General features: G+C 37.8%; 3 protein-coding genes and 3 pseudogenes across 5 annotated transcripts; 2 read left to right on the top strand and 4 right to left on the bottom strand.

The window, feature by feature from the left end:
* Nucleotides 1-25,321: 25,321 nt before the first annotated feature.
* LOC143587894 (uncharacterized) lies at nt 25,322-28,777 on the bottom strand. The gene is made up of 8 exons (XM_077069055.1): nt 28,726-28,777; nt 27,872-27,927; nt 27,284-27,427; nt 27,033-27,106; nt 26,541-26,595; nt 26,394-26,456; nt 26,174-26,301; nt 25,322-25,572 (listed from the first exon to the last, which is right to left on the bottom strand). Exons 1-8 carry the CDS (start codon nt 28,772-28,774, stop codon nt 25,494-25,496), a joined length of 648 nt encoding a protein of 215 aa, XP_076925170.1. The 5' UTR covers nt 28,775-28,777; the 3' UTR covers nt 25,322-25,493.
* A 14,622-nt stretch (nt 28,778-43,399) lies between these two features.
* Nucleotides 43,400-45,434, top strand: LOC143587887 (L-type lectin-domain containing receptor kinase V.9-like). Its single transcript, XM_077069049.1, has one exon. It carries the CDS (start codon nt 43,543-43,545, stop codon nt 45,394-45,396), a length of 1,854 nt encoding a protein of 617 aa, XP_076925164.1. The 5' UTR covers nt 43,400-43,542; the 3' UTR covers nt 45,397-45,434.
* A 374-nt stretch (nt 45,435-45,808) lies between these two features.
* LOC143587898 (chloride channel protein CLC-e) lies at nt 45,809-49,566 on the bottom strand. The gene is made up of 7 exons (XM_077069058.1): nt 49,255-49,566; nt 48,791-49,175; nt 48,517-48,717; nt 47,477-47,946; nt 46,574-46,975; nt 45,998-46,176; nt 45,809-45,924 (listed from the first exon to the last, which is right to left on the bottom strand). Exons 1-7 carry the CDS (start codon nt 49,564-49,566, stop codon nt 45,879-45,881), a joined length of 1,995 nt encoding a protein of 664 aa, XP_076925173.1. The 3' UTR covers nt 45,809-45,878.
* A 5,185-nt stretch (nt 49,567-54,751) lies between these two features.
* On the top strand, nt 54,752-57,350 carry LOC143587897 (fructokinase-like 1, chloroplastic pseudogene; annotated as a pseudogene). The gene is made up of 2 exons (XR_013144992.1): nt 54,752-55,429; nt 56,639-57,350. The product of XR_013144992.1 is annotated as a fructokinase-like 1, chloroplastic pseudogene (transcript).
* Nucleotides 57,351-59,204: 1,854 nt separating this feature from the next.
* LOC143587886 (histone-lysine N-methyltransferase, H3 lysine-9 specific SUVH1-like) lies at nt 59,205-61,715 on the bottom strand (annotated as a pseudogene).
* A 1,883-nt stretch (nt 61,716-63,598) lies between these two features.
* On the bottom strand, nt 63,599-66,694 carry LOC143587893 (mitochondrial succinate-fumarate transporter 1 pseudogene; annotated as a pseudogene). Its single transcript, XR_013144991.1, has 2 exons — nt 66,278-66,694; nt 63,599-64,166 (listed from the first exon to the last, which is right to left on the bottom strand). The product of XR_013144991.1 is annotated as a mitochondrial succinate-fumarate transporter 1 pseudogene (transcript).
* Nucleotides 66,695-71,174: the final 4,480 nt, after the last annotated feature.

The raw sequence follows: 71,174 nt of genomic DNA, 5'->3' as shown, positions 1-71,174 counted from the left end.
ACTCGTTTACAAAACTAGTCGCGACGACTATTTTAGCCAAAGAAAAATTCAAGGACGAGTATTTTGATGACCGAAATTTGTCGGGACGACTAGTTTAGGTAAAAAATAGTCTTAACAAGCTTTTATGATTTTTTTTTGTACTTTTCTTAATATTATATAATTATATTAATTTTACTCTTAACTAGTTTTTCTTTTATAACTTTTAAAATATAAAGTTTTACTAAAATCCAAATACATCATTGAGACATGCTTTTTTTATCTACATGCCGAAATAAGATTTATTCAAAACCGAGCGGGTAAAAAAACCTCGATATAAATTTGATCGGCTCGATTTTAAATAAATCTTATGTTCGCACGTAGACAGTGGCGGATCTAGAGCCAAATGTCAGGGGTAACGTTAAAACTTTTTTTTTCATCGTGTTTCATACAATATAAACTAAACTAAAATAGAAACACGATGATAAATAAATTTAAACACATGTGTTGCATATTTCTCCCATTCGGTTTTTGAAAGCTTGAAATCGAGCCATCACATCCTCTTCTTTTACTTTATCAAGCGTTTCTCTTTCAACCGCACAAATTAAGGCATTTTTCAAATACTCATCACCCATTCGATTACGCAAATCCGTCTTGATAAGCTTCAATTTTAGAAAAACATCTTTTAACGGTTGCGGTTGCAACCGGTAAAGCCAACGTTAGCTTCAATATACAATAAACCAAAGGAAAAGTTGCGTGTTTTATGGTTTCCACCATTACACGAGCAAAGTCACGCATTCCACCTAATTTTGCAAATTTATCATCTTCCTTTAAAGCGTGATAAAAGGTCGTAAGATCACCCGAAATACACCATCTTTCTTCATTAGTAAAGTCATTCGGATACATATCAGAAAATGCCACTATCTTCGATATGTCAAACTTAGACAACGAATCACAAGGATTTAAATCAGGCATATTTTCTATCAAACTAGTTGAAGCCTCACTAAATCTATTTTCAAGTTCTTGAATTTGCATATCCAAACGGTATTAAAAACTTCAACCTCAAAATGATGTCGATTAGTAATAATGTTCTTTCGTTTTTGTTGATTACCATAACTTTCCATCATATCGACATCTTAATCTTGTTTTTTTCACAAAAAAATGCCACTTTAGCCAACATCTTGTCAAGCCAGTTTTGTCTTAGATTATTCAATGTTCGGTTTGTCCGGCTTATTAACTTAGACGCTTCTGATAAGTCTTGATTTTTTTTTTGAAGATGTTTTGATACAGCAGAGGCCTAAAATATCGTCTAAGTGTATATAAAACACAAAATCAAGACTTTTAAAATACTTAAGAATACCTTTCGCATTAGTTTATTGTTGCACACTCTCTCCATCTTCTTTAATAAAAGCAAGTACCTCAACAACTTCCAAGAATAATTTTAACAAACTTACGATTGCTCTATATTGACAATTTATTTAAACAATTATAATTTTAGTTAAAAGTTGAAGAATACCTAAGTTGAGAAACTATAGGTTAAACCGTGGAAGATGGTTCGAACCGGTGAACCACCTCTTCTCAGCTGCAGCGTGGAGCGGTGGAGGTCACCTGGTCAGGTGACCGGAGGAGGAGGAGGGCAGACCGGCAGAGGGCAGCCTGCAACAGCGCAATGGGTGTCTGGTCAAGGTGGTGGCTTGGAGTTTTTGATTAAACGAGGACCGGCAATTTTATTTTAAGTGTAACATATATTATTTTAAAGGTTAATGGGTTTTATTGGTTTGGGCTTTACACCTTTGTTTGGGCTTTAGTTGGGTTGAATTTTTAAATTGGTTGGGCTTAAAACATATAGGGGTAACGTTATTTTTTTTTCAGGGGTAACAAAACATGAAAACCGACCTAAAATTTTATTTTTTTTAACACTACCGACGAGAAGTTGAGGGGTAGCGGAGGCTACCCCTGGTAATGCACTACATCCGCCACTACGCGTAGATAAAGAAAAGCACGTCTCAATGGTGTATTTGGATTTTAGTAAACTTTATATTTTAAAAGTTATAAAAGAAAAACTAATTATGAGTAAAATTAAATATAATGATATAATATTAAGAAAAGTAGAAAAAAAAATTAAAAACTAAAAACAGCGGTGTATAGTGTATCCTACCTTTCTCATGCAGGCATTCAACTTCATCAAATATTGCTCTGAATTTCTCCGAATCAGCTTTCGAAATATCATCTCTCTTAACTACAACAAAACACAAAAACCATCAAAATTAACAACACACACTAAACAATTACAACAACAAATCGAACGCGTATTACCGCTAATTAGATTCTTCACAGCAAGATACCGAGATCGAAGAACCCTACGCTCCAATCCAGTACCATCTTGTTCTTCTGCTCCTTCAACGCGATCGTTTCGCGCACTCGATTCGCCTTTTACAGCTCGAACCATGATTGAACTAGAATTTGTGTGAATCGATTTGGGGGAAATCAGTTAGGTTGATAAAGAAGGTAAGAGTTGGGTGAAAAAAGAATTGAGTCCGAAATTGAAATTAGGGCTCGAAAAAGATTTCAAATTTTTTTGATGAAATCTGAAAATGGGGCCGCCATTGTTTTCCAAGTTTTCGTCGTAATTAGTGGATGTGAGTTTTTTGCACCCTCACATAACCTCCACAAGTTTTATAAAGAGAAAATTACTGTTTGCGTCCATGTGGTTTTAGGGCGTAGACACAATGAGTCCTCGAAAATTTTTTTGAACTGGTTGAGTCCCTGTGGTTTCAGAAACAAACAATTTGAGTCCCTGTGGTTTCAAAAACGAACAATTTGAGTCCCTATGGTTTCAGAAACAAACAATTTGAGTCCCTGTGTTTTCAGTAAAATGAAAGTTTACCCTGAAAGTTAAGTAATGGCAGGGACTCAAATGGTTCATTTTTGAAACCACAGGGACTCAACCAGTTCAAAAAAATTTTCAGGGACTCATTGTGCCTCCATCTTAAAACCACAGGGACACAAACAGTAATTTTCTTTTCCATAAATTTGTGAAACTTTGGTTATATACGTGATGATAAAATTTTTAAGGTTCGGTTTTGAGGATTTGTAAAAAATTATAATGTTGCAAAGGTAAAGTAGGACTTTTATGATATATTATATTTTAAAGGTTGCAAAGGAAATTTTAAAAATTAGTAAAAAATAAAACCTTGAAGGAGCGTTGAAAACTTAGGGACTGTTTGGTTATTCAGATCTGAATCAAAAAGATCTGACTGATTCAGACATTTTTGTCTAAGCCATTCAGCAGTCATTCATAGCTAAGCCATTCAGACACATTTTTACCCATTCAGCATATATTTTTGTCTGAACCAAACGGTCTAAATGAAGCCATGTCTGACTGATTCAGACATTTTCGTTTGAATGGAGTCATTAAGCTGCAAACAAACAGCCCCTTATGCTTTATGTTTTGATCGATTATACATACCATATAAAACTCGATTTTAAATAAACTTTACGCCAAAACTTGGATTAAAATAAGCACCTTATAATGGTATATTCGGAATTTTTTTAAAAATATCATATTTTAAAAGTTAGAATAGAAAAAAGAATAAAAGAAAGTATTTGTGGTCACTTGTTAATTTGTTATAACATGTGGTAAGGTTAAAAAGAAAATAAAAACAAAACTTTGCATGTAAAGTTAAGTTTAAAGGAAACAATATTGTAACTTGAAAAAACAAAGTTAAAGCACTTCTATCAACTTATTAAGTATCACTTGTAATGCTTCGATTTCTTTGTGAGAGTTATCCAAGCCTTTTACTATTAATGGAATATATATAACTAAAAAGCTGGTGACATGTTACTATCATCAAATAAGCTAAAAAATAGACATATTTGTAATTTCTCGTATAAAAAGTGTCTTTTATTATAATTTCCATTGGAATTAACAAGTTATGTTTTTACATGTATTATCATACCATGTCTTAATATATACATTACACCAGATGCTTAATTGTTTGTGACATAGATTTCTTTATTTAGAGTTACAAAGTCACAGCAACTGATTAAGACTACCCGTAATGCAAAGGCCTGCATTTACTACATGCATCTAGTCATCCTTACCACATCAGCTTTTTATCCATCCTTCCCACATACACTCTCTCTCCTATTTTTAACTCCAACTCATTCTTCCCACATGCATCATCTCTCTTTCACATCACCATTTCTTTTTCTATTTTTCTTTAAATATTTTATTTTGTAATCTTAAAAAATATTTAAATTATTTAATAAATGTAAAAATATATTTAAATAATAAAAAGAGATAAAATTAAATAAAAATTAAACTTGCATTACATAAAAAAGAAATTACATTTTCCTAAAAAATAAAATACAAATATTCAAATTAAACTAGAACTAAATATAAAAATGAACACAAAACTTAATGAAACCATAACCTAAAATTAAGCTCGCCTAAGACAAATCTACTCTTCATTAGCTTGATTAGCTTGCTTAACATTCCAGAGATGTTCCATTAGATCGTTGCGTAGTGCGATGTAAGATACTGACGTTTATTTTATATTTGAATTAGAACACTTAAATTTACTTTGATATTTCAATGCTATATTCTTTTTTTTTATCTAAACTAAACAACGCATCATCAATGCTACATGACGTTTATTCAATCTTAATATACTTTTTTTAGGATAGAAAATTTTATGGATAATCTTAATTAAAACAATTCTTAAACATCAGATCAGTGTGCAAGTAAAATACTGAAAAACAAGGTCGTGTACAACTGGAAATGAGATCCAGCCCATAAAACAACCAGAAATCTCATCAATCCTCCTCTTCATCATCGCAAAAATGGCGTCCGCCAAACCCTACGCCACCGCCGATCACGGCTGACCTCCGCCACCAGTCACGGAAATGGGAGGATTGGGAGCTTCCTTACGATCGTCATCCTCGGCGTCGGACTCAACGCGAAACCAGATCTAAGCAGAAAGCACTCGAACGGCGTCTGTATCTGACGAATTATCTAATCTTCTGAATTAACATTAGATTAGACTTGCCTTCATCTCAAATTCTGGAATAATGGCTTGTTTGGAAACAGAACAGGTGTGAATCTTTCTGGGATGCAAGGATTATTATCTTCTAGAATTGAGATTCATTTGTCATCGAACATTCCAAATGATTGTCTTTTGACTGAATGAGCCGACATTGGTACTATTGCTTTTCGTCTTTGATCTTGCACTTTAACTAGATATCGTTGTTGCTAGGATACGGGTATGAATACACAATGACATAACTTATGAGTGCAAGATCTACAGATACTGTGACTTGAAATTTTTGAAATTTAAGTATGTGCACACACATACTGTGACATATGAGTGCCTAACACGAAGTTCCTGGGGCTTGGTTTAATCTAAAAGGGTTCGGTTGGAACCCTGTGAACGTGTTTAGCTAAAAGGGTTGGGTTCGGGTTGACCAGTTTCACCAGCTTATTTTTAATATTTTTAGAATGTGTTTGTATGTTATAATTTAAAATAGTTAGGTGATTATTCCAACATTTAAAAACTAAAAGAGAAATGGAAGTCCACATTTTTTAATACCATCGTTTTATATACATTTGTATGTTTTATAAAAGAATTGTAATTTTAAAGGATTATAAAGGGGGAAATTCATGTTAAATGGGCCGTGTTCACGTGAGACAGCAAGTAGAGTTCAATAGTTGTGAATCAAACTATAGGAGGATAAAATGAAAAATGTCGTTTTGAGCATGAAATGTTTGCACACCAAGTGTTTGATAAAATGACAAAGAGGAACCTACAGATGTAGTTCATTCACCATTTTTAGACCTATAAAATTTGGCAGGTTCAAAAATTTGTAAGATTTCGAATTTTGGTACAAGAGGAACATATATCATTAAAATAACTCAAAAAGTTTATAGACCTGGGCTTTATACCTGTTAGTTTGTGTTCTTAGCCTGTATTGACTAAATCTCCTAAATAGAAACATGTAAAATTTGTACATTCATACACTATTAATGTTTTTACCATAAATCTTAATCTTGAGATTAGAATGTTTCATCAGTTAGGTTTTTTTTGGCTAAACCTGAAAACCGAAAGACAGAATTCGGGTAGTTAAAACGTAAAAAACCGATCTGAGAACCAAATAACTATTATTTACTATCAGCTAGGGTTTGGCTAAGATTGTAGTTGGATTGGGCTAAATGACGGAAGTTAATAAGAGTGTTATTTGTTGTTTGTTTGAACTGAATTCGGATTTTTGGATATGAAAGTCGAATTCGGTTTTGGCCTAAAGCTGAAAACAAACATGGTTATGCAATTCAAATTGGTTTTAAGGGTTTTGGTACAGTTTTCGGTTTAAAATCGAATATTAAACAGCCCTACTTCAATACGAGTGGAGTAATTAGGTTCGAGCTTTCCTTAATCATCACGGTTTAAGCTTTAAAGTTCCTCATGGCCCAAATTACATTTAGAGTCCAAACTGTGTTTTGGACATTTCAATGGGCCCATATACAATTCATTCATGTGAAACTTATCCTCGTGGGCTTAAGCCTTAACCCACAAAATACGGTTCACTCATTTTTATTGTGATTTTGCTTCCAAAATATATACAAAGGTGAACATCTCTCAAATCGAGTTCATGATCAAACAATTGAAAACGGAATTGGTGGTGGACCTCTCGGGTTACTCTCCGAATACTTCGTTTGTTCAGTGGGTGCCCCGAGAGTGCTCATGATTGATTTGTTGGTCGTTAAAAAAAAATTACATAGACGTTTGAATTTTTATGTTTAAGCCACAAGTTTTTTTTTTAACTTTATCAAAATGGATAAGGAGTCAAACGGTCTTAAGTTTGTCCATTGCTTGGTATAATGGGAAACAACCTCCTACGTTCTTAGCTTATCCGAACATGGGTACCGGTTCATTTTTATAGTTTTTAATGTATGTAAAACATGCATTGATTGCTACACCGAGTGGCGAGTGCCGGTATCATATTAGTATTGTAACAAAACGAACCAACACCGACCGATTATCTGTCGCAACGTGCAGAAAAAACCCCTAGCTCTTTGAAAAAAGAAAACATATGGTGTTATACGTTTTCTAAAAACATTATTGCACACATTTGCACCCCACTCTTATATTTGGGTTAACCGAGTGAAACTTGCGCCGTTGGGCGCACCAGTATCTTTTTTAAGCTAAGCTCGTCTTAGGCTTGATTTGTTTATCATTTTTAAATATTTAAGTATTTAACTATATCTTATATATAAAACCAAATATATTAGTAATTTTTTTTCACAAAGAGCCTTTAGCCTAATAATACTAAGGTTGTGTTTGTTTTTGCTTAAACATCGGCAGGAGACTTATGTTTGCGGGCGCGCAGACATAAGCTTCTGAAGACTGTTTGTTTTTTTTTTAAATAAGATCTGCAAACTACTTTTATGGTCTTAAAAAAAAGCTATTTTTAACTTCTTCACACATCTTCACACTTCTTAAGATCCTATCAACACCCAATGTCCAACACCATCACCCATCATGCGCCACCACCACCACCACCGTCCGCCACCACCACCGTCCATCACTGCCACCACCCACAGTCCACCACCACCACCACCACCACCACCATCCTTTGATTAGACATTTTCGAATAAGTAACGGCCTAGTAACTACAATCAGTTAGAACAAGCAATATGGTCAGAATATATACCGAAGAATATTATTTATCAGTCAAATGGATATCATTACAAGATGCAAGAAAACGGAATCTGAGGTTATCCACCACCCACCACCACCGTCCAGCACCACCACCACCACCCGCCCGTTGGCCACAACCATCATCCACTACCACCACCCACCGTCCGCCACCACCACCCACTACCACCACCTACCATCCGCCACCAACACCATCCACCACCACCGTCCATCACCACCACCACCCACCTGTCGGCCACAACCATCGTCCACTAGCACCAACCACTATCCGCCGCCACCACCCACCACCACCACCTACCATCCGCCACCAACACCGTCGACCACCCACCACCATCACCGTCCATCACCACCACCACCACCCACCGTCCTCCACCACCACCACCACCACCACCTACCATCCCGCCACCAACACCGTCCACCACCCACTACCATCACCGTCCATCACCACCACCACCCACCGTCCGCCACCACCACCGTCCACCGCCCTCCACCAACTATTTTACTAGTCTACAGACGTTAAATGACTTCTATCTATTGGATATGTATGATAGGTAACTAATTTTCAGCTTATGCAGACGATACCCAGTTTATAAAACAAACAGTATTATATTTTCATATTGCAGACCTTCAGACCTAGGCCTGTAAATGAACCGAAAGTTCGGTGAACTATCATGAACCGTTCGGCGGGAAGTTCGTTTATGTTCGTTTATTTAATAAACGAACGAACATGAACAAAAAATTTGTGTTCGTTTAATTAAACGAACGAACATGAACACATGTTCCGTTCGTTTATTTATGTTCATGAACATTCGTTTATGTCTGTTTATTTATGTTCATTTATGTACTAATAGAAAATAATTAAATATTATATGGATAGATCATCTGTTTAAAGGTTTTATATTTGTTAATTTGTGTACATTTTAAGTGTTTTCATTTAAGTTCGTATATATTTGTGTTAATTTACATTTGTTCATACATGTTCGTTTATCTTTGTTTAATTATGCTCGTTTAGATTTTAAACAAACGAACACAAAAGTCTGTTTTTAAATAAACGAATATGAACATAAATATTTGTTCGATTAAGTGTCCTTGTTCTTTTAAAGTTAAACGAACAACATGAACATGCCATTGTTCATGTTCATTCGATTCGTTTATAGGCTTTCATTATTCACATTGATGAATACATCGGTCTCAATCTCTAGGCTCTGCCGATTCTATTTGTGTTCATTTGTGTTCGTGAACCGTTCATGAATACATTAATTTCCTTAATGAATGAACACGAACATAAATTCTCGTTCGGTAAGTGTTCGTGAACCGTTCGTGAACACATTATTTTCTTAACGAACGAACATGAACAAGGCCTTGTTCGTGTTCGTTCGGTTCGTTTACAGCCCTATTCAGACCACATCTTCAGTTACAAACATGAAATCAGATGAAATTAGATTACAGGCAGTTTTTGTCTTAAAAAACAAACAGCACCTAAGACATGTAAAATGGAGTCTCTTTCTATTTGGCCTAGGGTTCGAATCCTGAGGTGTCACGGTGGACAACGGAGTAGCATTAGAAATAGATTTGATTAAAAAAAGTTCTAATAATTTTATGTATAGTAATATTTATTATATAGTTATTAATTTGTTATATAAAATAAACTTTTATCAAATTTATATAAATAAATAGGCTAGTTTAGACTCATATGCATAGTCAAGATTGGTAGTGAAGGTTGAACTTGTTTATCAAATGAGATCCAATTTAGGCTTGAGTTTGTTTATTAAATTAGCTTGAGGGTGTTTGGGATTCTATCCAAAATCTCCTTATCTCCTTATTAGCTTTTTGCAAAAGGAGACAAGGAGTTAAGGTGTTTGGCAACATCATATGTTCATTTTGTTTTAACTTAACGTATATGATAAATAAGGAGTTTTTGATAAGTTAGTGAGTGCTGACTTATTGAAACTCCTTATGCCTTTCATAGCTTAAATTACATTTATACCACCATGCTCTTTACAAAACAAACATCAGATACGTACAACCAAACACCTTTTAAAAACTAGCTTATTGACTTATTAGCTTTCCCTACCAAATAAGCTAATCCAAATATATTTTTAAAAACTCCTTCTCAAAAAAGCATAAGCTAATAAGTCCTTTTATCAAAAAGGACTTGTCCTAGTTAATAAGGATGTCAAACAAGCTTAGGCTATAAAGTTTGAGGTTGTTTAAACGAGGTTTGATTAAAGTTTTTATCGAGTTAATTTCAAGCAGTTTACAAGCAGCTAAATTTGTTTACACTCTACTCTCCTTGCACGTACCAATTTTGTACAAACTAACAACTTTTGTATGCAGTTTGCTTGAAATGACTCGTAATTTTTTTTTTCTTTTTCTATGTTAAAATCGTTTTTGAGTAGATAAAATGTTGAAATTAACATTCAAATTTTTAATCATTTTCTTTACAACAAGAAAACAAAGCAATTGTATTAACACTTCAAGTGAAATTATTAGTTCAGTGAATTATAAATCTTAGCAAAAGATTATTAATAGTTAACAATTAAAACCAGGCATGAATTAATGTTATTCAATGTTATCTGTCTACTCTTTGCAGTTATATCTTCAAATTGACACTCATGCCCCCACCCTTCACATTTCATGTGAAACCTTTTGGACCAATTTTGCAGATTATTATATTTAAAAAAGGAGGGTGAAAAAGACAAACTGAGGAATACAAAAGGCAGCCCGAACCCTATTGTTGGACTCGTTATGCCCAAGACACATATTATTATTGATGTGGCTAGTACGTCATGATCCAAGTCGGGTCATACCCAATAATAAGCTAGACAAACACCGATTATATTTGTTTATATATGATATGATCATAAGTAAATAAATATAGACACTTATGTTATTTGGAAAGGGTTTTATAAATACAATATACTTGTGAAATGAATAAATCATATGGATGATTTATATTTTGAGAGAGAGAGCATTTCATAGTGTTATTTAAGATGGTTAAATAACAATATGTGAAAATGGTTACCAAGCATGTTACCTATATTGTGTTATGTTTATTTTTGGAAATAACACAATTGAGTTTTATGATATAAAAAAATAATAATAATAATAATAATAATAATAATAAAGGAAGAGGGTGGCCACCCCCCCCCCCCTTTTCTCCTTTCATTTTATATTATTATTTTTCCCTTAGTGGGTGCATGCAAAGAAGGCAATTGGTCTATGGAGTGGTGCATTTTGAATGACCACCAAATCACTCTTTCATTTTTTATTATCACATTTTTGCAAGTATCAAAAACACTCTCACTCTTCTCCTTTCTCTCCCAATTTCGGCCAAAGGAGAAGAAGAACAAGGAGGTGTTTTTCAAGTGCTAAAATCCTAGCTAAAGGTGTGTTGTTGGAGCTTGGGGTATACAAGTTTGAGGAGCTTCTCCGTTGGAGTTCTTGCACTTCCGTCATCTCCTTCTTCACCCGGTTTTGCTACTTGAAATGTAGTTATGACATGCATGGACTTATAGTGACATGCATGTATTAGATAGTATGTATTTCGTATTTGGATCCGATTTTGGGTTTTACATGTATAAAATTGGTTTTATACACTATAAACTAACAAGATTTAAATCTTTTATCCGCTTCGTTTTTCATACAATTGGAGTTTTATGACTTTGATAATCTTGTTAAAACTCAACACCTATGACATCATTACAGTTTACAAACCTATCCTAAATTTGATGGCATCTGATATATGCACGCCAGGGAAAAAATTTGCACACCACCTATACGCCACGTATAGACATCAGATCTGATAGGTAGATCACGTCAAATCAGTCTTCTATACGTAGCGTATAAGCCATAATTTTATGCGTGGCGTATAGGCATATACGCTGCGTATAAGTCATACGCAGCCTTATAGGTCATACGCAGCCCTATACGTCGCGTATATGCCTATACGCCACGTATAGTTTTTTTTTTTTTAGCGTAACGTATGGGTTAAAAATAACATTTTTAATAAATAATTATTATATAACATTTTTAGTATGATATAACTGATTATTATTTAACAAGTCGACCGGAACAGAAGAGTCGTGTAATTGAACTTAATGAGACTGATTTTGCCAATTTTATACGTACAGCTTAAACTATATACGTCATCTGTAAAGAAAATTAACTAAAACTTCGATACATTATTTCAAATCTGCATATAAGAAATATTCGTTTTCTTCTGCTTCTGATGTGGTAAAAGTGCAATGGATATTCATAGATTAGCTACAAGAAGCTACATATTTAATCTATGCTCTAATGTTTGAGGTGCCTCGATGTATTCATTGTTTGTATCTTATATCAACAACATATTGATCAATGCCAATTGTGCAATGTCGGGCTTGATACATAGTCAGGGATGCGTATGGCTTGTAAGGCTGCATATGGCTTATACGCGGCGTATCCTCCGACTGATTTGTTAAATAATAATTATTTATATTATATTAAAATGTTATATAGTAATTATTTATTAAAAATATATTTTTTAACCTATACGCTACAGGGATGCGTATGACTTGTAAGGCTACGTATGGGGCTTATACGTAGCGTATCCTCCGGCTGATTTGTTAAATAATAATTATTTATATTATATTAAAAATGTTATATAGTAATTATTGATTAGAATTTTATTTTTTAACCTCTTTTCTACACTAAAAAAATATACGCAACGTATACATAATCAGGGATGCGTATGGCTTATACACAGCGTATCCTCCGGTTAATTGACTTGTTAAATAATAATTATTTATATTATATTAAAAATTAAAAATGTTATATAGTAAGTATTTATTAAAAATGTATATTTAATCTATACGCTACACTAAAAAAAATATACGCAGCGTATACATAATGAGGGATGCGTATGACTTATACGCAGCGTTTAGGTACATGTTCGTACTTGCATGTATGATTTCTTGTTGAATCCGAGTAGATTATTAACTTAGACATACTTTGTTGTAGTGAAGATTGTTATTGGGTGATTTTGGCTCGTTAGTTTGGAACTAAACCGCGTTTACGCTAAACGCGGGTTTACCGGAAAATCTCAGGATGAACATAAACCTGTCTTGATAAACTGGGCTAGAAAATAGTTAGATTGGCACATTGGTAATTGAAAACAGGTATATAGGTATTTTGCGCGTCTGTACCGGGTTATACTTGTATAGGTTATTCCACTAGTTCCGGATGTTACTGTACATGTGTAACGAGATGCCTGCCTGCTTATTATTAGAATTAGTGCACTAGAAGGAAGCTTGCTAGAGACCTCGGTCTATAAATCTTGCCTGCTAGAGACTTCGGTCTATAAATCTCGCTTGCTAGAGACCTCGGTCTATAAATCCTGCTTGCTAGAGACTTCGGTCTATAAATCTAATGGAAAGTATCAATTATATGAAACTATTATTCATTCCTTGATTGTGAGAATTCCCTTTTATTACATTCCTTATATGTTGGCTAAATTAATGCCTTGACTTTTGAGGCTCTCAGACTTTATTTAGCTAGTTGCAATTCATTGTGAAATGTAATAATTTTTCCATTCAGTTATTGTCTTCTGAACCTTCTGGTCATAATGAATTTTATTATGGTATTAGAGCAATTATAAAGATCCATAGACTAAAACCAAACCCCAAAAGCCACCACCATGGCCAGTGACGAACAACAAAGGGCAGCCTCGGCAATCAAAAGAATCATCACCGAGGCAGCAACCTTTCAGACTCACGTTACCGCAAAGCAAGACCAGCCTCAAGATAAACTCAAATAAAGAGAAGGAAGACAAAACTCTGGTGAGCATGTCGAAGATGAGGCATGTCCGGTACCGGGAATAACCAATGCACAATATCAACAATTTGTGCACCTTTTTTGGAAGCAATGATGGCGTAACCAAAGAGGAAAACACGCCCATGGCAAATATGGCAGGTAACATCGGTAGGGAAGATAAATGGGTAATTGACTCAGGGGCAACCGAGCATATAATCTACGATGATTACATGCTTAAATACAAGACAAAAAGGAACTATGAACCACCTGTGACTATACCGAATGGCGTAGCTATAGCCATAGAAGGAAGGGGGATTATGCCTTACCAAATGGAATGTTGGTCAACGGAGTCCTCTTTGTTCCTAAGTTTAATTGCAACTTGTTATCCGTTAGTCGGCTATCACAAGATTTGCAATGTGCCATAACATTTTTTTCCAGATTTTTGTGTTATGCAAGACTTACGTTCGAGGGCGTTAATTGGAGTGGGTGATTGCGATAATGGTCTAGACAAGATGGGGATGGATAGAGACAAGAGGCAAGCTATGATGACTACTCTTGGTACAAGCAACAAAAGATTGGGTCACCCTTCAAACTCCAAACTTCCACATGTCGATTTTCTTAAAAATGCTCGGTTAGATTCAAAGACCTTTTGTGATTCTTGTGTTAAAGCCAAGTTTACAAGATTACCATTTCCTATTAGTACAAAAAAAAAACCCATGCTTGTTTTGAATTGAAACATTGTGACATTTAGGGTAAGTACTGAACCCCCTCCCTCACACATGCAAATTATTTTTTGACTATTGTGGATGATTTTAGTTGTGCCGTGTGGGTATTTCTCCTTAAACACAAGCATGAAGCAAGTGCATGTCTTATAAACTTTCACAAAATGATACAAACACAGTTTGAGAAAAACATTAAAAGGATAAAATGTGACAATGGGGGAGAGTTTACATCTAGTAATATGCTTGATTTTTATACAAAAGAAGGAATAATCCTCGAAACCACTTGTCCTCACACACCACAACAAAATGGTGTCGTTGAGCGAAAACATCGTCACTTGCTAGAAACGGCACGTGCTTTGAGATTTGAGGCAAACTTACCTGCAAAGTTTTAGGGCGAGTGTGTCCTCACTGCTACACACATCATAAACCGAATGCCCTCCTAAGTCATTGATAACAAAACACCATATGAAGTTTTGTATGACCAAAAACCTAACTATGAACATATGAGGGTTTTTGGTTGTCTCGCCTATTACAAAAATATGGAAACAAAAGGGGACAAATTTGAAATGAGAAGGAGCCCGGGAATTTTTTTAGGGTACCCACAAGGAACGAAAGGGTACAAAATTTTTGATACCCAATGTCACAAAATCATCATATCAAGGGATGTCAAATTTATTGAAGATATTTTTCCTTATGCCAACAACGAGATTGAAAAGGAAGAAATATTTGTTTTCCCGCAAGAGTGGTCCTATGATGAAGTCAACGAGGTGCAAAATAACTCTCCATCCAATGAACATGAGGTTACATCTAGCCCAAATAATGGACCAGAATATAAAGGTGAAAATGAAGTAAACACCGAACAAGAGGAGAATGGTGTTAGATTCCACGATGGGCCGGACACACAATCTGATGGAACTAGCCCATTGGTTGAAAGTAATATTGAGCCCAATAGTCCACCCGGGCCAAACAACCAATTTGCCAACAATGAAGCACTTGGGCCAAAAAATGTTATTGAGCCCAACACAACAAGTACTTCAATTGTGCAAAATAACTAGCATGTTAATGCTGAACTTGGACCAGAACATGTTGACCAGCCCAAAGAGAAAAGAAATAGGTTCCGACCAAAGCATCTTGAAGATTTTCATGTTCAACTCCTCCGTCTATAAACCACAAGCAACCCACTCCTAATCAAGAATCCTCAACGGTACATCCCTTAGCACATTATATTTCTTATAATAAATTTACTAATGCGCACAAAGCTTTCTTATCGACTATTACTTCGGGTAATGAGCCAAAGCACTATAAACAGGCTATACGAGACGCGAGATGAATTGAAGCTATGAAAAGGGAAATCAAAGCACTCGAAGAAAATAAAACTTGGGTGTTGGAAGAATTACCGAAGGGAAAGCACACGATAGACTCGAAGTGGGTCTACAAGATCAAGTACAAACCAAATGGCGATGTCGAAAAATACAAAGCCCGTCTAGTTGCAAAAGGTTTTACACAAATGGAAGGGGTGGACTTTCACGAAACTTTTGCTTCGGTGGCGACGTTAGTGACGGTTCGAACTCTTCTAACCGTAACCGTGAAACGAAGTTGGCACATACATCAACTTGATGTGAACAACGCATTCTTACATGGGGATTTGTATGAAGATGTCTACATGAAAATACCCCAAGGGTTTGGGAAACCAGGCGATCACATAGTTTGTAAACTAAAGAAGTCTCTCTATGGCCTTAAACAAGCATCGAGAAATTGGTACCAAAAGTTTACCAACTCCCTATTAAGCATCGGATTCAAGCAAACAAGGGCCGATCATTCCCTATTTATTTTAAAAATAAAGGTGTTTTTATTGTTGCGCTAATCTATGTTGATGACGTGATCGTAGTTGGGAATGATTTAAGCAAAATACAAGAAATCAAGGTTTTTCTTAACAAGTTTAGCATTAAAGATCTTGGCATTTTGAAGTATTTTCTTGGAATTGAAGTGGCCCGAACCAAAGAAGGAATGATACTAAGTCAACGAAAATATACGCTTGATATCTTAGAAGAAACAGGTATGACGGGGTGTCGTCCAAGCTCATTTCCAATGGAACAAAACTTGAAACTTGGCAAATGTGACGAAGAACCGCGTGTTGATGCTCACCAATATCGAAGAATGGTTGGGAAACTCCTCTACTTACAAGCAACAAGACTCGATATCGCTTATGCAGTCAACGTCTTGAGTCAATTCGTTAGTGACCCACGACATAGTCATATAGAGGCAGCGAATCGTGTCCTTAGATATCTCAAGGCAACCCTGGGACAAGGAATTTTAATTCCTAGAGAAGGTGGAACCAATCTCAACGCATACTGTGATTCTGATTGGTTGGGTTGCCCATTCACTAGAAGATCTTGAACCGGGTATATATCACTTTTGGGAGGAGCTCCCATATCATGGCGATCAAAGAAACAGGTTGTTGTCTCACGATCATCGGCTGAAGCCGAATACCGAGCAATGGCAAACGCAGTTAGTGAAATTTTATGGATGAGGTGGCTCCTTACTATACTTGAAATGCCACATACGGGGCCTACTTCCTTGTTTTGTGATAATCAAGCAGCCCGTCACATAGCCAATAACCCCGTGTTTCACGAGCGAACCAAACATGTCGAGATGGATTGTTACTTTGTTCGTGAACGGGTCGAGTCAAAAGAAATACACCCCATGAAGATCAACACAAAGACACAAATCGCCGACATCCTAACGAAACCTTTGGGGACGCACCAATTCCGCACCCTACTTGACAAATTGGGCATTCAAGATCTCCATGCTCCAATTTAAGAGGGAGTAATGGAAAATATCAATTATATGAAACTATTATTCATTCCATGATTGTGAGAATTCCCTTTTATTACATTCCTTATATGTTGGCTAAATTAATGCCTTGACTTTTGAGGCTCGTAGACTTTATTTAGCTAGTTGCAATTTGTCACACCCCGACCAAAGGCGGCGGAACATGCCAAGGTGTAACGATTGTCCATAAGCACATGACACTAATTAAAGTGACAGTATTTAATAAACTCATTTCATTTCACAACATCGAAAATGTCACATAACAATTATCCATAAAATAACCATAAACAAGATATCACAAAATATGGCAAATTTGATATTGTTAATTTTTACTAATATCCTAAGGTCTTTGATGTCGTTTCCTTCACAATCATAAATCAACCAAGATGCAAACCTGCAACATTTCATAAAATAAAGTTTGTCAACACAAAGGTCGGTGAGCAATTCATAAGTTTGATCATATTAGTATATAATAAAGATAGCCACACATACGAAACGATAAATAAAAGTGGTAATTTGGATAAATAGATATCGCTAAACACATTAGCGACACCTAGCTATAAGGGGATGCCAAATAGTCTAGGATTTTATAGTTATCGTTAATTGCAGTACGTTAACGACACCTTGCTATAAGGGGATGCCAAATAGTCTAGGATTTTATAGTTCCACCAACCAAAAGCGATAAACACATAGGCATACAAGCATAGAACACCAAATCGAGCAATTATTTAGGTAAGTATACAACTACGTTTGTGGTTTATGATTCAAATATAAAGCATTTTGTTGAATAAGTATAAAATGTCACCCCCAAAATAAAAGATGGAAAATGGGGTATGAAGTACTCACCTTCAAGTGGTAAACTTGAAAGATAATAATTTGGAGATTTGTCGGAACGACGAGTTTAACGCACAATGCCTAAAAAGAAAAGAAGTCTTGAATTTAGAAAGGTTGTCTTGAAGGTGTTTAAACAAAATAAATGTTGAGAAATGTAAATAATTAAAGTTCAATGTTTAAAATGTGACTATTTAAGAATTTATAATAATAACCCTTTAAAAATGTAAGTTTGCTCGAAACCGGGTTAAAGTATCTAACCTTAATATTTACTCAACCTATGTTAAGTAATAAGGTGGGTAAAATGCAAGAATGCAAATCCCTTTGGAATAAAGATACTAAAACGGGTTTTTTTCTCGAGTGTTCGGGTTGTCGGTTCGGGTCTTGATAATTGGTCAAACCCAAAGTCAACTTTCCAAAATATTGAATGTTATGAGATAACTCAATAAAATTTAATAAGACTTAACCAAGTATGTAGTTCCATTGTTTTAGAACTAACAATGCATGTTAAGCGAGTGTTCGGTTTTGTCGGTCCAAACTTTGTTATGAGATCAAGTTGGATCCAACATTTCTAAGTACTTAAGAAAATATTTAAAAATCAATTTGTAACTATTTTTAAAGAAATATACAAGTCTTGATGACTAAAAAAAACACACACTTGTGTGTCTTAAGCGAGTAAAAATCGGTTTGGTTTCCACATGTCCAACCACTAAAGACTTGTATAATAATGTACAAATAAAAAAAATACTTTAAGTTTTACAACCAAAAGTTAACAATAAAGTCTTTAAACAAAAGTTCGGTTTTCGGTTCGGATCGTGTTTTGGGTTAAGACCGAGGTAAGATTCTACAAACCCATAACCATAGAATTTGTAAAAATGATTTTAGAAACTTAGATCTAACAATAAGCATGTTTAAACAATTATTTAACAAAACTAGTAACAAAGTTCGGTTTACGGTTTAGAGCTATTTACGGTTAAACCGAAGCATAGACTCTTAACAACCCATAACCATGGAACTTGTAAACATGACCAACAAACTAAAATAAGCAAGATTAATATGTATGAACAAGTTATATAGATGTATATATATCAAGGACACGAAGTCCTCCGTGAAGCCTTGCCTTATGAGGTCCGAAACCTCACCGACCGGAATCGGAGAAGTAACTACCAAAGGTAAACAAGGGGTGTATATTATATATATGTTGCACAACCATAAACAAGTATTAATAAGGCTACATAAACTAATTAAGATGAAAGACTAAAAACCTTCAATAACACTTAAGAATATAACCTTGAATTTTTGATGTTTGAGAAAGTTTTTTTTTTTTTGGAGTTGTAGCAAGGGAAAATGAAGAGGAAAGGTGGTGTATATATAGGGTAATGTTGGTGGTCAAATATGGGTGTGAGACACAAGAGTTTTCATGCAAAATGGATCAAGACAAAAACACAAAACAACAAAATAAATAAATAAAAATAAAGGTAGGATGTTTTCAAGACCCAACAAGTGTGAAACAATATTGTAACATAAATCCATCATTTTGATTATAACATAAGCTTCGGTTTACGTAATAAACAAATACAAAAACGAATACAAACAAGACCTGAAATTGACGAATGTCACACAATTTATTGTGAAATGTAATAATTTTTCCATTCAGTTATTGTCTTCTGTACCTTCTGGTTATAATGAATTTTATTAAAATCTTGGTAATTGCCTACTGTATATATACGATGCCACATACTAGTTAGGTGAAAGCCCATTAAACTTGGATTTTGACGCGTGTGTTTTTATAAATACTGACGTTCATCCATTTCAGGTAAGAAGGATTAGACGGACTTGGAAATGTCCGTGGATATGGTAGACGCGACCTGGCTCTGTTTCACCAGTTTTTGTATTTTGGATTATATAAAGTTTTATATATTTTGAACTAGTTTTAAAGCCCGTATTACACACGGGATAATTCAAAGTATAAAATTATAAGTAAAATAAATAATTACATAACGTATATGAAAAAATATATATATATTACATCTATGCTTGTATCTATACAATGTGTACATAAATTGATTTTATTTATATCACAAAATGATTTTTTTAAATGAACTTAATAAAAAAAATGTTTGTGCAAAATCGTACCCGAGAATGCTTCTTTCTATTGAAAAATTCATTCTCGGTGTCATATATGTATAATTGAAATAATTTTGGTTATAAACCAATTTCGAAAATAAAACTTCTCATACAATAGTAGTTCTAACCACTCAGCCTAAATACAAAAGAGGCGTTACCTTTATTGATATATTTATCAATTTACCACCCATCAAAGGAAAGTAGGATATTAAATTGTAGCAATGGATGTTCTTCAAGAACTATGTTTTTCTGAGCTACACCATAAAAAAGATTTTGATAAGTTTCAGAGGGCTTCTCGACTTTGTCATAATGACAATATAAAAAATAACATGTTAACCCATTCAATTTTGTGAATATTTTGTTTCATTTGAGCATAGTTTTGCATGACATGCTTCCCATACAACATTCTGATCACCATTGAAGGAAAAATTAATGTTGACATAAATATTTCAAATTTGATAAAAGTTAGAAGCATTGATAGGCATGGGGGTGGCATGTCGAAAGTGTTCGCAATCTTTTTTTAAATTTTAAAAGTTGAGGGAAAAAAGTCAATTTGCCAAATCCCGAACCATTTGATTATTTCAAAAAATGCCCTTAAAAATAAACTTGAAACCCGAAATCATGTTTAAAATTCTAACTTTCATACTTTTGACATTTTAAAGTTAACACTTTGAACCCATAACAAATTTGACGATAAATCTATTTTGCATTCTCAAACTTTTAAAAATACTCAAAATTTTCATTTTTGGCTCGTAACAAATTTGACCTAAATGTAGTTAACTTGTGTCAAACAATCTATTTACCAACTTTTGACCCATAAAATCAAATTTAACTTCCACAAAAAACCCGAAACAATTTTCATTTGAGAAACATAATTTGTTGTTGATTTTTGGAATTCAAAAGAATTTGAAATACATAGTAAAATAATATGTTAATATTTATATTTATAAAAATATATAGATATTATATAAATATAGTGAAAAAGGAAAATGAATAATTATTGATTTATTACATATATTAGGGTATATTAGTTTTGGAGGGAAAAAAATTGTAAGAATTAACCAAAACATGACAAGTGTACACATTTATTTTACTTTATTATAATAGGTAGATATGTAAAGTTAACTAGTTTATAAACAACTTTTGGACATGTAACTTTTTATATATATTTTTAAAAATAATGTTGTTTGAAAATTTTAAATTCCGCTGTCGAACTTGTTTTTGATAAATAAAAATTAAGTAGTCATGCCAACCTGTGACGTCACGACTGCCCAGAATCAGGGTGTGACATTTATCGAAAGTAATAATTGAGCAAGAGTGTAATCGAGAGAAAGTGAGCAGTTGTGTGTTACTTTGTTGATCAAGCACCTCGTATCTATAATGCAAATTACAACGGTTAGTCTAAGGTATCTCGAATAGTATCCCGAAATATCAGGAAAGTAGATGATTAGTGAACGTGCTCGTTACGGTTAGTTTAAGGACATGTGGCAATTTTTAATTGGTTCTACAAACTATTCGTCATGACTAGTTTATAATACCTATTTCTGAAATATTTTGCAAATGATACCTAAAACTAGAAATTTGTTTTCATAAATGAGTATTTTAGGAATTTTCTCTTTATAAATCCGTGTGTTTGTCCAATGCTATGGTAAATAAAAATGATAATATTACCATAGCATGGATCTACGCTTCTTGCTTAAATATGTCGTCAATTCCGTGTTGGCTAATTTATATCACTTAACTTTTATGAACTTTTAATGTTATTTTAATTGTATCTCAAATTTCCAAACAAAATATACAAAGCTGGGTGTCGGTAAAGATTGATAGTTATCACATTGTCAAAAACTAATTTTTTGGACAGTTGCAAAAAAGTATATATCTAAAAATAATAACGGTAGCAATTAATTATTTATTTTCTGATTATTTTCTAAAGTTGTCAAGATCTTATATTGTACTGAGACATTTTTTTTAGAGTCGTTACCCCACTCTGGCGAGACTATGTTGTCTTAACCGGACCTACACTAGCTTTAAAAGTTTGGCTTGGTTATTCTCCCGGGAAACCATACCGCCGGCTGCCACTTGACAGTCGGTGTGCACCATAAGAGTAAAACTCTCTGGCGTAACACATGATGGGACGAAAACCTGGGTGGGCTCGGGGTTCAAACAGGCAACCTTTGCACAAGGCCTAACTTAAATCCTTCATTATCAATATCCACCCAAAGTGACACTAACGGGATTCAAACATGAGTCTCCATTGAAGAACTCAACCCTCCAATTACTATGCCACAAGTAAGAGATTGTATAGAGAAAATCAGCACCTTGTGTTTAAATTTTAAACATTTTGCGTATTATGTTTTATTGGATTTACCTATTTTGTTTGTGAATAATAACTATCTTACTATACTAATAAAAAAATGTTAAAACTTAGGTGTCAAGCTCACATTTTACTTAATTCTTTATCTCTCGTCTCATTTATTCTAGCTATTCATGGGTCATGGATCAAAACTATTTTGTCAAATGGGTTATAACATAGTTTGGATTCTATTCATTATTGAATTAAGTGTCATTTTCATACCTAAGGTTTGACCAACTATGAAACTTTAGTAGCTTTTTTTTAAATTTCTTGCAAATTAACACCTGGTGTTTCCAAAATCGTGCTATTTTAGTATTTTTCGTTAACCTTGTTTGTTTTTTCCATTAAGTCTACATTAAATTAATTCACAAGCATTTTGAGAATCACAACTAAAATAACAAACCTTATTTATCTTTATCATTTGACAAAACCCGTGTAATACACGGTTTCAAAAGCTAGTTAGGTATATTATGACAGTCACAATAACTTTCTATACTGTCGGATTCAACACATTAGAACTAACATCCGATGAATCTATCTGACACCCTTCTGTTTTTGAACCAGCCGCATCTAGTCACGTATACACTTAAAACGACCGGCCATGGATCTATTCTGTTGGGCTTCATATCTATTATGTCGGGCCTCCATATCTATTCCGTCGGGCTTCATATTCGTATGTAATATTATTCCGTCGGCCGGCCCGACAGAATAGATGTGAAGTCCGAGAGAATAGATATGAGACCCGACGGAATAAATCAATGGCCAACCGTTTAAGTGTGTGTGTCAAGATGTGGTTGGTTAAAAAACGGAAGGGTATCAGATAGATCCTTCAGATGCCAGTTCTAATATGTTGGATCCAACCGTTTAGAAAGTGACCATTTTAAGTATTTTTGGTATGAGAGGGTTAGTCAGAAAATACTATTGGTAAAAACATAAAAAGGGTCATTTTGGTCATTCCACCGCACTTAAAAGTCTTAAACTACCTATATACCATTCCTTTTTGGTGTAACATGTATTAATTGATATTCAAAGTGATTAACTAATTAATTAACTATTTTCAAAAGCTGTCATTCTTAATTATTATGTAACACACCGTCCAACTCCAATATCCTTTTCTTTCATATACTTTATTATTATAGTATTCCTGTTTTGTTCTTTTAGATCCCAAAATTCCGATCTAAAGGCAAATAAAATAAATTATAACTAATAATTAAATAGTATTATAATCAGTAAAAGTCAAAGGAAAGTTCATGGAGTTTAGAGCTGAGTTTGACTAGAAGGAAGACGTGTTGAAACTTAATAAACAACAGCAGACATTTGCATATACCCATGATCTTGTTTCAAGACATGAGTATGTAACTGGTGTAAATTTATGATCACTCATACGCATATTGAGATTAGAGGTGTACAAAAAAACCAGTTTGGGACCGGTTTTAAGCAAACCAAACCGAACCGGTTTGGGTTTAAAACCGGTTTCACCCAAACCGGTTCCCAACCCGACCCAAACCGCCAGTTTCAGATGTGGGGGACCACGCACAGTTAGATCGTAGGTGGGCCAAAGCCCAGTACATCAATTATGAATGACCAAGTTGGTATTGTATATTAGGATTTTGCTCTATGTATGATCGATAGTTTTTATAACATTGAAAGTTTTGGTTCGGGTCAAGTTTTCACTATGTTTTTTTTTCAGATTTTTGAAGTTTCACAAATCAAATTTAGGACCAACTATAATTACTAAATTTCATGTTAAGAACAACTAAAATAAAGACTGTTAAAAATCTATAATTACCGAAGTTTCAACTTTCAAACAAGTTTCAGTCAGCTAATAAAGTTTCAACTTCTATTTAAGAATCTAGTTTAGCATTTAATATTTGAAGTGTAAAAGTTGTAAATGGTAAGGACGCTAGTCTAGGTAGAAGGAGGGCGGGCCACGTAAAAGTTAGATGGTTGATTAGTTTTAGCATTATGGACCTCAGGTCGCGAGTAGCCAATGAGCTTGTCGCAAGAGTTGAGTTTGATCGCCTGTCATGCCGCATCTGACCGTGATAGTCGATTGTTATGGACTTATGGTTGTACCATTTGAGCGAATAGGCAGTTGTGCAAGGTTATATAAACGTAAACGAACCAACTTCATTTAAAGTAATTTTAAGTAATAATAATTCAAATTAAAATTTTTTTTGGAACGGTTATTTTTTATCATTGACGAACCATTAACCAACCAAATCATCTTCATGCTACACTTTAGAGGAAATCAACCATAGGTGAAACAATCATTTGGCCCAACACGAAACCCCCTATTTTTCCACCACAAATGTTCTATAGGCGGGCAAATCAGATATTTCATGAACTAGTTTCGGACTTTGGAGTATGGTTAACAAAAGTCAATAACTGGGTCAGGTAGGAATCGGTTTGGGTATGGCCAGGTATTTGACCGCACTTGCTGGGTTTTTATCGGGTTTTGCCAAGTCGGGTCCGGGTTTTGACCGGGTAGAGTTGGAACCGGTTCCATCAAGTTTGGGTACAATTTTTCTGAGGAACCGAAACCTAGTTCGTGCCCATGGGTTAGGTAGGACCGAGTCCAGTTTCAGGTCAAGTACACCAGATCGGGTCCAGAACCAGGATTTTTGTCCACCTCTACTTGAACCAGTTGGGCTAAGAATCATGGTAATCATGAATCATTGGCAATTTTTTATAGTTCAAAACTTCAAATTATACTTCACATGTGGTTTTGGAAAGTTATCAGTGAATACATATTCGTTAATTTAAAAAAAATTTACTCAGTTTTACACAATTCAATATTTTGATTTTACCAAATTCACCCTTAAAATATATACACATAATAATAATAATAATAATAATAATAAACATTCGATTTGACTTAAAAACCTTCCCATACCCACAATAATTATCACAATAATATGAATATCCAAAATGCTTGCACACCAATTCCACAATAACCATCGACTCATTTAAGATTACTTTTTTTTTTACCAAATACTCGCGCATTTGTTCGTATTTGGAGTTGAACCCGCAACCTCTTGATTGTTGAACCACCTTCGATACCGTTAGCCCAAAAACCCAAACCCCAAAGGCCATTTGGTTATCAGGGTTTTCTTTGGAAAAGTGGAACAAACAAATAGTCTCTTATTGTAGCTCATAAGAAGAAAAGCTGAAACCTGATCTTCCTTCATTGGTTGTTTTTAGCTCAAGCTTCTGAAATGGGCTGTAATATGGGCCAATAAAGAAAACACTTAATAATAGATATAACTAATTAGAGGTGGAAATGGGCTTGTAAACGAACTAAACGTTCAGTGAGCTGTTCGGCGGGAAGCTCGTTTATTTAATAAACGAATGAACATGAATTGATATTTAGTTAAACGAGCGAACATGAGCGCATGTTTCGTTCGTGCATTTATGTTCGTTTACGTTTGTTCATTTACGTGCATTTATATAAGTTAATTATTAAGCCCATTATAATTCTATGTAGCTTATGAAATGAAAATATCACCCATTGGTCCATTACAATTTTTGTTTATTTTATTAATGTTTTAGGCTCAATAGATTGATGTTCAGTTTACTTTTAATGGTGTTTGCTCAGTTATGTTTGTTCATTTACGTTAGTGAATCGTTCACTTACAGTATTAACGAACGAACATAGACGAACACGAACATGTTCATTTTCTTAACGATCTGAAACGAACAAGAAAACATTGTTTGTTTAGTTGTTTGTGTTTGATCATTTGTTCCATTAAAGTTAAATGAACAAACGAGCATGAGCATTGGTTCATTGAAAGCCAAATGACACGTTCGATTTCAATAAAAACCTGCTGTTGGGATCATAATAATAGCCGTTAATCAAGCCATCCACACAAGAGAAACAAACATAGTAGAAGCCCGCTATGGTCAACCCACAATCTGCTCCAACATTCACAAAATATTGTTCTTTCCATCTCTGCAAAATAAGACACATTTAGGAGACATTTTTTTCCAATTTGTATATTATATATAACTAGTTTAATATGATTATTATAAATACAGAATTACCATAAATATATATTGATAGTTGCTGAGGTCTAATGACTTCCCACCATCAACTTCAACCTGGCTCTGACAATATAGAATGATATTAAGCATTAAATTTTAATTTTTAAATTTAAATAATTGATTTTAGTGATCTTTTAGTGGACTTACTAAAAGAGGTGAAAAAGATGGAAATTTTGTCCAGTGATCTATGTCAACTTCTGACCTGTCAAGAGTTTGATTATTTTTCATTATTTAGTTCCAGAAGTAATTTATTTGATGTCAAAATCAAAAGTGAAAGGTTTTCTTCATAAAAAAAAAAAGAAAAAAAAAAGAAAACTGGAACTGGAAACAAAGAAATTCGGGAGAATTTCATATACACCCTTACAAACTTAAACAGGTTAAAAATGACTTACTTTTAAAAAAATAGATAAATTTCATATATTGAGAAAAATATTGTTGATAGGTAAATATAAAATTTTAAAGTTAAAAATGGGTATACATGAAATTTTTAATCTTTTGAAAATAAGGGTATAATGGTCCTTTTTGAGTTGTTTTTGATAACGCATGTAAAATATGATATTTTAATAGGATTGGGTATATATGATATTTCACAAGTAAGAAATTTATAGCCAAAATGTTTGGAGTACAGAAGAAACATACGTTGCTTTCCATTTATTGGTGAAGAATGTATAATTCTTGGTATCAACAATTTCTCCCTCCCAAAAAGTAACCACCTGTAGTTGATGAATTCGATTAGTTAACGAATTCACAATTCACAGATGTAAGGATCGTTCTTAATTTGTTCGGTTTACCTTATATTTACTTAGCAAAATAAACAATAGAGAATATTTTGAAAAACTAAATGGCTTATATAACTTATTAATTACACACTTTAAAACTATGTTGCTTACTGGTGTATCGGCCATTGGAACATTTAAAGCTTCCATGGTGCCACATAGATATCCATGCTTAAGATCACATCCTTGAATTCTCACATTAACTCTCCAAGCTTCCTCTTTTTGTGGACTTGAAACATTCTGAGTTCCTGAAAATGTCTGAAAAATCATTCAAAAGTTTGTTAATATTTGATCAGGTATTTCAGATTAATATCGTTTGTCAAAGTTAATCCAGATGTAAATTACTTTTCTCCGTTAAATGCGTTTATGTTTGTTCGTTTGTTCATTTATGTTCTTTATTTTACGTCCGTCAAAGTTCGTTAACGCATTGTTGTTCACATTTACTTTTTATTGATTTAGCTCTGTTATTTTCGTTCATATATGTTCAGTTATGTTCATTCGTTTACGTTCGCAAACCGTTCGTTTATAGTGTTAACGAGCATAAACAAACACGAACACGTTCGTTAAGAACGCACACGGACAAGAAAATCTGGTTTGTTTAGTTGTTTGTGTTCGATCGTTTATTCAGTTAAATTTAAACAATAACGGCACATGAACATGCTCTGTTCGCGTTCGTTCGGTTCATTTAGAAGCCAAGATTACCTGTCCAACACTCAGAAGTGAACAAGGTTGTAGACAAGTTTGTCCAGGATTTGCACCTGAAAAATGAGGTTAAAAAAACACTTTTATAACTAGACCACATTGAAACAATAAGTTAAACAGAATTAGACATACAAAAGATTGGATTGATTTATAAGACTAAGGATACCAAGAAGTTAGCTTTCAAAACCAGATATATACACTGTCTTACAAGTTACATATGCAAAACACAATGGCAGCATATGAAAAATAAAGTGCATATATTCAAGTAGACTAAAAGCATACAATGAGATAAATATACAACTATCAAGTAAGAGAAACAGTTGTTTGATATTACAGTTGACAAGGTTTATAAGTTAATACCTCATTCTGCATTAATGACTGCTACTGAAAGAACAAAGAACAACTTCATATGTCACATGACATGAATAAATGTCCAATATACAAAAGAACCAAAAAAGAAAAAAACTTGATTATTATTATTATCTGAAATATTAAAATACTGTATCTTTTATCAAAACACTAATGAACTAAATGCAAAGAACGTTTTGTGCAAAATATATAACATATTTGTGAAATATCTAAATTGTATACTAATAATTTAAATTCAAAGAACCTTAAACAGTACTTAATTGAAGAATTAGGTTTAAAATTGCTTTAGCCAATCGTACAATTGCAGACTCAAATTGACATCGAATTCATGAAATTAAGCAAAGAATAAGCATGATAACAGTACCAGAAGTTCAAACAGAGTGACATTGTAACATCAATTTGGTACCAGAAGTAGAATTTGACACATCGATTAAGCCAATCAACAGACGATGATAATAATTATAATAATATGCGGAGTGACATACCTGAAGAGGTTGAAGGTGCTGGTGATGATTCCACCATTCTCACCGGCATTTTGACGATCCAGTATTATTATTGATTGCCAAACAGAGAGATCAAATCAAAAGAAAGCCAGCCTGCCTGCCTGCCTGCCTGCCTGAAGAATACCATAGAAATTGGGATTGAAATAAATTTTGTTATCTATGAAGAATATAAGAACACCCCCTTAGACTATTACTTGAGTTAGTTTAGGACCCTTTCACTATAAGAAATTAAGAATTCGGCATTCCTTTTCAACGGTCCATTTAGCAGGCCACTGACTCACTTGATCATTTTTATTCTATTATCAGGAGGAGCCCCTAGCCCAACTTGACCCCCCCCCCAAACTCCCCTCTTTTTTTGGTCTCAAACGAGACTTCAATCCAAAACCTCCCCTTATCAAATTGAAGTATTTGAGCGCCTCAGCTTAACCAACTGAACCCAAAAATTCAGTTTAATCATGACCACTCTTAGGCATAACTAAATAACTCTTTAACATACAGTATTTTAAGTAAAATACACAAGTAGTCTTTGTTTGGCTTAGTTGTACTTTTTAAAGTCTACATTTAAAAATTGTGGGTGTGAGTTACGTGATTTTAACTTTGAAACAAGTTTGAGATCTAACACTAACTTTTGTTAGAGTTTCTGTTAAGTGTTTTGTGGAATTATTTTACTGTTTTACTAACGGCAAACACATTCACCCCTTATCTATTCATCTTTCTCTTTTAACAATGGTTGTTTGTAGATGGAATCGATGGGTTCTTTTAAAAGTGAAATCATGTGATGCAATTATATTTTGTGTTGGTTTTTTGGTTTGACTGATGAAATGGATGGGTTTCTTAAAGAAGAATGAGTGGAAAATATGATATTTTTTTCACTATCTCGAACATCTTCGTGTTGGGGATTTATTATGTATTGAAGCTAATTGTGTGAAATTTGGTGGGTAGTAGCGATTAGGGAATGAATAAATTTTCAAGGTGGAGTGGTTGTTTATATGATCGGTGCTCTATAATTACAAGGGTGTCGAAAAGAGTTGATCAGTGGTAGAGTTGCAAGAGGGGAGGTTGGGTTGTTTTTTTTTTTTTTAGGTAATCTACATATACTATATGACATACAAGGAAGATGGGCTAACAATGTGAGGGATAACAATGTTTAAAGTTTAATTGGTTTGATAATGATCAAGATTATGTAAGTTGTTTATTAGACTTCTCATTATGGGGCGGTTTTGGGGGGGACACCGCCGAGGGGCGGTAAAGGGCGAACGACAAAGGTGTGGGTGGCGGTAGTGAAGATGGGCAACTTGGGTGCTTTGGTGGGGCCACCCTACTCCTCTCTCTCTCATACACACACATACATATACTTGTATATATATAATGGGCAGTAAAATGGTTTTAAACAACATCGAGGCGCTATGAAGATGGGCTTCGATGCCCCTTTTCTAACGTGGAGGAGCTTTAATTAAGGCCCCCGCCATAGTGAAGAGCCTTAAAGATTATATACTACATACATGTCCCTATATAGTTATGAATTACCTTAAGTCACAATGGTTATCAATCATACAACCAAGCATAATAACCGCAATAAATTCAACCAAGCAAGCAAACATCAAAGAAATACGTCAAACCAAGGTTGAATGGTACGACATAAATATGTTGTGAAATTAAAGATATTAATACAACCATAAACATAGATAACAAGATTTATAAAATAATTTATAAGAGATTTAATTTTAAATGAATGATAGGTGAGTGACCCTACCTTAGTTATGACTTATGAGTGCCCTCGTTTATTTTGTTAGTCTTGGTTCAACAAAAGCCCAAAAACAATGCGTGTGGGCGTAACCCAAATTAATTCCATCTTTTCACTAATTTGATTAAAAACTTAAAATATTTAATCTAGCCCACTTCATTTGATTACAAGTATAGTAGCTCAAGTATTGCTTTACTCTTTAGCTTTTTCACTCTTTTCTTTCTTCACATAATTTTTCTAACTTTTAATCTGTTGTCCGAATTTTTTTCGTTCCAACAACCATTCTAATGCAAATTCATTAATAAATAAAATAACTAACCAAAAACAAACGTACGATTTTCTTATATAAATTTAGATAATCAATATCGTACATCAGTCTAGACGTCCAAATTGGTCTTACGGGTGGTGTACATGGCCATACGTCCAAGAAGTGGGATTCATCTTTCAAATATGTTTATTAAATAAAGAAAAAAAGTTAGAAACGTCTACCAAAAATACTACAAAACACATGTTACGATGCACAACTTTTATTATATTATAAAAGAATATGGACTCGAGTCATATTTAATAATTGCTTAACGAATTTGTTAAATCCTAAATAAATATCACCTAAAAATCTATGTTATTTTGGTGATGTAGACAATTGATAAATTGAACATATGTTAAAATGTGGTGTGGTTGGGGTTATCACAAGAAACATGCATCCAGTCACGAGTCACCATTGTTGGGCAGCCGCCGGCTAGCAGGAAGCTGTTTTGCACTATCCAATATGCCAAGTTGTTACACGTCAGCAGCATTTTTAGTAATATTAGTACAAATGCATTTAGATTTAATATTTTTACTTTTCCATGTCTTAAAATTATTATTTTAACCATGAAAAACAGCTAACCATATTAAGCGGCGTGTTTGGGATTCTTTATTTACCACCTTATGACTTATATAAGTCATAAGTTATAATATAAAGTTTTAACTTGTTACTTATACACTCATGAAATATAACTTTTCTAAACATCCCATACACCCCCTAAGCGAGATTGAGATCTATTGTTTTAACTTTTGTGTCTTACCTTTATCGTATCTTAATTTAGTTTTCCAAGATATAAATTATGGATTTTGATGTAGGGACGATTTTTTTTCCTGAATACAATTGTTCGTATTTAGCCAATTTAATATCGTTATTAAAATTTTAGGAATTTAGCATTTGGTATTTACGGTTAATAAGTGACACCCTCATCACTAGAGTAATCCCGAATTTATTAAGTCGTTTTCAGATAAGTGCGAATTTTTAATTAAACTGTCTATTGTGGCCCGTCACACAGCCGCAAGCGGCCTGGCATGACAAATGTCGGCTACGAACACCGCAACAAGGTGTTGCGATTGACAGGCAATGGGACTAGCGTGAACCACGGCGAGTCGGGGTAGCAGCGGCAGAAGCGCAGAAGTTGCTGCTAGTGTTTTTTTTTTTTGGAATTGGTGAAAAGGTGGAGAAGAAGAAGATGGTGGAGAAGAAAAGAGATAAAAGAAGAAAGAGTTTTTTTTAACCTAATTTTTAGTGGGCTTAATTTGGGTTATTTTATTTTCTTTTTCATTTTGACTTTGACTTGGACCATTTTTTATATAGAACTTGGGCCTTTTTTATATAATCTATAATTTTATACAAGCTTGGGTCCTTTTCTAGTACTAGTATATAACTAGTATATAATTTTTATATTTTATTATATAAATTTATCTTTTAATTTATATTCTTATTTTAAATTAAAAGAAAAAAAGAAAAGAAAATTTGGTGAAGTCACTGCTTGCTTGAACCACGACAGGTTCAGACGGCTTCGGCAAATGTCCAGTTAGCATCTAGTAAGCATTGTATAACATAATATTATTAAATGAATTCGAAGCCCGACTTACAATATTAGTTTCTTATAATTCATATATATATATATAAATAGTAATCATCGATAGGGACACCTAGGATCGAATAAGATACGACTAATTACACGTAGATACTCATTACATATTATTTTACTCATAACAAATATAGCAGAATATTAGATTATAGTTATATCTGTGCATAACGTCTAAACAAAAAACAAAGGAGTGGGTAAACTATATAAAGAAAATATTAAAAGTTGGAAACCACATTGTCACCAAATAATAGAAGTATTATAAAAGAGTAAAAGAGAATATTACAGTTGTTTATTTATTTTATCTTTTAACACTGCTGCGTGTTTAATAAATTAATAAAGAAATCTTAAAAGATTTAAATATATTTAATGACCGACCAAATGTAGTAGGCGTTGGCAAAAGGACATTTTCCGCCAAAATGCTCCGGAACCCCATCTCCTGATGCATTTTAATCTTCAAGATTAGCATTTTGGACAAAACGGTTGGTGAAAAGAAAAGTAAGGTAAAAAAATAAACCAACAAATGAAAAGGGAAATGAGGAAGTTTTATGGGTTTTTTCACTAAGATTTATGTGTAAATATTACATAATCACAAAAATAACGCTACCTAAGTTTTATTTTAATATTCTTATTTTTAAACTTTTGAATAATTATAAAACTTTTGTTCCGAAACAAAATAGTCATAAAATTCGATAGGGTGACGTTTTCCTCTTGCAAGTCCATTTCATGATATACTTAAAAATAAAATCAATAAATTGCAATCACGTTTTATTTTATTGCGATTGCAATCACGTTAATTTATAAAGCAAACAAATACTGGGAGTTGAATAATTTAATTGAAGAAACACCAACCGGACCCCGGGCAGATTACTGGTAACCTGGGGGTTGGAGAGATGTTTCCCACGAGGGGTTAGACCCTTGGAAGATGGTTCTTCTGATAACCTGCAAAACAGACACCGTGAGCTCGTCACTGAGAAGGGGGGGGGGGTTCCTCCTTGTGACCACCCTCCGGCGTGAGAATCAGACTAGATTGCTCTTTAAATATAAAAGTATATTAAGAGATTGCTAGAGCAGATATCAGGTATAATATGATGATAATGTAGTAAGATACGATGTGTCCAGATGATCATACCATTTGGGGTATTTATAGCCGAAGGTAGGTTTCCAAGGAGGTATGGCCGGCTGCAACAGTGTTCCTGTTCATCAACAGTAGTCTACGCACGTGCCCTGCTGGTAGTTGGTGGGTAGGCAGCGGCTGATAGCGACCAGGCCTGCTGTATACTATTCCCTTTCCACCAACTGCCGGCTACGCACGTGGTATGACAGTAGTTGGTGAGTAGGCAGCGGCTTAATAGTGATACAGTACAGGAGCATGCTGCTCGCCATACTGTATCAGTGAGCTGTCGTATCCCTGATCAGATCTTTCGCCCATACCTCGTCAGGTACAGTAAAAGGTCCTTCAGTATAGACTGGCTTATTTGGGCGGGAGTATTCCCCCTCCCGCCTCTGTGCGGGATTGCTCCCGGCTTTGCTCATTCCTTCAGGTGACACTGAATGATCGAGAGCTAAGTACCTAGTGCGTGTAGCCATGCTGCGCGGGTGGCCTTCCCTCATGGCTTGTATCCGAGGCTGCGGGAACAGGCGGAGTCCTTCACCATGGGAGGCATTTCCTGCGGGACCAGCTTGCATACTGCGCGTAAGGACGTCACGTCTCTGAGCATGGTTGGTCCTGCGGATCCAGTTGGTCTCTGCGCAGACGTCCCTGTTTAAGGTGAGTCTTGCGGGTCCAACTGGGCTCTGCTGGGACCTACCTCTTCAAGTCCCCCCAGTCCAATGTTCTTCTCATGCGTGTTTAATAAAGTGAGGTGAACTTTTGGACTTAAGCAAAGGGTTTTGAAAAGGGTTTTGTAAGGTTTTCCATGGGAAGTCCTTGTCACTTGCAGAAATGCCCGAGTTTCCTGCTTGGTCTTTGGGTATGATACGGGTAGGTCTGTAACCTCCTCGCAAGTCAGGAGCATTGAGTCCCAGTTGTGTGGATTCTCCATGAGGTTTTGGTAGTTTTGAACATAGTGATCAATTATGTTAAAACCACCAATTCCATCCTGGAACTTCAAACAACGTAGTTCTCAACGTTCCCGCTATGCGGGGATGTTATTTCCGTTTCCGCAAGCATTGCCCAGAAGATCCTTCCTGGTTTCAATTCCCAGCGGAGCGCTAGGTATGTGAAGGGTTTTGCCTTAACACTGTACCAGCGCTCGTCTTACGGTTACTTTACTTCCAAGGTATTCCTAGCGTCAATTTCCTGCAGGTGCTAGGTATGTGAAGGGTTTTGCCTTTACACTGTACCCGCATCTGTCTTATAGTTACTTGGTTGCCGAGGAATATTTGGCTTCAATTCCCTGCGGGTGCTAGGTATGTGAAGAGTTTTGCCTTTACACTGTACCCGCATCCGTCTAACGGTTGTTCGCCAAGGTTTACTTGGCTTCAATTCCCTGCGGGTGCTAGGTATGTGAAGGATTTTGCCTTTACACTGTACCCGCATCCGTCTAACGGTTACTTGTTCGCCAAGGTTTACTTGGCTTCAATTCCCTGCGGGTGCTAGGTATGTGAAGGATTTTGCCTTTACACTGTACCCGCATCCGTCTAACGGTTACTTGTTCGCCAAGGTTTACTTGGCTTCAATTCCCTGCGGGTGCTAGGTATGTGAAGGGTTTTGCCTTTACACTGTACCCGCATCCGTCTAACGGTTACTTGTTTGCCAAGGGGTAAGGGGTATTTTCCCGCTTACTTTTTAATATTTTCGAATTTTGAATTTTGAAATTCGAAGAGTTGGTGGAAAGATAAGAACAGTCCAAACCTCTGAAACGTCGTGCGACGGTTTCTTCTGACTGTGTCAGGACGTGCAGGAAGTTATGGTGACGTGACAGAACATGGTCATTCCAGACGCTTTTCCTGGCGCGTGGGCACGATTTTTCGGGCGCGTGGCCGCGAAATTACTGGCACGCGTCCTGTCAACAGCTGTTGCCAGCCTGCTTTTTGCCACGTGTCATAGTTTCATTGCACCTTCGATTTCTCTCTCCTCCGCATTAAATTCACCGCATTAATTGCAATTAGTATATAAAGTGGGAGAGGCCCCTTTGTAATCCACACTTTCACCTCTCTTCTTCTTCTTAGTGATTTCCGGCAAATACTCCCCTTTTTCAGGCAAGCATTTTCCCGAAATCACTCTTTCTGCAAAAATGTCTTCTCATGATGCTGAAGCTGTAGCCGACGATAGGAGTACTGCTGGCGAGTGCCAGTGTGCTCTACCTCTCGATCAGTACCAGTACATAGTCAGGAAGTTCATGCTCGAGTCTCTCGAGCCTGAGTTTCCTGAATCCCACCAAACTGTGTACGATGCCCCCAGTGGCAAGATCGGGGTATATGCTGCATTCTTTGTTTATGGGAACCTTAGGTTTCCATTGACAAAGTTTATGTATCGTGTCCTGGAGAGGCACGGTGTGCACCTGACCGAGGTGCATCCGATGGCGATTGCCAAGGTCCGGCACTTCGAGTGGGTGTGCCGGATTCTGGGTATTGAGCCCTACGTGGACCGCCTGATGACCTTCTATACTTGGAGGTGCGTCCAAGGGTGGTACACCCTGACAACCCGTATAAAGGGTTTGAAGATCTGCGTGACCGAGCGCAGTCTCCGATCGTGGAAGCGGGAGTTCTTCTACATCTCTGCCCGCGCCATCCCCATTGCTATGAAGTTCAAGAAGGGTCAAGCGCTTCCGAGCCTTCACGCTTCCAGCTACCAGGAGGCGGAATGGTTCGCGAAGATATCCCGGGTCCAATCTCCGGTTTACCGGTTTGCGGAGTCCGGGATGGTGCTGCTGGGGATGAGCCGGGTATGGAAGGATGCGTCCCGGTTTCCCATCCTTCTTGAATATGGTTTGAACTCTATTCCTTATGGTATGTCTTGTCTTTCTTGCTGATATTAGTTAATTTTCTAACTGTTTCTTTTTCTTTCAGAGGGGAATAATTTGGAGTCGCTCCTGTTCCCGCGGGAAGCTGACAGTCCTGTGCGGGTGGGCACTCGTGCTCTGGATGACAATGAGTTGCCCATCCTGGAGCAAACGGCGGATAGTTTTGTGGAGGTCTATCCGCCGGGCCAAGAGATCCTGAGCCACCGGCGGCCAGGTAAGGAGATATTCTATCCTGAACCCCTCAATGTTGTACCCGTTGCTGAAAATCCTTACATCCTGTCTTCTGAGGAATCCGCAGATGGTCCTCCCCTTGTGCGGAAGAAGAAGACTGCTGCCGGCGTGAAGGGGAAGGAGAAGGCCACAGCTGATCCAGTGGTTCTCTCTGACACGGAGTCAGATAGTGAAGAGGTGGCGGGGAAGCCCGGTGGTGAGAAGACCACTGCTCCGGAGGCTACGACCGTTACCTCCGGAGAACCAACGAAGACGACGGTGACCGGTACCAAGAGGCCGGCTCCATCGGGTTCCTCCCCGCCCGTCCGTACGTTCAGGGTCAAGAAAACCCGTAAGTATAATCATAATTCCTTTGTAGATTTGTCACTTCATAATTTTCTTAACACTTTCTTCTTTGTGCAGGCGTGGATGTTGACGCAATCCTGGGTGAAACGCAGGGGAGTACCTCCTCGCCAATGACGGTAGGCTCGGTCAGCCTTCCTGAGGCGTCGACCCAGTCGCCTGCGCCTGCATCCGCTGGTCCAGTTGCTCGTTCCGTCGAGCCAACTGTTCCGGCCGAGATGACGTCACCGCCGGCCGTGAGTGCGATTTTTACAGCATCCTTCACGGAACCGGCGGTTACTGCTGCTTTTAAGGAGGCGGCGACCGCGGCGGAGACCACGACGGCGACCACGGCGGCTGCCACCATGCCCGCGCCACCGGCACCGATGGCCGGACCATCAGGTACGCGCAGGGCTTCACGCCGATCTTTGCCACCTTCCCGTCTGCCTGACCTGTTGGATGGATTTCCTTTAGGTTCAGGTGATGGGTTTGGCGGCTATCGGGCCTGTCATTGACCCTACAGGTGCGTAGGGGTTCCTTTCTTTTTCCCTTATGTTTTTCATCATCTTTTCCTTACTGCTTTTGTTTCTTTTGCAGTGTCGGATTCCAATGAAGTGTATGTTCCTCGATGGAACATACGCCGAGGAACAACCCTTCGCACACCCGTGGAGTGCGTGGACTGGGCTCGTCACGCTGCTCCTCCGGGCGCGTTGGGGGAAGCCATGGTTAGCTACCAGGAGGGTAGGCTAACTAATGAGCTTCGGGTTCTCCAGGCCCGGATGCAGCCGCGCGTCGAGCTGCTTTGTCGTGAAAACGACAAGTTGAAAGCAGCTCACGCCAAGGACATATCTGAGGCGCGTGCTCTTCGGGAGGAGAACCAACAGCTGGCGGCAGCTGCCGCCGACAAGGAGAAGGCTTCAAGGCCCTCGAGGTTGAAGTTCAGGCGCGACTCGAGGCCCGCTCCAAGGCTGCCCAAGCTGTGAATGAACAGCTTCGGCTGGCCAGGGAGACTGCGCGAAACGCAACCGAGAGGGCTGCCAAGGCTGAAGCCGTTGCTGAGCCTTTGCGTGTGGAGAATGAGGAGCTCAAGGCCAAATTAGAGGCTCTCCAACGCGCTCATGATGCCTTGGCAATGGAGGATGCCAAGAAACTCCAGGAAATCCTGGACCAAAGGGGGGTGCTTGACCAGACCCAGCGGAAGCTTAAGGGCGTCGAAGAGGCTGCCGCTAAGGAAGTTTTACTTGCCAACCTTAACAAGAGCGAAGCCGAACGCGCCCATACGAAGCTCAAGCTGCCCTCCGATGGCTTCTTCGAGAAGCGTTGCCTCAGGTATGTTTAGATTTATCTTCACGCATTTCTTTTGTAAGAAAAGGTTCTAATACTTGTGTTTTCTTTGTAGGTTGTGCGTCGGGTCTTTTCAGAGACCTCTTACGATGATGCTATGACCGCAGCCCTCAACGCTTCTCATGATGATGGGGAAAAGGCCGGCTTCATGCTTGGTCTAGGGTTTGTTGAGAAAGGTGTCCCGCTTCCAACTTCCCTTTGTTCAATGTGGATACTGAAGCCATTTATGACCAAGCATTGAACCAATACGCCGCCTTCCCGCATCCAGTGGTGGAGAAGGTGGACGAAGTAGCTGCTGCTGATGATGGGTTAGCTGTCCTCAAAGCGTTCCTCGAACCACCCCGTTCTTCTGACGGAGCGGGTCCAAGTGGAAGCGGCCCTGAGGCTTGATCCTGAAGATCCCTTCCCATTGCTAAGACTTGTATAGTTTTTTATTTTTTCTTTTAGGCGGGTAGTTACCCGGCCATTCTTGTAATATATTCTTGAAATATTAATCTTTTTGCGTATAAGATTGTTATTTCCTTCTTTGGGTTCCTTGCTTTATAAACTTATGACTTGCATACTTAGTTTAAATTAGCAATTTTCCAAGTGTTTAGAATAAGAACCTTTGAACGTGGTTGATAGTGGGTTAAAGTTTCGCTTCCTCCTTCGTGATTGTGCGGGTAGAACCGTCACTTGCACTTGGTAGGATGGCTAAACTTTAACTTTTATCTAACCTGCGTGTAGGTTTTTCTTGCCTTTTGAGGATAAGTTAACCTTTGAACGTGGTTGATAATAGGTGTGAAGTTTTGCTTCCTCTTTCGTGATTGTGCGGGTAGAACCGTCACTTGCACTTAGTAGGATGGCAAAACTTTACCCATACCTGACCTGCGTGTAGGTTTTTCTTGCCTTTTGAGGATAAGTTAACCTTTGAACGTGGTTGATAATAGGTGTGAAGTTCTGCTTCCTCTTTCGTGATTGTGCGGGTAGAACCGTCACTTGCACTTGGTAGGATGGCAAAACTTTACCCATACCTGACCTGCGTGTAGGTTTTTCTTACCTTTTGAGGATAAGTTAACCTTTGAACGTGGTTGATAATAGGTGTGAAGTTTTGCTTCCTCTTTCGTGATTGTGCGGGTAGAACCGTCACTTGCACTTAGTAGGATGGCAAAACTTTACCCATACCTGACCTGCGTGTAGGTTTTTCTTACCTTTTTAAGAATTTTGTTTTGAACCGTTCGACGCGCGGTTGTCGATAGGTTAGTGTTCATTTTCCTTTCATGATTCATGCGGATAGACCGGCACTTTCATTTAATGGAATAATTGAACTCTTCTCCTTCAACTGACCTGCGTGAAGGTTTGCCACGTTATTGGGTTCGTGCGGGTAAGACCGCCTTCCCACGCAACGACTTCACGTAATGTGAATGCCGTCACCAGTGTTGGATAGTTTTAACTGTTCGACGCGCGGTTGTTGATAGGTTATTATTCAGTTTCGTTAATGATTCATGCGGATAGACCGGCACTTTCATTTTTGGGTGCTGAACTTTTTCCCCTTCAACTAACCTGCGTGAAGGTTTGTCACGTTATTGGGTTCGTGCGGGTAGGACCGCCTTCCCATGCAATGACTTCACGTAATTATGCGGTGAAAACCGGCATATTAGTGTCCAGAAAAGTATTAAATGTAAAATCATCAGCTTCGATATTCTTAAAAGAGAATCATTTCCATTAGAAGTGGCTCTTGGCCTTTTCTTTACAAATTGGAATTGATTTACATGCAAACTGTGTAAATGAGCTCCCTTCCTTGTTGGGATGGGAGTGCCATCGAGCCGATACGCACCTGGTTCGGGATCTCGTTCTTTACGCAGCATGTAGTCTCGATTTTGAAGCTGGAATTGATTTTTGTTTTCCCCAGCTGGGGTTCTATACGCACCCGCCTGCTCAGCCTTTATTACGCCACGAGGTGCGCGAGCGTCCCATCTCTGACAAATGCTTCGACCATATCTTTTACATCTATGCATTCTTCAGTGTTGTGGCCCTTTGTCTTGTGAAAGTCACAGTATTTGCTCCGATCTGCATCGTGACGATGTCGGATTATTGGCGGTTTTGGCCATGGGAGCCCTTCAGTGGCGAATATCTCAGTGACGCTTTTGGTGAGTGGCGTCCATCTGGAGTTCCGGTGCGACTGTACATTATCCCTTCCGCCCAACCGATTTTGCAAGCCGGATGAGGTGTCAAAGTTTACCCTTGACTGCCAGATGCCTAGCTTTCGTTTTTTATTTAATCGGGCGGTGAGGACGTTGTCTTCTCTCGTCCTCTGGGTGTAGAGGTTTGTGCTTTGTGGGAGATCTCTACCCAGTTGTTTTTCTGTTTCCGCATAGCGTTTTGCTGCTGTCATGATGCCATCCCATGTGGATGGCATGCCATCTTTACCCGTTAGGGTGCGGATGAGCTCTGGGTCATGTGCGCCCTGGATGAAGGCAGCGCGAACAAGATCTTCACTGATATTGCCCAAACTTAGCTTCTTTGAGTTGAAGCGAGTGATGAAGTTTGGCAGAGATTCGTCTTCCTCTCGTATGCATTTGAGGATTGTCCATTGCTCCTCGGTATACTTCCGTTGCTGGCTGAAGTGTTGGCTAAACTTTTGTTGGAAGTCTGCCCAGTCGTAGATGTGGTTGACCGGTAGACGATCGAACCATGCTCTAGCAGCCCCAACCAGCGTCATTTGGAACATGTAACACCACGTGGGTTCCGTCCAATTGCTGACGGTTGCCCCTGCTATGAACCTGTTCAAATGATCGTCTGGATCAGATATACCGTCATATGTGCCTATGTTGGGCATTTGTTTGGCACTCTTTGGGGCGATTGCCTCAGCAATGTCCCTTGCAAATTTGGACGTTCCTGCATTTGCAACGTTTGGTCTGAACGTTTTAGAGAAGTCTCGTGGATTTCCACCTGTGCTTTTTGGTTTGAAGGCTTGTCCAAAATGCCTTTTCGGTTGGGATTCCGTTTCCTTATGCTTCCCTTTTGCCCTATGGCGAGGGTTCGCGTCGGAGTCGGATTCCTCCGAGTCATCCTCCCAGTATTCGAATTCGTCGGCCTGTTGCACGGAACGCAAGCGTTCGTCCAACTCAGCCTGGAATTCCTTTTGTCGTGCCTCCGCCCATGCCTTAACTTCATCGAGAGTTTGGCGGGGGAGTCTTCGTTTCTCAACCTGGGTATCAGTGGATCCCAGTAGGCGATCATTTACTGCACTTGCCCCAGCTTTGGTAAGTGGGGTAGTGTTCGTAAAATTTACTTCGCTTGCCCCGGCTTCGGTAGCCGGGGTAGTGTTCGTAAAAACTGTGTTGCCGGTATTCCCCCTAGTAGCAGGGGTTATGGTTACCGGAATTTCTCTAACCATCTTTGTAGAAGTTTGAAAAAACTGGAGAAAAATAAAGTTCTAGCTTTATGCACGGATGGCGCCAATGAAGAAACACCAACCGGACCCCGGGCAGATTACTGGTAACCTGGGGGTTGGAGAGATGTTTCCCACGAGGGGTTAGACCCTTGGAAGATGGTTCTTCTGATAACCTGCAAAACAGACACCGTGAGCTCGTCACTGAGAAGGGGGGGGGGGTTCCTCCTTGTGACCACCCTCCGGCGTGAGAATCAGACTAGATTGCTCTTTAAATATAAAAGTATATTAAGAGATTGCTAGAGCAGATATCAGGTATAATATGATGATAATGTAGTAAGATACGATGTGTCCAGATGATCATACCATTTGGGGTATTTATAGCCGAAGGTAGGTTTCCAAGGAGGTATGGCCGGCTGCAACAGTGTTCCTGTTCATCAACAGTAGTCTACGCACGTGCCCTGCTGGTAGTTGGTGGGTAGGCAGCGGCTGATAGCGACCAGGCCTGCTGTATACTATTCCCTTTCCACCAACTGTCGGCTACGCACGTGGTATGACAGTAGTTGGTGAGTAGGCAGCGGCTTAATAGTGATACAGTACAGGAGCATGCTGCTCGCCATACTGTATCAGTGAGCTGTCGTATCCCTGATCAGATCTTTCGCCCATACCTCGTCAGGTACAGTAAAAGGTCCTTCAGTATAGACTGGCTTATTTGGGCGGGAGTATTCCCCCTCCCGCCTCTGTGCGGGATTGCTCCCGGCTTTGCTCATTCCTTCAGGTGACACTGAATGATCGAGAGCTAAGTACCTAGTGCGTGTAGCCATGCTGCGCGGGTGGCCTTCCCTCATGGCTTGTATCCGAGGCTGCGGGAACAGGCGGAGTCCTTCACCATGGGAGGCATTTCCTGCGGGACCAGCTTGCATACTGCGCGTAAGGACGTCACGTCTCTGAGCATGGTTGGTCCTGCGGATCCAGTTGGTCTCTGCGCAGACGTCCCTGTTTAAGGTGAGTCTTGCGGGTCCAACTGGGCTCTGCTGGGACCTACCTCTTCATTAATATATTTAAAGTTTAAGTAATTTAGACTACTTAATCAATCAGATGTTACTTTTTAACGATGAAGCCATCAAACATTTTCAATCTTTTATAAAAAATGAGTAGTGTTTGTAGTGTATGAACATTTTAATTCCAGTTGAGTCTCAAATACTAATACTTATTGTTACCATCTTCAATCGTTCATTTATCCGTGCATTTCTATACAATCATCACTTAGTCTTTTACATCAACATTATCAAAGTGGAGAAGCAATGAAAAGAAAAGGAAATGTGACGTAAAGCATCGATAGGTACGTAAAACCGTCCCCCACAATCGCTACCGTCTAATACCAAGCTTCGGGACAACACATGCTCCCATGTAATATATAACCTTTGAACACATATACAATAATTGTGACATTTAAAAGCTACAACTTTCACCATTAAATACTCTACCAAATACCTAATCATACCAATCTATCCATTTTAATATTCATAAACAAATCACCACTTTCCTTCAAATTGCAACACATAAGTCCAAATTGTCAGCCTTGAAACTTTGACAGGATAATAATATTAATAATAAACATAAACTCTCTTCCTCTTTTTCATCACTTCAATGACCAAAAGATTCCTTCACCTTCATCTTAACATTCAATCCAATCCCCAATTTTCCCAATTTCAAAACCCTAACCCTAATAATAATAATAATAATATTATGTTCTCAATCAAATTATCCACACTCACAGTAACACTACTATTACTATTACTCGGCACCACCGTCGCCGGCGCCGGAGATGGCTTCTCGTTCATATTCACCGACTCACAACTCGACGGCGTACGCGAAATCCAACCGGACGGTCACGTGACTCACACGAACGAAACTCAAATGTCCGGCGTCGGCCACACCTTCTACTCCCGTCCATTCCGGTTCAAACCGTCACCGTCCGGTTCGGCCGTATCATTCGCCACGTCATTCGTGTTCGGAATCGTACCGGACGATCCACGCTACACGTTCCACGGCATGACGTTCGCCATCGCACCGTCCAAAGACGTCATCGACGCGTCATCGTCTCAACATTTAGGCCTATTCAACCGCACTAACGACGGCAACAGCTCAAACCACGTCGTAGCACTCGAACTCGACACGTTCAAAAACCTAGAACTCGCCGACATCGACAGTAACCACATCGGACTCGACATCAACAGTGTCGTGTCAGTCTTCGCCGCCACCGCCGGTTACTACAACGACGAAACCGGCGAGTTCGTTAACCTAACCCTAGCTAGCTCACAACGAATTAGAGCCTGGATCGAATACGACGGCGTTTTAAAACAGTTAAACGTCACTGTTTCGCCTTTACATTTAAAAAAACCCAAAAAACCGTTAGCTTCGTTACATAAAGACTTGTCTCCGTATTTATTAGAACAAATGTTCGTTGGTTTCACTTCTGCTACGGGTGTTTTACTCGAAAAGTTTTACGTGCTCGCTTGGAGCTTTAAAATGAATGGAAAACCCGACGAAATCGACGTTTCTAGCGTCCCGGCGTTACCGGTCAAAGCGAAGTCAAACAAAAGGAAACACTTGATAATCATACTTGGGGCATCCGTATCTGCATTGTTAATTATTACTTCCGCTTCGATTGTGGGGGTATTTTTGTACATTAAACGAAAACGTAAGTTCGCAGAGGTACTCGAAGGATGGGAAGTTCAGTACGGACCTCATCGGTTTTCATACAAAGATTTATACAAAGCAACGAAAGGGTTTAAGGAAAGTGAGTTACTTGGGAAAGGCGGTTTTGGTCAGGTTTACAAAGGGACGTTGCCGGAATTAGGGGCTCAGGTGGCTGTGAAGAAAGTGTGGCATGAATCGGGTCAGGGTATGAAGGAGTTTGTGGCGGAGATTGCGACGATCGGGCGGTTACGTCACCCGAATTTGGTTAGACTTCTCGGGTATTGTCGACGAAAAGGGGAGTTGTTTCTTGTGTATGATTATATGCCGAATTTGAGCTTGGATAGTTTGTTGTTTAATTCGAATTCGTCGATGATTTTGACGTGGAAACAGAGGGTTAAGATAATAACTGGTGTGGCCGAAGCGTTAGCGTATTTGCACGAGGAATGGGTTGAGGTTATAATCCATAGAGATGTTAAAGCGAGCAATGTGTTACTAGACGCGGATTTAAATGCTAAGTTAGGAGATTTTGGACTTGCGCGGTTTAGTGATAATGGGAATGAAGCGAAGACGACGCACCTAGCAGGGACTTTAGGGTATATCGCACCCGAGTTAGCTAGAAAGGGTAAGGCGACGACTGCGACGGATATTTTCGCTTTTGGGGCGTTTTGTTTGGAGGTGGTGTGTGGGCGGCGGCCGGTGGAGGTGAAAGGGCGGCAGGAAGCAGTGATCTTGGTGGACTGGGTGTTGGATTGCTGGTTTAAAGGGGAGTTGTTAAAGACGGTTGACCCGAAACTTGAACAAGAGATGGATGCTGAGGAAATGGGGTTGGTTTTGAAGATTGGGTTGTTGTGTTCGCACAGTGTGGCCGCGGTGAGACCAAGCATGTCACAGGTTTTGAGGTTTTTGAGGAAACAGGAACCGTTGCCGGAGGATTTTGATACAGTGTTGGATATACGGGAGGATTATTCGGGTCGACTTGGTGATGCGTCGTCTAGTGCTTATTTTTCGCAGATTCAGTATAGTACAGCGTCGTTGCCGGCCACCGAGTCGTTTCTTTCATCCGGCCGATGATCAGGTGAAGTGTTGTGACTTTTGAGAAGATGTTTTTTTTTGTTTTTAAGACGTATTTATTTATTTATTTGTTTGTTTGTTTGTTTGTTTCACGATTTGGTCATGTGATGGTATAGTAGTAGTTATAAAGTGCACAAAATCAATATGCGTTAACGTGTGTGTTTGACATTGTTATATGGAGTTTCTATGCGTACAGCATACCTATTTCTAGATTTACAACAAATAATCTTTGCGCAAATCAGACTTGGAATGACACTCTTAACAGTCGTGTGCTCGGCTCAATACATGAGAGGTGATCATCTACACCCAAGATAGACAGATAGTATTAGAAGCTTTGAGAGCACATGATCTATGGTTTTGACTTGTGTTTACTGATGTTTTTTGGTGAATGTAAAGAATATCCCATAATCATCAAAATGATCAGGATGAAATGAATATTTACATTCACCATAAGAGAAGAATTATACATACAAACTAATAAATTATGAATTTGTGAGTGTGGAAAGGTATTCTCTTGTTGCCAAAGCCCTGCACAATTACAACTCACTCAAGTAACCAAGATGATAATTTCATTAAAAAAAATGATGATAGATTTGCCCACCTGCAAGCTAGATCGATACATTCTTTGTCTAAGATACCAACAGGGATGTCCTCTGAAATAACTGGGAGGTAGTATGCGCCATGCGTATTCATAATCAACTCAGCCGAGTATAGATTCATCATGGGTGTTAGCGTTACCGTTTCACACGTATTATTATTCATACTACATACTTGAGACACCTGAAACATTGATCCTCCATTCCATTAGTAGGTGAAAAATATTCAACTACTATGATACAAGTAGGGCTGTGACACGACACAGAGTTAAACAGCTTTTAGCTTGAGCTTAACAGATTTTGTGACACGAATAAATTGTGTCTAATACATTACACACACACACACACACACACATATATTTTAAATATACTAAATTTTATATTACTAAAGAGTCAAAGACCCATTCCAAATGGCATTGTAAATTGTTCTTGTATGGATGTTATGATTTGATTTTTATTAAAGTATCTTATGTACTGAAGAAAATATCGTGTCGTGTTCGTGTTTAGCTACCGTGTAAATCGTGTCGTGCTTTAACACGTGTAGACCTGTTTTGCCATAGAAGCTAGTCCTTTAAACATACCTGAGATATTTTGTTTGCTTCTTTTGATAATTTACAAAATTCTTGTATGTCTCCAAGAGTGAGTAAACCTATCAAGAGTTTATCATCATCAACTATGATAGCACAAGATTGCTTCTCTGCCAGCATTAGAGCCACTACTTCTGTTAGTTTGGTATTCATGAGCACCGTCACATAGTGCGTTTTCATGGCTTGTGAGACGAGAAGCTTCTTTTTATCCTGGTCACCGTCACTACTGTGAGGTTTGGGTGTTCTCTTACCAGACCATGATGTGATCCATGAAGACAACCCCACAGCACCTAGAAGTGGCAACACTATGCGGTAGTCCTGTGTTAGCTCAAATAACAGCAAAACCGCAGTAAGAGGCACCTCACACACCCCAGCAAGTGTAGCAGCCATGCCAACCTGCGCAACAAACTTATTAATTTCAGATGGCGAGGATGAGAGAGTTTGGAATTAACAACTAGAGAAAACCACACAGATGGTCTTTGATCCTTAATTTACGCATATTGATTAAGTTTGTGTGTGGGCCAACAAATCTCAGTAAGGCTTTAACGGAAAAATGATCTCACGTGCCATTCATTTAAGGGTAATTTTGTCTTTTCAAATTTGGAAGACTAATAAAATACTCTTTCAAACTACAGAACTCTTAACGTCAACTTAATCACCTTAGATCAATGCAAAACCAAAGGTTCAGGAGATAATCGAAGGTAATGACGTTGATGTTAAGAGATAGTTTAAAAGAGTATTTTATTAGGATTCCAAGTTAGTTTGGTGAGGACGAAATGTCCAACCCTCTCACAAAAGCTTACCCTAAATTTGCACTTTTTAAAATCTGGAAACCAAACTCGCAATGTGGTTTAGGGGCCATTTGCCCAACTTTCTCTAACAAAAAATATACATTACCAGAGCATATGCTTGTGGTGATGCAACATCCATAACGCCTGAAAGATGAAAGATTGGATTGAGTTGAGAAATGAGAGAAGCTAATAATTTCCCATACGCCATTCCTGTAGCCGCCCCAATAAAAAGTGAGGGGGCATAGTAGCCTCCAACCAATCCAGATGCACGACAAAAGGCGGTTGCAACTACTTTAACCGCTATCAACTGCAGCAGTAGATCTACATTGAGGCCTTTGACAAATGGTCGGGTTTCTAAGAGGGTGTCAACATTATCAAAGCCCCAGTAAAGGACTTCAGGGTATAGTAAAGCTATAAGTCCAACAGTCAAACCACCCACTACAGGGAAAACTGCCTTTGGTATGCCAGATGTGTTCTGAATCTTTTCGGCAGCTGCTACCATCCATGACGTGCACCAAGATAAGCTCAACGAAACCAGCCCACAAAAGATGCCGAGCAGAAGATACAGTGGGAGCTCTGAAACAACAAAAACAAGGTTCGATAAATCCACTCTTTTGGCGGATATCAGGCTTCTAACAAGTATGTTACGATTACCATAAGAAAGTAGAAACGAGCCGAGCCGAAATCGAACCGAGTTGGTAAAAGAAAATCATAGTTTGGAACGAAATGCTTGCTCGTTTACAACCGATCTTAAATCGGACCAAGTCGCTTATTCATTTTCTATTAAAAAAAACTTATTTAGAAAAACTGAGCAAGCGGTTCAGTTCTATTTCGGCCCGGTTACTTGTAAATGAGCAAGCAGCTTAGTGCGGTTTCTACACGAGCAACGGAAGGCTCGCTCGATTTTTTCTAGCACCGGTTATAGTGCAATTATATAATAGTAATAATGTTAATATAAAAAAAAATTATTATACTAATAGTAACAATAACATAATAACACAATAGTAACAAATGTACTAACTATACTACTAACATTAATAGTAAGATTTATTTTTTCTTTATTAACTTTAGAAGGGTTTTTTTTTCTTTTCATTTTGTTGGTGGGCTTGTTTTCATTTTGTTGTTGGTGGGTTTGAGATATCATACCACTTGGCGAGCGGAAATCATAGTTTGGAACAGTAAATGCAGGTTCGGATCCAAGACCAATTTCCGAAACAACAGAAGCTATCACAGCACTAAGAATGACTGTTGATGTGGTATTTGTCAGTGATAACGATGACTCAGCCGGCGATGGCCACAAAACCGACTCCACAGCAAAAAAACAACCTGCAACGGCCGCATTGAAACCTGCAATACACATAGTGTAAGTAAGTAACAGAATCATAGGTTTGGCATCAGAAATAGGCGACGATATCTCAACCAGATGAAATTCCAGCAGCTGAGCCTGCAGCTTTAAGAGAAAGCTTAGTTTGAGCATCTCGGTCATACAATGAAGCAACTCCTTTAGCGACTGATGAGCCAATGTCAACACTTGGGCCTTCAGGGCCGAGAGAATTCCCGGTTCCAAGTGTTACAGCAGCGGCTACTGCGTTAAGTATTGGTTGCAGAACAGCTTTCAATGATGAATTTTCATCGCCATCTTCCAAAGCAGTTCGGAAGATGTTCAAGAGGCTAACAGCCAATCCGCCACAAGTTGGGATCAAGATAACACGCTGCCATATGTTGTCATGTGGCAATTCTGATCTTAACCATGATGCGCCTCGAGATGGGATTCCATCCCAGCAAAGATCACGAATTTCATGCACCTAATGACCAAAACATAATAATAGTATAGTTTTGAGAGGGTAAAAAATAACCAATATGTCACGATCATTATTAACTTACTGTGTTGTTGAAGATGACGACACAGAGACCGGTGAGTAGACCAACAAAACAGGCGGAGATTATGCCCCCATTATTATTATTATTGTTATTATTATTATTATTATTATTATTATTATTAGTTTCTGAAAGAGGAGGAACTTGATGGTCTTTAGGAGGAGCTGGCAATGCGGCTCTAACAATCCTCCGAGGAGGCTGGAAACCACTGGGGAGGCGAAAGACATGAGGAGGCTTATTATTATTATTATTATACAAAGACACACGATGAAGAAAAAGAAGGGCAACCGGAGACCCTCGCACGCATATGCTCACCATCCATAAACAACACCACTTGCCAACTTTACCACCACAGCTTTAAGCCTAACGGATGGAGGAGGATATGGATATTAATAATTTGGACCATAAAAGCCATTAATAATTATCAAAAACCAAAACCACTACCCTTGAAAAATTAAAACCAACCAGACCAAACTAACTCACTCACTAAGGCCATGCGTAGTGGGCGAAAAAAGGCAGGTTTTTTGGACGAGTTTGGTCGAAAACACCGCCCCAGGCGATTTTTGGGTGATATGTTGAGGGGCGGGGGGTTGACATACCTTTGTCGCCGGTTGTGTGGGTTGAAATAGTAATAAAAATTTAAAAAGGGCGACAACGCCAGTACACCCCCTAAAATGAAAATAGCCCATTGCAGACGTGACGCCACGTGTCGAAACCCCCCACCCCTCAACTACACATAGGTTAACTAACTAAGTGGTTGAGTACATAGTTTACTCCAACTGAAACTAATAATCAGCAAATTACCTTAATTAGAGAGAATCCATGACATTTAGGATCAAATGATCTGCCAACAAACAAGCCAATTAGCAATCAACAAACTTAGCAGCAAACGAGTTCCTTACAGTTACAGATATATACAATGCGATATTGTGCCACAGTTTGAGGCTGGGAATGCTTAGTATTAAATAAATAAATATATATCCATCAGGCTGGACTATGAAGCCCACCCAGCCCATAATCTAATGTAAAATAATTTTATATATTCTTTTGAACGGTTGACGCTAGACTAGACCAACCAATACAAACACTAAACGCACAAAAAGTGACACAGTACGTCTACCCAACACCCATCAACCCTTATTCGTTACAAGAGGAAACTAGTCACACTTTATTTTTTATCCAAAGATAACCCTAACACTTTTATATTTTTATCTCCTTAATCAAAGAAGATAAATGAACCGGCGACCCGAAGTGGACTAGCGCATTCCGCTTTTTACACATCAACCCCAAACTGGAAATCATTAAGGTATTTTCTTTTTGTATTCTTTTTCTAATGGACTCACATATATTAGTAACTAATTAACCGAACACGCTATATTTTTGGGGTTTTACTTTTCGTTTAGTAACTGCCGCAGCGTGCGGATTTAGTAGCGTGAGTTTTTGGTCATTACATAACAAAAAAAACACATTTTAATACCTTTTCCTTACACTACTGCAGTTGACACTTTGTTAATTGAATCTAAATATATTAAATCTTGTGGAAAAAGCGGAATACCTAATATACAGTGGGTACTATATGGAGGCGTTTGGTTTCTAAGGTGGCTATGAAAGGGGTTGGCAAAGAAATGAACAAATACCTTAATGATTTCCAGTTTGGGGTTGATGTGTCGGGTGGTGCGGAGGCCATAGTACATAGCGCCAACAGGGTATTGAGTGAGCACCACACTGATGGGTCTCTTGCAATGCTTACAGTTGATTTTTCTAATGCATTTAATATGGTGGATAGATCAGCTTTACTTCATGAGGTAAGGATCAGATGCCCTTCTATTTCCTTGTGGGTGGAATTTTTATATGGGCAGCCATCAAGACTATATCTTGGGGATGATAATATTTGGTCCACCACAGGGGTTCAACAAGGAGACCCATTGGGACCACTCCTTTTTTCCTTGGTTTTACACCCCCTTGTGCATCAGATTCGAGACAATTGCAAGCTTCTTCTTCATGCCTGGTATCTTGATGATGGGACAGTCATTGGAGATTCAATGGAAGTGGCTAAAGTGCTGGATATCATTAAGGTGACGGGTCCAACTTTGGGTCTTGAACAGAATATTAAGAAAACTGAGCTATTTTGGCCTTCTTGTGATGGTACGAAGTCTCGTGACGGTTTATTCCCTGCTGACATCGGGAGACCATTATTAGGGGTGAAGCTTCTTGGGGGAGCTGTTAGTAAAGACACCGGGTTTATTAAGGGTTTGGCAAAGAAGAGAGCTACTAATGTTGTTGATTTGATGCGTCTTCTCCCAAAACTTGGTGACCCGCAGAGTGAGTTACTTTTGCTTCGATCATGTATGGGTATTGCTAAACTTTTCTTCGGTTTGAAAACATGCCAACCTGTACACATGATGGAGGCAGCGGTGTTTTTTGACAAGGGATTGCGTGAGGCGATCGAGGACATTGTAGTTTGTGGAGGTCATTTCTTTGGAGACCTCCAATGGCGACTTGCTTCCTTACCCATTAAGAATGGGGGTTTTGGGTTGTATTCGGCAGTAGAGGCTTCCTCTTATGCGTTTGTGGCATCGAGAGCCCAATCGTGGGTGCTTCAGGATCACATTTTGCGAGACAGTGGTATATGTGGGATGGATTCTGATTATTCTTGTGCTCTGGCTTGTCTTCGTGATATGATTCCAAGCTTCGATTTTAGCAGTTTCTCTAACAAAGAGACCGACCCCTTTAAAGCCCAGCATGCATTGGCGAGCACTCTTTTTAGTAAAATTGTTCACGATATGGAGTCACACTTTAACACGACAAGCAGACAAAAAGCCATTTTTGAGTGTCTACAAGCATCACATGCTCAAGATTTTCTTCTTGCTATCCCTATAGATGGGTTAGGCCAGCATATGTCTCCAGTGGAGTATCGTAGTATCCTTAAGTATCGCTTTATGATTCCTCTATTTCCGGTTGATGAGATATGTCTTGTTTGTCGTAAAGCGTGTTTAGACTCATATGGGGAGCACACGGTGCACTGTAAAGAGCTCCCGGGGTTCAAGTACCGACACGATCTGGTTAGGGATGTGCTCTTTGATATATTCAGGCGAGCTGGAATTTCTGTTAAGAAATAAGCACCTGTGAATTTCCTGACTGACCCGTCGGAGGGAAGATCATCTCTTCGACCGGCTGACATTTTGGTGTTTGGATGGATAGGAGGGAAACACGTGTGTGTGGATTTAACAGAGGTTTCTCCTTTGGTGGGCTTAGGGAGTAGTGGTTTCGCGGTCAGTCAAGCCGTATTAAAAGCTGCCTCAGGTAAGGTGGCAAAACATGAAAATGCGTGTCTTGACAACCAACATGTATTTATTCCTTTTGCTTTTGACACTTTTGGTTTACTCGCGCCTGAAGCTGTGGAGCTACTTACCCGTGTTCAGCGGGTCATGCATAGTAATGTTATGACTCCAAGATCAGCAAATATAGTTTTTAAAAGATTGGGTTTTGCGATTCAAAAAGGGGTAGCGGCGCAGCTTGTTGTCCGCTTGCCTTCTGTTTCGATGTAATCCAATAAACAATTCATTGCGGATTAAGTTTTAATTATGTTTAGTATGGTGATGACAAAATGACTTACAACTTTTTTTTTTCTAAGGGTCGTCTGGTTTATAAAATTTTAAAAAATTGATATGTGAATTGGAAAACATTCCTTCTTCGATTTTGTTTGGTTGGTAATGGAAGACAATGGAATTGAAAAACATTCACCCATTCATTTGAATTTAACTTTCCTTCTTGTAATATCCCATGAAATTCAAAGCACTCCAATCGAATGTTTAAACATTATCATAAAGCCCCTTTCCAACTTAAAAAGATAAATTGTGTAACAAAAGTTATTTCTCTTTTCATTTTTCATGATAATTTTTTGCAACTATTGAATTAAAAATAAAAAAAATGCTTGTGGTGTTTATTCATTTTTTTAATTTTTTATCATGAATCATGTATCAGAGATTTTAGGAAAAAAAATTTTCTGTACAATAATCATCTATCAAACGGCTATTTCTCATTTTCTTGAATGAGACAATGAATGGGGGTGGTGATATTTAAATAAGGGTAATTTTATTAATTTAACTTTTTTTTTGAATTCTGATTCCATTTGCCATTTTACAAACCAAGCACGTTACAATTTTTGATTGATTAATTCATAATACAAGAGTCGTTAAAATTAGCTCTACTGAAAGAAGAAAAGGTGTTGGTAAGGTATCATACAACTGAAATTACCAAAAAATAAAAAAATAAAAACCGTATTTAGCTTCTTGTTTTAATTTCTTTAATTATATACTATTTTTTGTTTGTAAAGCTGAGAATTTTGTCGACTTAAAACCATATTTAACTTTGTTACTTCTAAATAACATTTTTCTCAAGTCTACTTATGACAGGATTTCATCACCCTTAGTCATTTGACACTAGACGTGAACCAGTGACCTATCGTAGGAGAAGCAACCGGTGAATAAAAATCGTAAATTTGAAACAATTGGACAAAAACGCAAATTTGACAAACTACATGGACGAAAACCGCTGTTTACTCTTATTATTATTATTAGGGAAAAATCTGAAAATGATCCAAAAGAAGAGAGAGATTCCCTGTATAGTCCATGAAAATCTAATATTCCACAAATAGTCCATCCAAAACAATCGGACCCGATAGGTTTGAAACAATTTCGATGGTTTTGACCAGCCACTAAGAAACTGCCAAGTGTCTCACTGCCCACCTACCCCGATGGTTTTCCAATGAAATCCGTCTGGACCGATAATTTTGAAATGAAAATCATCTTCCATGAAAACCATCTCCAAAAATCATGAAAATCCGTGTTTTTTTGAAATTCATCTGAGTAGATAAATTTCAAGTGAATTTCATCTTCGAAGATAATTTTCAAAAAAACATGCACCACCATCATGATCTCCGCTTTTCGGCCACCACCCCACCCACTGCCGCCACCACCACCACTCCTATTTTTCCGGCAAACATCACCTCTATTACCTGCCCATCATCATCACACATTTTCGGCGGGGTGGTGGGGTGATGGCCGGAAAGTGGAGATCATGATGGTGGTGCATGTTTTTTTGAAAATTATCTTCGAAGACGAAATTCACTTGAAATTCATCTGCTCAGATGAATTTAAAAAAAACACGGATTTTCATGATTTTTGGAGATGGTTTTCATGGAAGATGATTTTCATTCCAAAATTATCGGTCAAGACGGATTTCATTGGAAAACCATCGGGGGTAGGTAGGTAGTGAGACACTTGGCAGTTTCTTAATGGCTGGTCAAAACCATCGAAATTGTTTCAAACCTATTGGGTCCGATTATTTTGGATGGACTATTTATGGAATATTAGATTTTCATGGACTATATACGGAATCTCTCTCTTCCTTTGGATCATTTTCCATTATGCCCATAAATAAAAAAGTTTTTTTTATTGAATCCTTTCTCCCAGATAAGGAAAACCCACCCTAACCACCGTCAATGGCGTTTGTTCTTCACTCAACACCCTGCTTCCGTACCTCCGTTCCGTTAACTCACACACCTAAAGCCTCCGTCAACGGCGACAACACCGTCTCCTCACCACCGAAACGCCGTGGCCGGAAAAAGACCACCACCAGCAGACGACAAGACTCGGAATTAAAAACAACTGAAAACAGCATCAATAAAGAAGGAGAAGACGACAAATTAGTGGAGGAAGACTTCGATGACGGAATCGACTTTCCGTACGAAGATCCTCCACTCGTCTGCTGCTTCGGAGCCGTACAAAAGGAATTCGTACCAACTGTCAGGGTTTCAGACCAGCAGATGCACCCTGACATGTACTCTGAGTGGAAGATGCTGCAGTGGGACCCACCGGAGTTCGCTAGGGCACCCGGCGGACCGCCTTCCAACGTCGCCATAGCCCAAGTTAGGCTCGGGGGACGCGCGGCCGTCATGGGCAAGGTTGGGGATGATGAGTTTGGGAGGGAGTTGGTGTTGATGATGAATAAGGAGAATGTGCAGACTCGAGGGGTGAAAATTGATGGAAATGGGAAAACCGGGTGTGCGTATATGAAGATTGTGGTCGATGCGAAGGGGAATATGAAAGCCGAGAAGGTTCGGGATTCGGTTGAGGATAGTTTGCTCACTTCTGAATTGAATCTTGCAGTGCTTAAAGAGGTAATAATGTTTGGTTCACAAATGCTCTATAATTAATTTGGACTGTATTGTTTATTGATTGTTAGTCTTGTAAACGAACAGAATGAACACAAATTGAGCAAGCTCATGTTCGTTCGTTTAAATTTAATCAACCACAAACAATTAAACGAGCAAGGTTTTTTTTGTTTTTTAAGAAAATGAGAATGTTTGTGTTTCTTCGTTAACTGTATTAGCGAACAGTTTAAGAACGTAAACAAACAAATAAATATGGCACATAAGTGAGCTAAAAGCACTTAAAATAATGTGAAGAACGGACATAAATGAACGTTGATGAATGGCTGGGCCTAAAAATATATTAAAACTAGACTAAGTTGTAATGGGCCAAAAATGTTTAAATAATTAATTAAATATATTAACGAATGCACTTAAACATACGTAAACCAAAGAACGTAAATGAATCTAAACGAACGAACATAAACGAATTTAAATGAACATAAAGAATGAACAAGACATTTGTTCATGCGTTTTCAAATGAAGTTGTTGATAGTGACTTGATACGCTTCAATGCTATTGTTAGGCTTGTAAGTGAACAAAATGAACACAAATGGAGCATGTTAATGTTTGGTCGTTTAACTTTAACTGAACAAATGATTGAGCACGAACTATTAAATGCGAACAAGGTTTTTTTGTTTGTTTCTTGTTTTTAAGAAAACCAGCATGTTCGTGTTCGTTTGTTAACTGTATAAACGAACAATTTAAGAATGTAAGCGAACATATATAACACATTATTTGCAAAACCCCCTCACAAAATATAGGGGAAGGGATGTGATTTACCCTAACTGATCTAAAACCAGTTAAAATAATGTGAAGAACGGACATAAAAGAACATAGATGAACGGTTGGGCCTAAAAATTTATTAAAACTAGACTAAGTTGTAATTGGCCAAGAAAGTTTAAAATAAATATATTAAATAAACATAAACCAGAAAACATAAATAAATGAATGGAGCATGTTCATGTTAAATGAACAATTTTTTGTTCTTGTTCATTCATTTCTTAAATAAACAAACTTCCTGCCGAACTGTTCACAAACTGTTCATTGGACATTGGTTTGTTTGCAGGCCTAGCCATTGTCAATCGTTGATTGTTCTTAATTGACTTTTTAGTGTCAAAATTGATTGTTATTAATCTATGTTTTGACAAAGCAACATATGTTTTTCTTTTATTACAGGCAAGAATATTCCATTTCAATTCAGAAGTTCTATTATCCGACTCGCAAGCTGCGTTATTTAAAGCAATTTCATGGTCAAAAAAATTCGGTAGCCTAATATTCTTCGACATGAACCTCCCATTACCATTATGGAAATCCCGACACCAGACTCGAAAAATAATAAACAAAGCATGGGAACAGGCTGACATCATCGAGGTCAGCAAACAAGAACTCGAGTTCCTTCTTGACGAGCACTACCACCAAAAACGAAGAGATTACACCCCTCAATACTTTGCAGAATCTTTCGACGACACAAAACAAAAGGGAAAAGATTATTATCATTACACGCGGGAAGAAATCGCACCGTTATGGCACGATAATCTAAAGTTTTTGTTCGTGACAGATGGCACACTTCGGGTCCATTATTATTCGCCTTTGTTTGATGGGGTGGTTGTGGGGACTGAGGATGTGTTGATCACCCCTTTTACCTGTGACAGAACAGGGTCAGGTGATGCGGTTGTGGCAGGTATTTTGAGGAAGTTGACTAGTCAACCAGAAATGTTTGAAAATCAGGATGTTTTGGAACGGCAGCTTCGGTTTGCTATCGCGGCTGGGATTATATCACAGTGGACTATTGGGGCGGTTAGAGGTTTTCCGACAGAAAGTGCTACTCAGAATCTGAAAGAACAGGTTTATGTGCCTTCAATGTGGTGACATTTTTGATGAATTGTAGAAACCAAGTTTTGGTTATTGCTTGTAGTTAGTTTAGGTTGTTGTAACTCTTTTTAAGGTTGTAGTGGGTGCAGTCATTTTTAAAATTTAAAAAACTTCCAACATACTGTTATATTTTAAAATTGGATAACATGTATTCGGTAGCGGCGTAGCTTGTTGCCCACTTACCTTCTGTTTCGATGTAATCTAAACTTCAAGCATGAAAAAGAAAATAAATCCACTATTTAACATGTTGTAAGTGAAAATAATGAGTTGGAACACTTGAACCTTTCCACTAAAGGTTTTTGTGTGTTGTTTGGTTCATTCATATCTGAACGAGTCAAATCTGAATAAGCCTTTGTCCTATTCAGTAATAACATGAGTCTGAATGATTCATACCCAATTTTAATTATTTAGATGATTTTCTGTCTGGAATTAAACAGTCTGAAGTCAGAATGAATCAAATGTTTCCATCAAATGTAATCAAACAGCCCCCAAGTTCAAAAACCACTCAAATTTAATACTTAAAAATTATTTTACATAGTATAACAAAGTTATCTAAATGAAATAGATTTCAAACTTGATAGTCTTAACCTACACATATTAAAGATACTTGTGATTAATCGGTATTACTAGGGATTAGTCGGGATTAATCGGATTGGAATTTATAGGTACCTCGCTACCAAGATATTTTTAAGAGGCTTCAAATATGTTACTATTAGTGATTACAATATATGCACCTCGCAGGATTCCAAACCTTCACCTCAAACTTGTTACTGATTTGCGATTACTCTTTTTTGCAGTTTTGTAAATGTGAAGAAAAAAGCTATGAATAGTAACAAATTTTATAATCTTTTTATTCAGACAATTCAGTTTAAACAATAAAAATTTCAAAAAAGAAAATGATATTAAAAAGTGAGTGGTTTTGTAACTAAGAAAGTTAAAAGTATCTTTATTAAAATAATATAAGAACCTGGCCCCATGAAAAAAAGTACAAATAAATTTATTAAAGTACCATTTTTGTCAAAACTCTCTCTCATAAAAGTAAGAATAGAATGTTTATTCAACAACTGATTTTGATTTTTAACTTTTATTCAAAGGAAATCGGCGTGTAGTATAATTCCCACTTGCTTTCATAATATCATTGCATTTTACCTATTAATAACACAAATAAAATGATTCATAGCAAAAGTCTATTAAACTTCACCATAAGTCTATAATATTAATTTTTTATGAGAATTAAAAAAATTAAAAGTTTACATAATTTAAACAAGCTGACTTGAGCTCAAAATTCAGCTTTTGGAATAAACAAGCAGAGCTGGCTCGTTTAACTTCAAGTTCAAGCAACTTGAATATTTCAGCCCATTAAAAACGGTGCTGGCTAGGTTAGCTTCAAGCACAAGCTCTAGTCAAAGCTGGCTCGGCTCGCTAGTTACACAGCACTAATACATTAGAATCTAAAATTGAATTTAAACGCTTGATTTCCAAACTGAAAATACAAACACAGCACCACTGCCAACTATCAGATGGTATCCAAACAATGTTTATAGGGTGCTCATATATTTTAAATAAAAACCAATAATTTTATCATCAATAGCAAACTGTTAAACCGATAAAACCAACTCACACAAGCCACTCCAATCAATTTGGCGTTCCCCAAAACCGTACTTAATGGTTCAAACCCAGAACTTTCATCAAAATCAGCAAAACCGGACAGCGAACACCCACCAAGAGAAACTATTATAGATGCATTATCACACATCATAGCAAACAACTGTAAAAGGTAACTAAGCTACAAATGAATTCAGCTCTAAAAATGAAAATTTAACCATAACTAGCAACATATTAAGTCCCAAATTCAGACACCTACAATTAGAACACACAAAAAAAAAAGAAAAAAGAAAAAAAAAACAAACAAAACCACAAAAACATGCTCTAAATAACATCATACTAAAGGTTAAAAAACAGAATCCTAACCTTTTACAAGAGAGCAACATGCTTCATCACAATCTTCACCAACTTCATGTGGAAACCTTAGTAGAAGTAACCTTTGCATTTGGTTGATCCACACAAACATTTTTTCTTCAGGGGCCCAGTTTTCTTCTCAACAGGCGGTGTTCCATAATTAAAAGTCAGTTCATGCAAAGGAGGAATGTGTTTGATTGCATAAAAACCAATATGTAGATACGATTCCTCTTCGTTTTCACGCAAAATCGGTTGCCAATAAACATTAGGTGTACAGCTATGATTCATAAACCGACCCGCATTTCCTTTATTCTTGGCACTAACAATTAAAGGAAATGGAGGCTTAACATGTTCATCAGTAGGAACGGGCTCCAACGGGTCAAAAGCTCGAGTTGTATCAAGTATGTAATCATCATCACTATCACTACCATTTTCAATCACCTCACCTGCATACTCACATATAAACGCTCCAGCCCGGATCGGGTCCCACGACCTAAGTCCCCAACCTTTATTCTTCGTTCTGAACACTTCCAAACGGAGTTTGAGGCCCGTTTGAGAAACCCTGTTTCTACAAGTTGAAGGACATAAACAAGACGGCCCGCACTCATGAATTACTGAATTATGACTTAAAAGAACACCACCATTTGAATACGGAAGATACCCGCCATTTCTTTCAACACACGGGCAGTTAGTGGCGGGTTGACACCCATTAGAGCATTTACAGCTTAAAGATTTCGAAGATTGATACGGTTTCGCGTATTTTAAACTCGTAGAGTAAGTAAAATAGTCGGGACCCTTTTCAGCGTCCACATCATTCACAAGGCAAATCGGTGTATTCTCTGCACCTGAAGTAAGATCGGGTAAAATAACACCAACCCGTGTAGCAACACCGTCTCTCCACTGTTGAATCGACTTCCATAACATAAACCCTTCGGGTTGACCCGGGACCCGAATCAGTTTATACTTGAAAACATTACAACCAGACTTCCCTTTCTCGATCCAAGACTCATGGAGCTTGTAAACGCCGTCATAAACGTATATCTTCCCGGTTATACTTGTCCCGTCTTTAATACCGCGAACGACCCGTACCTCGTTACCTTTATGCAAACTTCTTTCTAAAGCAAGATTACCTCTTTCAAGCTTTTGATCCATAACTAATTTATCGTTTCTTTGAACACCACCTTGACCGCTATAAATTAAAACCTCACCGTCATCACCATCATCTTCATATCCACCTGAAGAAACAATGCTAACAGCAATCGGTTCTTCATCGCCACTAACTTTAAAACTTAAATAATCGATTCCCGCCATGATTGGTGCGTGAAGTCCAGCTAAGCATAACTCCATTCGGAATAACGTCTTTAATACCAATATTCACACCTGGTACCGCACCGACCCGTCTTTTGGTATTGGCCCGTGCGTTTTTGTTCATCAAGATTGTGCCTGATCTTAAATCGGCCCGTCGTGATATACCGGGAATAACGCCTTTTGCATCATCAAGCTGCATGATTTTTCTTCCGAGTAAATTATACACCATAACAACACGTTGGACCAAATCATGATCACTATCAGCCTGAAGTGATGTATTGATATCCACGAGATTAAACGCTCGTAAAAGATCATTAACCAGATGATCGATATCAACTTCTGAGTTAGATATAGCTACCGCTTGTGGTCCCTTTACAATCTTACGCGCTTTACGTTTTCGCTTGGCCGCATCACTGCTATCCTCCGTGTCAATGGTAAACCCGTTTTCATAACTATCATTTTGTGCATAACCATCATCATACTGTTCCTGAACATGAGTCTTGGTACTGCCTCTCGGCCGACCTCTGCCACTATTATTTGCTGGCGGTGGAGCAGCTGGCGGGATCCTAAAAGAATTCAACGGAACTGGTGACGGGATAGCATTAGTGTTGGACCGTCCTTGATCCGGCACCGCTACATTAACCGGCCTCAGAGGCTCGGTTGACCCAACAAAAGGGAAAAACTGGGCGGCACCAGGTGGAAACGAGCCAGACGGAGCTCCAAACGCAAAGGGTGGAGCCTGTGGTGAAGCAGAAGAGCCCGCTTGTGATGGAAATATCGGAACCAGACATCTCAATGGCTTAACAGACATAACCCTAGATTTGTCAATCGGAGCAGAAGGATCGGAATCTAAATTGGCTTCCATTAATCTCAATCTCTTGAAATAGGTTAACTAAACCTCTCAAATAAAAACAGAAGATTAATTTAAAAAAAAAAGGTTGTTCAAATTAAACCCTGAAAGTCACAATTGTCTGCTAAAATCTCCATATAACGCCAAACAGTGCAAGTCGGACCACAAATTGAGTTTAAATTGTCAACCTGAAACATGCAAATTCAAACCTAGGGTTAATTAATAATCCGGATCTAGGATGGACAAGATTAACCCTAAAAACATGAAATACAAGCCCTAAAACCCTAACCGGTAGTAATAACCAACCTAACATAAACGTAAAAATCAACGAGGCAAATAGTAAAACACAGAGATCTGAAATGAATCAATGTGTGAACGGAGAAAGTAATTGTGTAAAAGTGAAGTGTTAATTGAAATAGAAGAAAACGGGGGTGAGATCTAGAAATATGAGAGATTGATTAATTGATTATTATTACTTACTTTGAGTTTGAGTGAGTTCCGGCGTCGGAAAGTAATCTATCCGCAGCGAAACGACGAAGTTGATTGATTTTACTTGGTGGTGGTGGTGTTAGTCATTTTAGATTTAATCTATTCTATCTTGGAGTCACACCCTAATCTAGGTACAAATTATATTATAATAAAATATAAATGTAGAGGAAATCACGCCTCATTTTACTAATTATTATCTTTATCTTTTTTTTTTAAACAACTATAATAATAAACTATAAACGAGCTAAGTCGCTTGTAAGCTACTTGAAATGTGTTTTTAAAAGCTTATACGAAGCTCGAGCTTGAAAAAAAAACTACCTCGAATTTGAGCTTTGGAAATAAAGCTCGGTACGAAGCAAGATCGAGCTCTCATAAATTAAACAAGACGAAATCGGGCCCTACTTGTTTAGTTTATCTTTTTCATCTTATTTTTTTATTTATAAATTATACATTTTATTAAAAAGTAGTCGACTAGTTACATTGATACAAGAAGGCAAATACAATACAAATGCACATCAGGCCCTTTTTAAATAACAAAACTAAATTGTTTTAACATCCATAAAATGTAGGGTCATAACATTACTATTCATGACCTCATTATACATGACTAAATAGATATAAAGTCTCAGACACTAGAAAACCAAAAGTGTCAAATACGAAAGGTATGAACACATGTTGGTGGTCAATACATGCTTTCTAGTGTTTGGTCTGTTTGCATGAAACAGCTTTGGATAATTGGTAAATCATATAAGACCATAAACGAATATATCTGATATTCGCGTGAATACTAATGAATCCAATGGATAAGAAGTAATGAATAGCATATGTATACGAAACATATTTTTAGGCTTTAGTTATTCATGCACCCCTTCATTTATTCAAACACTCACCATACGAGTCGTATTAGAGATACACAACTTGTATGATGGATGTATGGCAAGATGGAAAATGATGAGTGTACGAAATAACATCCCTATTTTTATAAGCAAATACGAACTCATTTTAAAGGTGAGGACTGTGATCCCTCTTAACAACGAGATGAAATAAAAAGGCTGATTAAAGTATTTATGCTCGGTACAAGACTTCAGGCTTGACTCTGTTGGATTGGATTTTCAGAATAGCCAATTGATTTGTCATTTTCTTTGTTCCAAGCATGTATACACTACACATTCAGAATAGCCAAGCCGATGATCCAACACCTTTTCAAATGCAATTTTGTAGGCCCAATGGATGTAACTTGTGCAACTAATACTTTGCTCATTCAGTGAAGGGAAATATCAACACGAGCGAGAATGCGGCGACTAATTATTAAAAATGAACTGAACATTTATATAAATATAAATAAAATATATTTTTACGGGTTGTGCTACAGCTGAGCAACACCTTTTTCCAGTAATCGGGCCAATGTTGGGTGTTATTGATTTGTACCCAAACTCATAAACAGGTTTGTATATGCTCAATACCCAAACTCACAAGCAAGCAGGCAATAACACAAAAAACATCATCATCATCTGAATCATTCAACCCATAATGGCTTTACAAAATAGGCCACAGACTGAGTCATGAACTTGAAAAGAAAAAGCCCAATCATTATTCATCTCAAATCCAATGCAATTATTGCTATCTGCTACTTACTAGCCAAATAACAAACTAACAAACCATTTCTTGTAACCTTAGCTACACTAACGGTATCTTATTATCATGAATATATTTGGTCTCGTAAACGCCTATAACCTGGTCAGCCACACCCCACATAATAGCCTGCCCGGGTGGGATACGCATCAACCGTGGAAGAAGACCTTTCCACAGAGCACGCACCCCTTCTTCACTATATATAGTCACAATCGCATGAACCATCCCTTTATACTTCAACCCACCATCAGACCCACGGCTTTGAGCCATGAGCCTTGTTTTGACTACATCAAAAGGACCTGTGCATATAGGGCCTGCGGTTCCAGCTAGGAATCCAGATACCATGGATTGCCATGGTTGAAGGACCTTCCCATCGCCTTCGTGCTTCCTCCATAATAATTTGTCGAAAGTGTTCTTGGCTGTGAACATAACTGCCTGGTTTGTACCGTTGCGCATAACCGTCGGGGACGCCCCTGACCATAGCCCGCGTAGGCCTTCTTCACGCACGATTAACCGAGCACAATGGATGGGACCCTTGTACTTAAGAAGTTCATGACTCAGTCCCTTTTGTTGCTGCAGCCTTATTTTTACCACCTGCAGATTTAAGAAGGCAGCAATATTACTTTTCAATAATTTTCTAAATCTTTGGATAAAGATTATTCGAAATAAATAGATAAATAAATAAGCAGCCCTTTTTAGCTCAACTATTTTGATTTGATAAGAGACGTCTACGTTGCGCTTTAACTACCCAAAACATAACATAGTTTTAATATCAATCATTCACGCGACGTAGATGATGCATGCCAAAGATATTTAAAACAATCACTTGAATAGATGATAGATCTCTCTATACACACTGCAACTCAACCTGAGAATTTAGCTTTCATCACAATGTCAGCCACTCCCACACAATACTCTCAAAACCTTCAAACTTCCCTAAAATAATCAACTCCTCAAACCACACCCATGAAATCCATGATAACAATCTTAACTTTAACCCAAATCCGCCAAATTCAGCCACCAAAACAGCCCCATGTATGAAAACCCCTCTTGTTCTTGAACCCAATCAAGTTCTAGACTTTTCAAAACCTCAAAATAACAAGAAATCACCCGATAACAAACCCGAAAAGTATAGATAATCTTGAACAAGAAAATCAAGAATTACAGGATGATGATGATGATGATGATGATGATGATGATGATGATGATGATGATGATGAGGAGGAGGAGGATGAGGATGAGGATGAGGATGAGGATGAGGATGAGGTGAAGAAAATCAAGAATCACACCCATGAAATCCATGATAACAATCTAAACTTTAACCCAAATCCGCCAAATTCAGCCACCAAAACAGCCCCATGTATGAAAACCCCTCTTGTTCTTGAACCCAATCAAGTTCTAGACTTTTCAAAACCTCAAAATAACAAGAAATCACCCGATAACAAACCCGAGGAGGAGGAGGAGGAGGAGGATCATGCTATTAATTCAGAAGCTAAAATTTATTAGTTTGTTTACAGGTTCAGGTTCTCACTGGCGGAGTGTTATTACTACGTAATAAATTCTATATAATACTTTACAGAGGCAAAGATTTCCTTCCTCCCAACGTTGCAGATCTTGTTACCAACCGAGAAACAGAGATTAAAAGCTTCCAACTTCAAGATGAAACCGCACACGCTAATACAGTTCAAACGTTTGACTATCTTGACCAACCGTCATTAGATGTTAGCACTGTGGGTACATTAAAAGAGTTTCAAATTATTCAATCAGAACATGAGGTATTCAATGGTGGAATTAATGAAACCGAAATTCAAGTAGAAGCCGAGAAGCTAAAATTAGAAAAAGAAATATGAATTCAAGAGCGGAAGAATTTAATCGTATGCGTGCTTTCAGTTATTTTATTTCCAGTTGTTATTTTAGTTGTGAGAAATGAAGATAGGCTAAAAAAGATATTATTTTGCAGCTTTTAATAAAGATAAATGAGGCGTCAAAAGAGTTGGCAAAGCTAAAGTCATCATGGGAGCCGGCTGAGCCAAGCGAGGACCGAGAGGTTATAACAAGAGAAGAGTGAGAGTTTTTAAGAAAGATGGATAGTACATTAGTACATGGTAAGTAAAACTCTCATACTAAATTTTTAGAAAAAGAAAATAATAAATTTTGATAACGATAATAAGAATAATACTGTTGGATTTTAGGGCGACGAGGTGTTTTTGATGGTGTAATAGAAGGTGTGCATCAACATTGGAAGCACAGGGAAGTAGTGAAACTAGTCTCAATGCAAAGAGGAGTGTTTTCAAGGATTTTGTACAACGCACAATGTCTTGAGGCTGAAAATGGTGGGGTACTTGTTTCCATAGACAAGTTGAAGCTCGGTTATGCTATTATTATTATTATTATTATTATTATTATTATTATTATATATAATCTCGGGAAGAATTATAAACGCCCTTTAAAGTTTTCAAGAAGCCTTCTTAATTATGTAAAGGGTATGCTGCAATAAAAGAAGATTCCAATGTGCTGTACCGTGCGTACGTGCTTTGTTTCATCATCATATAAGGTGGGAATTGAATTGAATTGAGTGACTAGCAAGACATGCATCATAAAGTGACAATTTGTGTGAATGAGATACCATAAAAAGGCTTCATTTCAACTACTACGAAGTCATATAACACCATATAAATGTATAATATAAAGGGGCAGGAGCTGACCTCAAATGGGGTGACAATAGCAAGCGCTTCGATAACACCGGCACCAAAGCCAGAAATGAACCTGGCGCCATCGCTGATCTTTCCGGTGTGGGCGTCCTTAAATGCGGATTGAAGGAGGGCATTGGAGCCCAAGCGCAGGGCGTACTTCAAGGTGAGGTGGGTGGCGAAGGGGGTAAGGCCCTTCCAGAGGGCACGGACGCCTTCGGTCTTGGCGGTGGTGGTGCCGCAGTGGAGAATGCCCTTGTGGGTGCCGGTCCGATCCAGCTGCAGCCTGGTCTTGATAACATCGATGGGCTGGAGACATGAGGCCTCCACTATCCCACCCAGTGAACCCGAGATGGCTTTCACATAGGCAGGGATTACAGGTTTTGGTTTTGAATTTGATGTTGGGGTTTCATCGGCGGCGTTGTTCGCCATTCAATAATCTGTAGGTGTGAACGGAGAAAGTAACGGCGGTGAGATCTACTGCAAACATGAGAGATTGATTACCAGAGAAAGAGAAGCTTATTATTACTTACTTTGAGTTCCGGCGTCGGAAAGTAATCTATCTGCAGCGAAGCGATGATTATGAATTTACTTGGTGGTGAATGATGTAACTAATTTTATTTGAGTTGTGTCTCATTTCACTCTTCATTCTTCTAGGGACTAAAAACAAAGTTTTTCTCTTCATTAATATAATTTGCAACTTTTCACATTGTTCAATAGTCTTTTTTTTTTTTTTACTTTTTATCCTCTAGTTTTCATATTTTATCTTTAGTCCCTACACATTTTATTTTTTACAAGTTTGCCATAAAGTATATTTCATTTTTTACTCAAACATTTTTCTACTACTTTCAACTAAAAGCAGTCTCTCTATTCCTACGGGGTAGGGGTAAGACTGTCTACATCTTACTCTCCTCAGACCCTACCATAGCTTTGTTATTAGTGGGATTTACTGAGTACGATGATGATGATGATGATTTTTCTACTTTCAACTTTGTTCTCCGTTACTTTTCATCTTTTACAAAATTTTCATTTAAAGTTTTGTCTAAATTTTGCAGCTGCAACATGCGTGTGTTGTTCAACTTTCTTATGTCTATATTTCTCATTCAACTGTTCAGTCATAAGGCGACTTAGTTATTCTTTTCTATGGTTTATGTTTCGGTCAATTTTTTGCGTGTTAACACGCCACAACAGGCGGCCGTGATTGAAAGTTTTTATGTCCACTTTTCGTTCGGTTTAACAACCCCGCCACAAAGCACGAGTCCAACTCCCCCATCAACACACATGCTCAATAAATGTTTCAAGGCTACTTTTTTTAATGGTTTTACGCCTCCACCGTAACACGGTGGGATTTAATGCTAGTTAATAATATATGATATATCAAAATATTCATTCATACTTGCAACGCAAAGCTTGTGAGTGCTCGTTTGTATGACGTGGAAGGAGACAAACAAGGAGAAGGACTTTAGTGATGTACTGACATGGGAGTGGATTGGGAAGTGAAGTTTGTGTGCTTAAAGATAACATGCATGGAATGTGTGATCATAACATTACTATTCATGATTCGTTGGACATGACTAAGTAACTTTACAATCTTAAACGTTAGGAAACCAAAAGTGTCAAATGCAAAAGGTATGAACACGTGTTGGTAGTCAATACACGCTTTCTAGTGTTTGATCACTTTGCATAAACACATCTTTGAGCAGGTTTCAAATCGTCGGCAACCTAATAACCCATGACAAATATATATGATATTTGATGTAATATAAGAATGAATATGAAGCATATTTTTAGGCTTTAGTTATTGGCAAACGCTTTGATCTATTTAAACCCTTTGATGAGTGCATGGTAACATAGAAAAAAAATGCGATGACACACATACAAAAGGTGTATGAATATAACATCCCTATTTTTATAAGAAAATATGAAACTCGTTTTATAGGGGTAGCGGCGCAGCTTGTTGCCCGCTTGCCTTCTGTTTCGATGTAATCCAATAAACAATTAATAGTAAAAAAAAAATCCCTATCCTAAAACCATTTTGCCTAACAACGAGATGAAATAAAAAAAGGTTGATTAAAGTATTTATATAGCTTGGTTCAAGACTTCGGGCTTGACTCGGTTGGATTGGATTGGGTAGACTCATACTCATCCACCGGTTATATTCGTATAAACTCGAGTTCATTAATAACTTATCTGGCCCACTTGACCTTTTTGGGTCGTACGAATTCATCACTTGAATAATAATAATAATGAAAGCATCAAGTAGTAAAATCAATGTAGCGTGGAAAACTGGAAATTAGTTACCAACTATCAACCGTGAATTGAGTTACTCGTACGTGAGCCACTAAGTTTGACTAGGTAAGAGCTTGGTTGGAACGTGGAACCAAACTTAAACAAGCTTGAATTGTGCTAAAGCTTAACTTGAAGGGTGTTTAATAGATGATTAAACGAGGCTGGAGTTGCATCAACGCATTTACACCACCATGAATATGTTTTTCATTAAAATTATAATATGTATAAGAGCTATCTTAACTTAAAACAATATCATCATATCAAATATTAAATGTATCCATTGTTCTTCTTATCCATGCTAAAAGTGATATATGAATCCCATCGTACATTTTGTGTCCGTTGGTTTGTTAAAAATGCATCCATTGCTGTTCTTACTACTATACTAGTGTTAAATGCATCCACTGCTCTTCTTAGCCTACTAGTGACACGTGTTGTCCGCTGGTTTGTCAAAAGGTAAATTCCATAGTACTTTTTGTTATATTCAGTGAAAAAAAAAACAATATATAACAAAATAGTGAAAACTAGCTAGAGTTTAGACGGCTTTTTGTTTTGGATGGACTTGAGTTCTCCAAGTTGTATATATTATGAATCTTTTGGTAAATATCAAAATCTTATGACATAATTGTTCTTATATAAAAGACAGAATTACAAATTTTGTCCTTTAAAATAAGACGAATTTCGGTTCGTGTCCTTTTCTAAGTTTCCTTGCAGGCGGTGTACTTTAAACTTTTTTTTCCTACAAGTTTTGTCCTTTACGCTAACTGGGTTAGAAAAAGTCAGTTAAATCCCATCACGTGAGGCGCATGTGAGGGTACTTTTGTCCTTTCTTATATCTCTGCAACTAAGCCTCTGTATCACTCTTCCCCCTCCCTCTCAATCGAATCAAGTGCCGGCGATCAAAAACCTTAAACCCTCGTGTCCGACGCGACTCAATTAGGGCTTCAATCAATTGCACATCATTCTCAGAACTTAAACACGTAAGATGGATGATCCTCCTCATCCTCCAATCTACATTCGTGAAGCTGATGAACAATCAGATGCTGATGCGTTTTATGGTAAGTTAAAACTTTAGGGTTTATAATTGGGTTTATTTAACTAACAGCTGTTTAATCTTGTTTGTATAGTAAATAATCCACATTTGTTCACGATCAAGATGCACCATGGTGGCAGTTTCACTAAATTTCCAGGACGGGTTTATAAGAGAGCCGTTGTCCATTTTGTTGACATGCTAGATATTGACAAGTTTTCAGTTCACGAGCTTGATCGAATCTTGCTTGAATTATCCTATCCTACAGATAAGGTTAGATTCTACCATTATGTAGTACCGGGTTCAGAATTGGATTGGAGGCTTAGAGCTTTGGGAAGTGATGATGATGTTAGGGGATTTGCTAAGTATATTGGAGCTTTTAATCAGTTAATGAATGTGTATGTTGAGCATGAGTTCACCTCTATACACACATACTTCTGCTCACCCTCAAAGTTTACCATTGAAGAGATAACAGATGAGGAGTTTCTTGCAAGTGAGGTCGTACTAGATAAAGCAAACTCAGTTAAGAAAATGTTGTTGTTGGAATGGCAAGATAGCACAAATGAGGTAGTTGTGGAACAAGACAAACATGATGCAAATGTGAATGTTGTAGAAGAAAATAATGTTGGTGTTGTTGAACAACAAGACCAGATTGATATATGTCATGAGGATCCAGAATTTGACCCTATGTTTGGAGAGGATGCTTTTGGTGTGCAACCTACAAATGAGGTGGAGATTGATTACAATGGTGATGTAGATGGAGGTGGGGATGGAGGTGGATATGGTGTGCAGCCTACAAATGAGGTGGATATGGATTACAATGGAGGTGGGGATGGAGGTGGGGATGGAGGTGGGGATGAAGATAGTGAAGATTCTTCAATTTCAGATGAAGAAAGTGGAGATGAGTCTTCAAGTTCAGATGAAAGTGGAACTGATGATAGTAGGGATTCTAACTATGAAATGAGAGATGAGAGTTCTGATGATGATGAACATCTAGAGGGTTGTCCAGTTAAGAAACCAAAGAATGTGAAGAAATCTAAGAACAAAAAGAAATCTAAAAATGTTAAGAAAACTAGGGATGGTGATGAAGATTCAGAAAGTGATTCAGATAGTGACTTCAACTATGAAGATGGTGAAATACATGATGTAGATGTAGATATGAGGGATTTCAGATTGCATACTGATTTTGAAGTTGAACAGCAGGATGCAAATTGTAGTTTAGAGGTTTTGGACATAGAAATGGATGATGTGATGTTGGATAATGATAGGATGTATAATGAGAAACAAAGAAATGAGGGGGACATGGATTATCTTTTCCATGTGGGACAAGTTTTTGGTACAAAAGCAGAGGTGAAGGATATGATCAAGGCACATGCAGTTGAAACAAGAAGACAAATTAGGATAAGAAAAGATGATTTGGTAAGGGTCAGGGCTGTGTGTGAAGGAGATATGGAAGTGCAGGGGGTTGGATCTAGCAGTGCTAATAAAGATGAGGGACCAGTCCAGAAAAGTATTGGGGGTAGGGGAAAAAGGAAAGACCCACTTGCTATTAGATGCCCTTGGGTACTGTTGTTGTCATACCAAAAGAGAACAGCT

The sequence above is a fragment of the Bidens hawaiensis genome, unplaced genomic scaffold, assembly GCF_021521415.1.
Source record: "Bidens hawaiensis isolate Kalapana, Puna unplaced genomic scaffold, B.hawaiensis_p1.1 tig00035914_1, whole genome shotgun sequence".
Lineage (NCBI taxonomy): Eukaryota > Viridiplantae > Streptophyta > Magnoliopsida > Asterales > Asteraceae > Bidens > Bidens hawaiensis.
Note: the sequence above shows the minus strand (reverse complement) of the source record. Positions and strands in the feature narration are given on the sequence as shown.

Bases quoted from the DNA above. Each gene is read 5' to 3' on its own strand.
- LOC143587894 (XM_077069055.1), bottom strand. From the start codon at position 28,774: ATGCCGGTGAGAATGGTGGAATCATCACCAGCACCTTCAACCTCTTCA. The intron at 26,457-26,540 runs GTAAGTCCACTA...CTATATTGTCAG, and splicing joins CATCTTTTTCACCTCTTTTA to AGCCAGGTTGAAGTTGATGG. The intron at 25,573-26,173 runs GTTTTTATTGAA...CCCATATTACAG, and splicing joins TATTATGATCCCAACAGCAG to CCCATTTCAGAAGCTTGAGC.
- LOC143587887 (XM_077069049.1), top strand. From the start codon at position 43,543: ATGTCCGGCGTCGGCCACACCTTCTACTCCCGTCCATTCCGGTTCAAA.
- LOC143587898 (XM_077069058.1), bottom strand. From the start codon at position 49,566: ATGGTGAGCATATGCGTGCGAGGGTCTCCGGTTGCCCTTCTTTTTCTT. The intron at 46,976-47,476 runs GTAATGTATATT...TTTGTTGCGCAG, and splicing joins CACCACAAGCATATGCTCTG to GTTGGCATGGCTGCTACACT. The intron at 45,925-45,997 runs GTGGGCAAATCT...GTAATTGTGCAG, and splicing joins TGTATCGATCTAGCTTGCAG to GGCTTTGGCAACAAGAGAAT.